Raw genomic sequence first — 60,948 nt, 5'->3', positions numbered from 1 at the left:
TAAGGATAGATAAAGATAAAATAATGTTTACACGAAGCAGCAGCATCCAACTACTACCGAAGCAAAGCCAAAGCCAAAGCCAAAGCCATAGCATGTCTCTCTTCTTTGTCTTGTCCTGTCCTGCTGCAGGAGGAGCCTATCCCATCGAGTGCTGTGTATATTTCTCGAGCAGAATTCCGAGGCTTGGGGCCAGTGAAATGTTTTGTCTTAAAAAATATTTTTAAAAAAAATTAATTATACGCTCATGTCAATGAAAAATATTTAAAAATTATTGTTTGGTGTTTTCTATGCATCATAAAGGAAAAGGTAAGAGTTGATTGATGACGGGTCCGTTATTTATTAACGAACACGGTTAGTCGAATATTTTCATCCCTCGACGGTAACGGTAAGTTGTTTTTTTTTATTGTTTTAAACTTATTTTTTCTTCGGCAATAAAATATTTTATAATGGTCAGTTTATTTTTAAATAAAAAAAATTAAGGGCGCTGAGAAAAACCATTGACAGCTTAATTTAGAATTTGACAGTTGTACTTGCTGATTTTATTCCTCATCGGTCTCCATTTTCTTGCTGCATTTGCTCCACCTTTCTGCAACATTGCGCATCTTTTTTGTTTCGAGCTGGCCCAGCTTGCAGCATTTTCTTATTTTTCAGCTTGTTTATTCAAGAATCCAGACGCAGGTTTACCTGGGCCGAGTTGAGGCCCAGAAAAGACAATGCTAATCAGCCCAAGACCTGAAATGGCCCACTTACCATCCATCAACCACTCTAGGACTTATCATCCAAGTGAGAAGCACAACCTGCTTGGTTGTGAAACTCTGTTTGATCTAATAGATATACTTAACGGCTCAAAACTTGATCTATATTAGGTTATATTTTGAATAATTTTGAATGACCCGGCCAGGGTTTAGGTAATTTGACCAAGTCAACTCCAATAAATTACAAAAATAATCGAATTAATAATGTTTTGGATAAAACATTGACAAAATAATTCATGGATTTACCCAATAATCTCACTCTAAACCAAGCCATACCATGAGCCAAGAGATTTTATAGTGCCATTTAGTTGAAATGGTTGTAAATGGGAGTGGCTGGAATGAGCAAATTAGACTCGTTGGATATGTAAATCTAAGTAGGTTTCCCACCCAAATAGTAATACAGAGGTATTTGAAATTATAATAATGGTTGTTTTTTTAAAGTGTTTTTTACTTGAAAATATATTAAAATATTTTTTATTTAAAAATTATTTTTAACACCGACATAATCTGAAAAACATTAAAAAGACTTCGTAATTGCTGGTCTTTGTCAGAGGTTTGATACAAAAAAGACTTCGGGTTATTATATTATCGAGTCAATTCGAATCAGTATTTTTTTATTAAAACGACGTCGTTTTATTTTCATTTTTTTATATTGACTTGACTAAATTTGATTGGATAAACATCTTTTATACTTTAAGAACATGTTTGGGAACGCGGTGCAAACTAAAAAATTCAAATTTTTTTTTGCTAAAATTTAATATGGTTTGTACGTTTTGGATCGTTTTGATGTGCTGATGTCAAAAATGATTTTTAAAAAATAAAAAAACATCATTGACATGCATTTCGGCACAAAATGTTATTTGAAAAGCAACCGCTACCACACTGTCAAGCACCCTCTAAGTTAAAATCCATCATATATCGAGTTTTGAATTGCAGGTTTCTCGCATCGAACAACTAGGCCGGACCGGGTTTAACCAACAACCGTGACGATCCAAATCTGCAAGGGAGGTTTAGTGTATGGCAAGCTGGTCAAGGATGGGGTCGAGTGGGCAAAGGACTCAATGGATCGAGGCTGGTGGACAAGAAAAGGTAAAAGGTCCTCCATTTGTCAAGCATGGTGGTTTGTGCGTTGTTTTGTTGCCACGTGTCCGATTCCAACAACCAGGGCTCCAGCTTTTGGTCTGTGCTTTTTAACCATGCATGCTTTCCAATCAGCCGCAGCTCTCCGGTGATGTGTTTTCTTGTTTGTGTCTAGCAACCATGTCATCTTGCCATCCCAGTTGCTTTCCTAAAATAGTTATAAAACTTGCATCTACCACCGAAGTCAAACTTATAACTTGTTGATTTAGAACATAGTTTAAATCATATTTTATTTTAAATCATATCTATAAAATTTGAACAGGGGATGTCGTCCTGACAAAAAAAAAACTAAAACAAAAAATTCAATGGGATGAGAGTTGGGTTTTGATTACGTCAACCGCCAGGTTGTTTTATTTTTCTAATTTTTTTCATCCCAGGTTGGTTCAGGTCTTAGATCAATCTCTTGGTACGGACCGGTCCGGCCTTTTTATTTTTTAGTAGCAGCCCAACAAGTATTTGTTCATTTCCCCATCTTTCCCGGTTTAACCTGGTTTGCTCGGCATTTTTCTTTTAAAAAAAGAATCAAAATGATGTTGTTTTGATGAAAAAAAATTCAATGAATTGAGAGTTGAGTTTTGATCGGATCAGCCAGGTTTTTTCATTTTAGATCATAGTTATAAAATTTGATGCGGGGTTGATCCGAAGTAAGGTTTAGATCATGGGTTGAAAGGATCAACCTATGTTAACCTGATTTGCCTAATAATTTTTTTAAATTGATTAAAATAATGTCATTTTAATTTTTTAAAATGGATCAAAACAATGTTATTTAAATTTTTTAAAAACAATTAATGAATCGAGAGTCGGGTCAACCAAGTTTTTCTTCTTCTATTATTTCTCAACTCGAGCTGGTTTAGTTCCTGGATTACCCTAATGCGCCGATCTGAATTTATTTCATTTTTTAGTAGCCCAGCAAGCAGCTATCTGTCCCTTTCCCCTTCTTCCCCTCCCCATTCCCTAATTATTTTCCTTCCTTTCTCAGTTGTCAACATGTGAAAGCAATGATAATAAATTAATAATCATCACCACGGAGCTTGACTCCGTCAGTTAAGGCGGTGACACGGTAACCATCTTCCTACGAAACCCCACAAAATTCCATTCTCAAATCCAACGGGTGGTATTGCACCGTAACATCCTCCCTCATCTCAGGCCGACGATTTCGATTCTCACTGGCAAATTTTAGTCCATCCTTTTTTTAAGAAAATAATGGGTCCGACGTGGTGTCAAATACGCTCTACAACGTGCTTTTAGGCAAATCAAATTCCCTGTCTACGCCCACGCGCAAAATATCTCACGCTCCATTGTGATTTCTTGTTGAAACTTGAAAGGAAGCTCACAAGTTTTAAGGTCAATTCGATGAATCGTTTACACTCTTGAAGTACAATTAATGTATATTTAAAATCATCTGAATTAAATTTAATTCTTGAATTATAATGAAATTTTATATTTTATATTATTAAAAAATTAAATTTTAAATTAAATACAATCTTTATAAATGTTACTAAAATAAATTATAAATCAACTCATTTGATTTACAATTCTAAAAATAATAAATTTAATATTAAAATTAACTTTTTGAAAATACTCAACTAGTTTTTTAAAAATATTTTTTAAGAAATAAAATGAAGGTAACGAGAATAATATAAAAATAAAATGAATTGAATTTTATTTTTTTTAGACATTAGAGTTCAACTTATTTATCAATTGAATTAAAATCAAATACTATAATTGAATTTAATTACAGTATAAAATTGGTTTTCAATATTTTGTATGTTTTCTTTCTCCTTCCTTATTTTTATTTCCTTTTTTTTTATAAAAGATCAAATTTTAAGCTGATAAATTATAAAAAATCACTTAATTTTTTCTTATAAAAACAACATTTGTCGTGGTTTGCTATTTTAATTACAATTTTAACTGTTAATATACAATGACATAAAAAAATATAAAACAAGTCGAATGCTACCATTATGCTATAAATAAACACCATCCCTTTTCATTCTTTAATATATATATATATAAACATGTATGTAGTTAAATTATTTTAGGTATCATTTAAAAAATTTATTATTCAATTGATATAGTTATTATTTAATAAAACATAATTAAATTGGATTAAATGTAACAATGTTATAAAATTATTTATTTCATTTTTAAAAAAATGGTATGAAATATCTCGAACAAAAATAGGTGAAGTGAGCACTATTGACATTTGACATGACCTTGAAAATTTACATCACATCATACAGTTTGCACGAAACATTAGCGCGTGGGGTATCCTGATAGAAGCTGGATTACGTGGCTTCTTCCAATTGGTTCGTTCTCTACATTTTTTATGTGGCGATCACAGGACAGGCGTTTATTTTTTTCTTTTCATTAATAAAAGATTTTGTTTCCCTAAATATTTGCTGCCTCGATTTAATCCTTGCCGTCCATTTCTAACATGGAAAGAAATTCCATGAAACTATTTATGTTTACATTTATGCCCCTGTAGGTAAGAGATAATTACGGCAAAGTCTCTGGACTGATTTTCTCAGCCATTGCCGCTACAAATCTCCAAGCTCAGCTACTAAAAGCTCTTTAAGATTTATTTTATAAAAAACAATGCTAAACATCAATGAAATATAATTATAAAATTATAAAAATAAAGATAATTTGTTGGATTATGATCTCATTATAAAACTAATTTATATCAAATACAATATATAATATTTAAATAATATATATTTGTGATTCAAAATAAAGAAGAAGAAACTAAAATAAGCTAAAATTCAAAAAAGAAAAAGAAAAGGGGGCATAAAAACCAAGGATTTTCACCCTTAAAAATTCCTTTATCCCTCCCTTGCCAAGATTAACACTATAAAATATAATTATTAGGTGCAAACAGTGTTTTCTAAAAATTTAATTTTTTTTTGTTAAAAATTAATTTTTTTATGTGTTTTGGATCGTTTTGATACGCTGATCTCAAAAATAATTTTTTAAAAATAAAAAAACATCATTTTGATGCATTTCGGCACAAATAACACTTTAAAAAACAACCGCAGTCACACTCCAAACCAGCCACACACTTAACCTATTTTTGGGGTTAAATGTTAACCTATTTTAAAATTTATTTTTCTAAATTTATAAAAGTTAATAACTTTTCACCCAACTTTTATATAAAAATTCTACTAGGCTGGATTCGCTCACAGTCTTATAATATTTTTTAAGTAATTGATATAACAACTTTTTTGCCCTTTTTATGAACAAGCAACGAATCTTATTTTTTTGTGTTTTTTATAGTCTAACTATAAAATATAATTACTTTTATATTCTTAAAATGAAGAAGCATCGCAAAAAACTTATAGCTACTAACTCCAAAAGAATAAAAAATATTTTCTGTTGGATTCATGATAAGAAATAAATTTATAACATTAACAAAATGAAAAAATATAAAAGAAAATAACTTTAATATTATATATTAATAAAAGTAAAAATATATCTTTAAAACTTAATACAAATTTAAAAAACTGATTTTTTTTTTCGATTCTTCGTATAGAAAAATATAGCATTTTAATAATAAATTTCAATCTTTTCTTTTCTAACTTGGATTTTTTTAAAATTAAAATATTATTTTGTTTCTCAAAACTAGGTAGTTTTTAATAAGAATCGAGGTAGTGAATATATATGCATATAAAGGGGCAAATTAAGCAATCTCAGTAGGGGAAGGATTCTTTGGCATCTGCTGTCATCATGTTGTATACCGTGGTGGAATAGACGACGGAGAGACCGAGATGATGACACCCGATAGCCATGCAGATTTCTTCCTCAGACGCAATTTGCTCCAGAGACATGCGGCCGTTCCCGTCCGGCGACCCCTTAACTACCAAGGAATATAACATTTACAGAGGCAGTTAATGCTGAGACATTAATTCCTGTACTACTTTCTTAATTACTTGTCACCCAGTTTCATGACCAGAATTCTGTGGGGGAAATCGATCAGCTTCCATACAGTAACTTCAACCCTCAGAGACTGTTTTCTTTTCTTTTCTTTCAGTATGAGAATGAAATAGCAACGGAGAAGAAAAATAAAAAAACTGTGGTGGATCTGTTGCATGTGCAGTCCCTCTTTGAAAACTCAAACCCTTGATCCATGGCTAAAGTGCCACAAATTAATAACCACTTTATGTCATGGCAACGTCCCTTTGGTTTCCTTTCAAGGTTCTCGTGGATTCTTTTACTTGTTCTTCAAAAACTTTTCATCATTGATTCATGGCTATGCCCGTCAAAACACTCAACTTTTGGGGCATAATCTATAAACTTTTCTTGCAAAAGCAAAGTGATGCATCAAAGTATTTTGAAAAATTAATTTTTAATCTAATTCTTTATTTAAAAGATACAAAGGCACAGTAACATCCCAATACTAGATTGAGGGGCTTGCATTCACACCCGGTATACCTAAGCTTAATAGAATACCAAACCTAATTGACATGCATCTAGTTTAATTTTAGGCCCAACACTCATAGACGTGATTAAGATAAAAGCTCATATGAGCATTAGTTTGGTGAATTGTCCGTCCTAATTTTTTTAAGATCAACTATGCACTAAATCCAAATGAAAATGAATCTGGCAAGCTGTCAGACTCAACGTCCTTGAGTTCAGCTACGCATTGTGCCCAAACAGACCAGATCTAATATTCTTGGATTCAGTTATGCACTGAACCTAATCAGACATGGATTTGACGAACTGTCAGACTCAACACCTTTGAATTTTGTAACGTGCTAAGTCCAAATAGATTTGAGTCTAGAACATCGCTAGACCCACCACCCATGGGCTTGACACTGTTTCAAGCTCAAGTGGGTATGAGTCTGACGATTATTATAAGCCTCACTTTAAGTCATAAGATTTCGTTTATTTATTATTATGACTTTTAATATAAAATGTTAATGCGAATGATATTACCTTTTCTACACTCCTATGTGTATAAAAGTCTTCCAATGGAATACTGTATTTCCATCGCCATTAATATTGTGTAAAGGATATTTATCCCTTATAGGAGATATTTGTTCCTTATTAATGTTGTGTAGGATATATTTGTTCCTTATTAATATTGTGTAAGAGATATTTAGCCCTCGTTAATGCTATCAAAAGACAATGACTCTCCAGCTCCTCACTTCAGCAAAAACGACAAGAATCAGGGGCTATAAATATCTCATGAACCACTTATGTAGAGAGTTCACAAGTTCTATTATTTAAGTACTCATGCTTTTAAATCTAAGTGCATTTATTATATCAAAACAATAACAAACACTCTTGTTCTTAGAATTTAAAGATAATTCTCTCATTTATTGCAATCCTTTACTAAAAGTCATTGACTTTATCATTTGATGATATCTAAACCCTACAAAAAAGAATTGTTCTGCCAGTGTTATGTATTTTACCACCAACCATCTACTTTATGAGTTCTAGAGAATGAAATGCTAACATGAATGTGTGATTACACACTGTCTAAATATTAAAAAATCTCATTCTTGAGCATATTGAATTTTGGAGCACCATCACAGAGCAAATTAACACAGCTATTACATTTGACACAACCCATGACTTGGTTTAAGGATTGGGTCACAAGTTGACGGATTAACTTAGGCCCCATTTGTTTGCTGGAAAGTAGTTTTCTTTTGGAAAATGAATTCCGGGGAAAGTGAATTCCGGAAAAGTATTTTCCGATGTTTGGTAGTGTAATGGAAAATAAGTTGGAAAACACTTTCCAGTGTTTGGTTATGTCATGGAAAATGAGCTGGAAAATAACTTATTAATGTTTTATTTTTCTCAAGTTTATTAAAATAATGAGGAACAAATCTTACAAATTAAAAAGTTGAATGAGAATGAAATTGAAAAAAAATATAATTTCATAAATTATCTCAAATAAAATAAATAATAATCAAAATAATAGAGATCAAATCTAAAAAATTAAAAAAAAAATAAAAGGTGAAGAAATTAAAATAATAATAATTAACATTTCATAAATTATTTCAAATAAAATAAGTAACAATCAAAAGAATGAGGACCAAATTTGATAGATAAAAAATTTCAATAAAAAAAATGATAAGGAAAAAGCAAATAGCAATTATAAAAATAAGGACCAAAATTAATATAAAAATTAAATTTTAAGAGATGGAATTGAAAAATAAATATTCAAAACAAATTATATATAGCAATCAAAAGTTTGAGGATCAAATTTGATATAATCAGCAAATAATGACATTTCTAAATTTTTCACAACTTCCGGAAAGTGTTTTCCGCCCAAATTTTTCAGGAAAACACTTTCCTGAAAACCAAGCCAAATTTTCCTTTGACTGGAAAGTGTTTTCCGTTGACCAACTTTTCTAATGGCAAACAAACACAGGAAAGTTTGGAAAGTGGTTTCCCGGAAACCACTTTTCGAAAAACAAACACAACCAAAAGGGAAAACACTTTCCTGGAAACCAAACCAAATTTTTCTTTGACTGGAAAGTGTTTTCCGTTGACCGGAAAGTGTTTCCATTGACTAGAAAGTGTTTTCTGTTGACCGGAAAGTGTTTTCCGTTGACCAACTTTCCTAATGGTAAACAAACACAAGAAAGTTTGGAAAGTGGTTTCCCGGAAAGTGAATTCCGGGAAACAAACATGGCCTTAGATTAATCCAAAACAATAACATTTTAATTTTATTTTTTAAAAAGTCAGACCAAGTTTTAATTGGGTTGATTTATCAGATCGACCATGTCATATTGGATCAACTCTCAACTAATTTCATTTGAAACTAAGTATGTGCTAGATGTTAAGTTTAATAATATTGATAGAATAATAGTGTTTAATGTACATAAAAAAAACTATACTAATATAGTGATGGCAATTTATGAATGGCAAGTTATTGAGTTGCAATTTTTTTTTATCACCTATTAACATAGGTGATGAAATCAAATGCAATGTAGCATATACTATGTTACACATAAATTTATTTATCTCATTTTCTTCTCAATTTAAAAGATATTGAGAGGGAGTATGCATGTTAATTATACAATAGATGCTTAAGAATATGGTTGTTGTTGCTTTTCAAATAACTTTTCATGCCGAAATGTATCAAAATGATGTTTTTTTATTTTTTTAAAATTATTTTTGAGATTAGCATGTCAAAACGATTCAAAACATACAAAAGTTTTTTGGAAACGTGGTTTGCACCGCGTTCCCAAACGCTGGGTAAGTGTGTAGTTGGTAATATATTATAGAGTATTTTTTAAAAATATTTTTAAATTGAAAATGTATTAAAAAAATATATTTTTATTTTTTTTAATCTTTGATATCAACACATCAAAATTATCTAAACACACATAAAAAATTAATTTAATGGATTTTCAAATAAAAGATAATTTAAAAATCATTTTAAAAAACAAAAACTACCCTAATGACATAATTTACTCTTACATATTAATTATATTACCATCCAAGATTTTAATAGTAGGAAGGCTACAAAAAGAAAAAAATAGGGGTGGAGCTACCCCAGGACAGAGCTATCCATTTTAGTTAATGTTTAAATATAAAAAAAGTATATATATAAAAAATAAAAATATATTTGATTAATTTCAAGACATATTTTCTCATTATTTTTATTAACTTTATCTTTTTCGTTCCAAGACAACAATGAACGCTACCTAAACAATATTTTTATTAATTTAAATTAACTCTATTTATTTAGTTTCAAATATGTTTTTGAAAGAATTTGAAATTTTTTAATTTTTTTCTTTACTTCAAATTAATATTTTTTTTGATGTTTTCAAATCATTTTGATGTGCTAATATCAAAAATAATTTTTAAAAAATAATAAAAAATATTATTTTGATGTATTTATCAGTAAAAAACACTTAAAAATACAACCGCAATTCCAATTCAAAACAGAGATAACCACGGGTCTCCAATTTTTTCCAAACGATGGTAACTTTTCTTGTTTTTTTTTTTTTAAAAAAGTTTATGAGAGCAACTATATGATTGCATGCAAAATCTTTGCACTTAAAATTTTCCCCGTTCGAACAGCAGCCTCTTTACAAGCACAGAGCACTCCCTCATTTAGCGCCTTGACACTTCAATTTTGTAAGATTCAGACAGCAAGACAAACCTTAGTTTGTCTGACCATGTCGTTAGTTGTCAATCAAAAAGATAGTAATTTCAGCCCATATTCAAGGGCAGCATCGGAATATCGAGTTGTGATTACTCCATTAAACGTTGCCCTTTTCTTAATCAACAAACATTAATTACCTTGCTAATGAAGCTTATAATAATAATAGTTATTATTATTAAGGAAGAGAAAATCAAGAAAAAACAAGAAGAGAGGAAAAAAAAACATACAGAGACAGACGTTAAAGAAGGGGAAGAAAACATTAAACAAGAAAAGTTCCTTGCTTTGACAGCAGAGACAGGGAAAGAGAAAGGAGAGAGGAGCTTATTCTCTTCTTCATAAAATTTTGGCCTTGTTGAAGGGTTTAAGCTTCTCTTTTTTATATTTTTTAAAATCAAATTCTTTGTATTGTTATTAGTTTTTTTTGGTGTAAATCCATTGTGGGAGCAATCAGAAGTGGAAACAGAAGTGAAAGATTTTTTTGTTTTGGTTTGGTTTTATCTATAGTAGTAGATCGAGGAGCGAACCCAAGTCTCTGATCTGATCAGTCCCGGTTAAAATGGTACTTGCTGCTTATCTTTTTTTTTTTTTCAAGTTTTGTTTTTTTGTTGTTGTTGCAATTTCAAGCTGTGGATGCTTTAATGGATGGCTTTTCTTTTGCTTGCTGGTGGACTGATCTGTGCTTAAATTAAAGTTGAAGATGTTACCTGTTTGGTGATATTAGCATATCCTGCACCCCCATTTTGCTCGAATGTTTTTTTTCTTTTTTTTTGGTGATGATTTGATCTCATTGAGATATGTGCAACGATGATGTTTTTATTTTTTATTTTTTTTAAGTGCCCATTTTTGTTCAAGAAGTAATACTAAGGGGTTTTGGACTTTTTTATAAATTGATTAATGTAGTTTAGGTTTTAATTGAATCGATTAGCATAGATGAGATGCACAGTTTGATGCGATAATTGAGTATACTTGGGTTGCTGTTGTGGATTAGTGATGATAACTGACTCAAGGTTTGGTATCAAAATAATGAACGAACGAGTCCTTTTTTTATATAATTTTAGCAACACCATTAGATGTTGTGTTCTCGTTAGATGTTACATGAATTGGAAATGGAGGCTGCATTCCATTTTTGCAATTTGTATTTGTTCATCTTTAGTAGCTCACCTCGAGTCAACCCATTTTGAACTCGTGGGCTAGGGATTACAGGGGACTCTGCTCTGGCGTCCTTTTCAATACTTTATGTATGGTTTAGTCGTCCCTGCATGATTAAAGCTTTGTGAAACACCATATTTTAATTAGTTTTTTGTTGCTGGAACCTTGAAATGGAACTGGAGGCCCTTATTTGATGCATTTTTCATCAATGGCCGTACTTAATTCAACTCTATTAAGGCCTCCTTCCTGCAAAATGTGGCAGGCCACATGAATCATTTCAGTTTCGTTCTTTTTGTGGATGTAATGTATCTGTATGAAGAAGACTTGGGGGCATGTAATTGGATTTAATGGCCTCAGTTTCAGTTTTATTATTTGTTAATAACTTCATGCAACCCACACATGGCCCCTAAGAAAAGAGGCTTTGCAACAATCTCTTGCCCGGTACCCTCCAAGCCCCCTAAGAAAAAAGGTTAAGCAATAAGCACTTGCCCAGTACTCTCCAACATTTGCTTTAATTTTCTATGAGGGCTGTTGTTTCCACTATGGGATTGACATTTTGAGTATCAAGTGGAGCCAATCAAACAAATATATCAATCAACACTGCAATCTCACCATATAGAATATGGGTGTAAATGATGGAGGGAGATTGTATTTTCTGCATGAGCAACTCGAATGATGAAACAATGACAGCTGAAATGTTCCTGTAGTCTGTATCTATTGTTCGGTGTATCCAGTATACTTATGGAATTAGATGTAGAAATTATTTCTCAGTCGATTCATGGAGATTGAAAATTCTTGGTCACCATTTCGACAATCATCGATGGGTATATACAGTCAAAAGTGCTCATTTACTATAACAATACCATATCTGATGCTTGTATCTTATTTGGGTGGCATAGTATGACTTGATAAATTTAAGAGGCAAAACATTGACACTTTTGGCTTTGTAGGCCTCTGCTGCCAGTCTGGTGGTTGGATCTCTTGTTTGGCTGGAAGACCCTGATGAAGCTTGGATAGATGGTGAAGTTGTGGAGATAAACAAAGAAGACATTAAGGTCCTCTGCACGTCTGGAAAGACGGTGAGTGCTTTTATTAAGACTCCACAATGCCCATGTTTGATGTGCCCAAACTTTAATTCAGACTTATTATTTACTTTCGTTCTTTTGCCATGCCTAGTTGGTTTGTTTTTGTCATCAAGCATATATCCCACTGAAGTTCTGTGTTTCATTGCATGAAATTTGATCATATATATAATTTTTAATTATATTACTGAGAATGCATGGCAATGAGAAAGGAGATGTGCTGAATTTGGGTTTCTTTTTTCTGTAATCTTGGAAAACTACAGGTCACTGTCAAGGCTTCCAAAACATACCCTAAGGATGCTGAAGCCCCTCCATGTGGAGTGGATGACATGACAAAACTGGCTTATCTGCATGAACCAGGTGTCCTACAGAATTTGAGATCGAGATATGACATGAACGAAATTTATGTGAGTATTCAAAAGCAAAAGGTTGCATTTTCTTTTTATGAGGGTTGGTGTCGGGTAGCTAAGTCGAACTGGTGCATGCTCTTACCCACTTTCTAATCTATTGACACTGATACTGTAATGGTGTCCCCAGACTTACGTTGGGAATATATTGATTGCTGTGAACCCTTTTACGAGGCTACCACATCTGTATAATAGTCACATGATGGCCCAATATAAAGGGGCAAGCTTTGGTGAGCTGAGCCCACACCCTTTTGCTGTTGCAGATGCTTCATACAGGTACTAAATTGTTAGTAATTGACAGTTTGTGTACTTATAACTTTTCTTGTTAGACGATGAAAAGGCTATTGCTGCTGATGCAGACTAATGATGAATGAAGGAATAAGCCAGTCAATTTTAGTTAGTGGTGAGAGTGGTGCTGGTAAAACGGAAAGCACAAAATTGCTTATGCGCTACCTTGCTTACATGGGAGGGAGAGCTGCAACTGAGGGGAGGACTGTTGAGCAGCAAGTCCTGGAGGTGATATGGTCTCACAATTTCAGTTTTATTTGGAAGTTTTGAGAAATTTGCTATTTCTGCCATTAGATAATCCATGACATGCTTGCTTTTGTTGTATTTCATCCATTTCGCAGTCTAATCCTGTTCTGGAAGCATTTGGTAATGCAAAGACTGTTAGAAACAATAATTCAAGGTGGGATGACCTATCATAAAACTTAATGTATATGTTGTTAATACTTTGCTATTTTGTCAGCTTGATTAGGCTCTGTTCTTATTTGCATGCTTTGAATGCTGTAGTCGTTTTGGTAAGTTCGTGGAGATTCAGTTTGATCAGGGGGGACGGATTTCAGGAGCTGCTATCAGAACTTATTTGCTAGAAAGGTCACGTGTTTGTCAGCTTTCTGATCCTGAGAGAAATTACCACTGTTTTTACATGCTTTGCGCTGCACCCCCTGAGGTAATTTGTCTAGATTGCTTTACAGATTGTTGCTTCTCGCAAAATTTAAGACAATAGATATAGATCCTGCCCCTTCTGTAAGAGTTTTGTTTTCTCTTTCCAACTTGTATTCATTTTTTTGGTACTTTGGTGATAAATTTCATGGAGTGCAAATATCGCTTTCTTTTATCAGCTTAATTTATACTCGTGTAAGATTCACTTTTTTGAAATTTTTACTGTATTTTGTCTCATGAAATCAAACTGTGATATATATAAACCAAAATTCATTTGAAAACTAATGCCTCCAAAGTTATTGTTTAATCAATATACTAGTATTTGTCTCCTTTCTGCTTGGTGGACTTTAATTATAGCCACAGTTCTAAAAATTACTCATAAACATTCAAATGTTGAATTTCTTACTTTCTAATGTTTAGTGTAAATTCTTTTCCTTATGCTGAAGGATGTTCAAAAGTACAAATTAGGGAATCCAAGAACATTCCATTATCTTAATCAATCAAATTGCTATGAATTGGATGTTGTGGATGATTCCAAGGAATACATTGCCACAAGAAGAGCAATGGAGATTGTTGGAATAAGTGCTGAAGAGCAGGTATATGGAACTATTTCTCAAAGACAGTGTCTTTAAAGGATAGAAATCTCATTAAATGTTAATTGTCATCTTTCTGTTATGCTTTTCAGGATGCCATATTTCGAGTTGTGGCTGCAGTCCTCCATCTTGGAAACATTGAGTTTGCAAAAGGGAAGGAAATGGACTCATCAGTGCCTAAAGATGAAAAGTCTTGGTTTCATTTAAGAACTGTGGCTGAGCTTTTAATGTAAAGAATCAATTTCATTAACCACATGCGTACACTCTAAAAGCCATGCTATTCTAACAACACATACACTTTTTATGCCATCATAAGAAGTGCAGCTTCTGAAATCATGATTTTCTTTAGGTGTGATTCAAAAGCATTGGAAGACTCTCTCTGCAAACGTGTAATTGTTACCCGTGATGAAACCATTACAAAGTGGCTGGATCCCGAATCTGCCGCAGTTAGTAGAGACGCGTTGGCAAAAGTTGTGTATTCAAGGCTGTTTGATTGGTAAGTTTCATTCTCATACTCTTAGAAAGTTATTTCAGGATGTTCCTTGCACATTAATTAATGGTTACAGTGTTAAATTATGCTGACTTCTTCAGAGCATTGACTCCGCTGTTCGGGATCCTCATCTTATCTAATAGTTTCCCTTGTTTTTTCTGCAGGCTTGTTGATAAGATTAATAGTTCAATTGGTCAAGACCCTCACTCAAAGTACTTAATTGGTGTGCTGGATATTTATGGATTTGAGAGTTTCAAGACAAACAGGTGCTTAACTGGTATGCCTTTCTGTTTTATAATTGATTAGTTCTTTAAGAGAACCGGTACAAGTTTTACTTGTGCCTCTCAAGACAAGTCCGGCATCATGTCTTGAGGCAATAGAATCTGTGCTATGTAGGAGTGGATGCTAGGGTGTAGAGTATGGTTAGGCTGTGTAGATTAGTTGAGAAAGAAACTAAGATTGTTAGGCCAATCACTGTCTTCCAGCTTTAATGTTTCTGCATTTGTAATCGCACTGGTTCAAGAAACTCCACCAAGCTTCCTTCACCCATCATTGTTGGAGCACTGTACTTGCCTCGTGCGGGCATTGAGAGAGGAGCTCATGCCCAGTCAATGTTCTTATCACTTTGGGATGTGCTGGAGTATATGATAGCGTGTGCTGTTCTGGGGATGTTTTCAATATAGAATAGCCACTAGCTCTGCTTTCATAGAGGGCAGAGCAAAGACGTCAATGATAGTTGAACCAATCACCTTGTGATGACCTTTTGTAGATGCCTATTTGATTCTTTCATCTGATGCTTGGTATCATTTGGTTCCTGCAGTTTTGAGCAATTTTGCATCAATTTGACAAATGAGAAGCTTCAGCAGCATTTCAATCAGGTACATTTACGGAAGTTTTCTATTCCATACAAGGAGGCCCTTGTTATTTCTCATTATATTGTATAATTTATGATGCAAATCCTTCTTTTGTGCAGCATGTTTTCAAAATGGAGCAAGAAGAATATACAAAAGAAGAAATCGATTGGAGCTACATTGAGTTCGTTGATAATCAAGATATTCTGGATCTCATTGAAAAGGTTTTTTAACCTCTACATAAGTTTTTGCTGGCATGGCTTAATCGGCTGTAACACACTTAATTTTTTTTTTCTAATCGTGGTAAATGATATTCGAGTCTGCTGCATGCTATGCAATTAATTTCTTTCATTATTAAGTGGATTTCAAATGGATGGTGTAGCATCTGTGACAGATATTGATGCAGTGATTTTTGTTAACTTTCATCTCACTATCTCGATAAAGAGGGTTTTTTTTTTTAAAAAAAAAGTTTAAAAGAAGATTATATTTAATTGACTGAAAAGAATTATGAAATTGCGATGGAGAATAAGTCATCTTCCTAATGTGAAAGAAAAACAAAGAACTATCATAGAAGAGCAGTCCAGTCCTCCTGAATATCAGCTAAGTACAGCCCTAGAGCATTTATAACCTTACATCAAAAGAAGAGATGAAAACTATTGAATCCTACAACCTTGTCTATGTACTGGTTCTCAAAGATTCTAGCATCTCTCTCCAACCAGATATGCCACAAATGTGACACTACTTTTGGTGCCACACTGATTCTTTTCTTACTGTCTTGGAACTTATGTTAGTCTTACTCTTCTGTGTTAACAGTCAAATGCTCACCATTTCTTTTTGAAACTGAAAAGGCATCAATGAAATCTTTAATTTCATTCATGGGTTACCTTTTTGTCAATATTCACTGTTTCCAATGAATTTTCAGAAACCTGGTGGTATAATTGCTCTTCTGGATGAAGCTTGGTAAGTATGCCAGCAAAGTTGCTGTATGCATTCTCTTCTAGCACACAATAAAACCAGTGACTTAAAAGTTCTGGCAAACATTACCTTTTCTCCCTGAATCAGTCTTTGACTTTTTCTTATTGTAGGATAGCTGATTCATGTCTTTTGTACTTTGTAGCATGTTTCCAAGATCAACACATGAAACATTCGCCCAAAAGTTATACCAGACATTTAAAAACCACAAGCGGTTTGCCAAGCCAAAATTAGCCCGAAGTGATTTCACAATTTGCCATTATGCTGGTGATGTAAGTCTCTGGCTGACTGCTTATGGCATACACTGAATGTTGTAAAAAAATAAGGAACTTTAAATTTTGAAACACTGGCAAGTAACTTGAGATAATTATCAGGTCACATATCAAACAGAATTATTCCTGGACAAGAACAAAGATTATGTTGTTGCTGAACATCAGGCACTCATGGGCGCTTCCAAATGTTCCTTTGTGTCGGGTTTATTTCCACCTTTAGCAGAAGAATCTTCCAAACAATCAAAGTTCTCTTCAATAGGTTCTCGGTTTAAGGTGTGATGGTCTGTTATTTTTCATTATGATGTGCTTTGTCTGCTTTTTGGGCATGAAGTTCTGATTTGTACTTTCCACAGCAACAACTGCAAGCATTACTTGAAACTCTCAGTGCAACTGAGCCACATTACATTCGATGTGTAAAGCCCAATAATCTTCTTAAGCCAGCGATCTTTGAGAATAAGAATGCTCTTCAACAACTGCGATGTGGGGTGAGATTGTTACTGTCTATTACTCTCTGTCCGTGAATTTTTTATTGTTGTAATTAGAATTGCCTGAATGTTTACAATCCAATACGGATTGCGTGTCTCATCTCAGGGAGTCATGGAGGCAATTAGAATTAGTTGTGCTGGATTTCCTACTAGAAAGACATTTGATGAATTTGTAGATCGATTTGGCCTTCTCGCACCTGAAGTTTTGGATGGGAGGTATATGATTGTTTCTTTCATAAGATGTTCTTCCCAAGCATTGAAGATCCTGACTTTTTCATCATATACTTTATGTTAGTTCGGATGAAGTCACTGCTTGCAAGAGGCTCCTTGAGAAGGTTGGGCTCACGGGCTATCAGGTAATTATTTGACAAGTGAGAAACCCTCTTCTCGCAGCATTCTTCTTTTTTAGAGTTGTGTGCCCTTCCTCAGCTGCTGTGAATTTTAACACCTTTTAATGGTTGCTCTAATAATAAAGCTTCTTTTGAAATTGTGCATGCATTCTCATGTGGGCTTGCAGTGATCTTCTGAGAAGGTTTTTGAGCTACCATGACATTCCATTTTCTTTTGCAGATTGGTAAAACCAAGGTATTTCTTAGGGCTGGTCAAATGGCAGAATTGGATGCTCGTAGGAGTGAGGTCTTAGGAAGATCAGCTAGCATTATTCAGAGGAAAGTCCGGTCATATTTGTCTCGCAGAAGCTTTATTACACTTCGTCGGTCTGCAATACAGATTCAATCTGCATGCAGAGGTAACATATGGTGTTAAAAGCTGTATTGGTGCATGTATTCTCATTTCTAATTGTCTTGAGTTTATCTGTACTTGATGCAGGACAAATTGCTCGCCATGTCTATGAGAACATGCGCAGGGAGGCTGCTTCTCTGAGAATCCAAAGAGATTTACGCATGTATATTGCTAGGAAAGCTTATAAAGATTTGTGTTATTCTGCTATATCGATTCAAACAGGCATGCGTGGGATGGCTGCTCGGGATGATTTACGCTTCAGAAGGCAGACTAGAGCAGCGATTATGATCCAGGTAAGATATTCTTGAGAAATCAATCATCAAGTTCAAATATTTTCTCCAGCAGTTTTCGGTAATAATATTCTGTTCATGTAGCAATGATTTGATTTCCCTTTTCTGCTTTGTGTTGCTGATTTGAATTTGTTCAATTTGTTTCTGTAACCCAGAGTCAATGTCGCAAATACCTGGCCCGATTACATTATAAGAAGTTAAAGAAAGCAGCAATCACAACGCAATGTGCATGGAGAGGAAGAGTTGCTCGTAAAGAACTGCGAAATCTTAAGATGGTCAGTTTCCCTTATTTTTCTTGTTTTTCCATTGGATCTTATGGTGCATGGTTTGGGCAACAGCTGAGGATGGAAGCTGTATTTTCTTCTCTTTTGTTCCATCAGATCTTGTGCTATGAAAAGACTATTACATGGTTTTCTTCCTGTCAGTGTACTGTGTCCTGCACTGCTAGGAAGGTTGCATGCGACTGTTAGTTTTTTTTAATGCTTAATCTGTATTTTGTGAAAGAACTAACCACACTCCACTGCATTTGGAAATAAAATATAGAGAATTAGTTTTTCTTGTTCCTGGATTTCTTCAAGCTGTCTGGAGTTTGGACTTTGTGCCTGTGTTATTATGTTTTCTAGTTTTGTATTTAAAAATTATTTGGTTCTCTCAAAGCAGGTGCACATGCTGTTCTGTTCTTTTATTTTATGTATATTTAGAGGTTCTTCTACATGAATTCTTCTTGTTCTCTTTTTTTTTCAGGCTGCAAGAGAAACAGGAGCTCTTCAGGCTGCCAAGAATAAGTTGGAAAAGCAAGTTGAAGAATTAACATGGAGACTTCAGCTGGAGAAACGCATGAGGGTATGTATGATAACACACCAATAAACTTATTAAATGAGCTTTATTTGTATCCGTCTAAAAATGGGACCAAATTCCATCAATTTTTAATTGTTGTCTCTAGTCATTTTTCTTTTAGTTATGTCCATGCTTTTCAATTGTTTTTTATAGCACTCTAGAATTTGGGTAAAGTGATTGCTGAAACAAGTGTAAGAATAAGTGTGCAGTTATTGTTTTAAAAACTTCCATTTTGTTCCTGTTTTCTGCTCCTTGTTTGCTCTATTAAGACCAAGTACAGGAGACACTTAACTGTTGGACATGTAGCTTCAACAAAAAATAGAACTCCAAAAACGTGCATGGACAACGCTCCTGTATGCTAATGCTTTTTAACGCTGATGCCTATAACTTCTGCTTAAGCTATCTGCTTCTCTTGTGACTATCCAACGTGAATGCTTTTTGTATATCTGATACACTTAACTGCTGAATATACTTTGGCAAAATATAAAACTAAATAAACCTTGAATATCTCATCCTATAACTTTATGTTTCACATGTAATATGTAGGCTGACGTGGAAGAGGCCAAAACACAAGAAAATGCAAAGCTACAATCTGCTCTGCAAGAAATGCAACTTCAGTTCAAAGAAACTAAAGAAATGCTAGTGAAGGAACGTGAGGCTGCCATAAAGGTGACAGAGAAAGTACCTGTTATACAGGAGGTTCCAGTAGTAGACCATGTGGCCCTGGAGAAGCTTACTATAGAAAATGAGAAACTCAAGGTAAGGAGGGTTGATAGTTAAGGATCTCTATTTTGCTTGATGATGCCAACATTTATATCACTGCATGAAGTAAAGGCTTCTCAGAAGTTCTCTCCAATATTGGGGTGAATTACTTGTGAATTCGTTTTCGCTAATTTGATTATTTTTATGTGATTAATTTCAGGCTCTGGTAACATCACTGGAAAAGAAAATTGATGAAACAGAGAAAAAATTCGAAGAGACAAGCAGAATAAGTGAGGAAAGATTGAAGCAAGCTTTGGAGGCAGAATCAAAAATAGTTGAATTGAAGACTGCTATGCATAGGTATTTTTCATGGTTAAGCTGTGTTTGTGAGAGGGGGCAGGGATTTTTATGATCATTGATTAGCACAATGTGGGAATTGGACTATTCTGTGTTCATAGCAATCCCTTGATACTCATGCTCTCTGTTTTCCCTTTTGACTTGTTAGGCTTGAAGAAAAGTTTTCTGACATTGAAACGGAGAACCAAGTTCTTCGGCAGCAAGGGCTGTTACAAACACCTGCAAAGAAGCTGTCAGAGCGTCCTCCAATTCCACCAACTCAGGTGAATGTTTTCTGCAAGCTTGTTTTGGTTTACTCTCCCTCTCCTTTCTTTTCTCTCATTTGTTTTTATTTTAATTGCAGAGTTTGGAAAATGGCCACCATCTGAACGATGAGAATAAAGCCAATGTAATGATTTTCTTTTCTTTGACCATCTACTTACTGTAACTGCGCTTGTGTTATTTAATAATTGTTTGAGTTATTTTTGCAGGAGCCACAGAGTGCAACACCGGTTAAGACGTATGGCACAGAGTCAGACAGCAAGTTTAGGAGATCCCACATTGAGCGTCAACATGTATGTGCTTTCAAAGATTGGGATGTGCTTCATCTGTTGCGTTTGTTCTTATGCAGAGCATCGGCTAATGTAATTTCAACATTTTGAGTCTTGTTCTTGCTGCAGGAGAATATTGATGCGCTTATTAGCTGTGTAACAAATAACATCGGGTTCAGTCATGGAAAGCCTGTTGCTGCGCTTACCATTTACAGATGTCTTCTCCACTGGAAATCTTTTGAAGCAGAAAGGACTAGTGTGTTTGATCGTCTCATTCAAATGATTGGTTCAGCAATTGAGGTAACCGGGTATATTATGATTGTTGTTCCTTAAAAGGCATTCTTGAATTGGAGGGAAATGATTAATTAAACAAGGAATATCATGGATGGAGATACATAAGTTGAACTGTTGGAGCTCTTACAACTTCCACTCAACAATGATCAAACAGCATAAGTACCATAACTGTATTCTTGATTGCAGAATGAAGAAAACAATGAACATATGGCTTACTGGTTATCAAATACATCTACTTTATTGTTTTTACTGCAACGAAGTATAAAGGCAGCTGGTGCTAGTGCAACTCCGCAACGGAAACCTCCCTCGGCAACATCCTTGTTTGGGCGGATGACAATGGTATCAGAATTTTTGTTAAGTTTCCTCTTTCGAAAGGTGGATTTCTTTCTCTAAATTGGCTTCTGTGTCAATCCCAGGGTTTTCGCTCATCACCATCTTCTTCCAACCTTGCTGCTGCTGCTGCACTGGCTGTCGTGCGCCAAGTAGAGGCAAAATATCCAGCCTTGCTTTTCAAGCAACAACTTGCAGCATATGTAGAGAAAATTTATGGAATTATTCGAGACAACTTGAAGAAGGAGTTGGCATCTTTGCTTTCCTTATGCATTCAGGTATTCTGTTTGATTCACCACTCTCATTTGCAATTGCTTTGGAGCCAATTTCAGTCTCATTTCCCTTCATATTTTGAAGCAATATTTTTTTAAGTCAAGTTGTTTTTATGCTGAATTTAGGCACCCAGGACTTCCAAGGGAAGTGTACTAAGATCTGGACGGTCCTTTGGGAAAGATTCTCCTTTAAGTCACTGGCAGAGCATTGTTGATAGTCTAAACACTCTCCTGAGTACATTGAAGCAAAATTTTGTACGATCTTTATCGGTTTCTCTGTTAATATTCTTTTAAAATGCAGATGTTCTTACAGTTATTGGTGTTTCAGGTGCCTCCAGTTCTTATCCAGAAGATCTATACTCAAACTTTCTCATATATCAATGTGCAATTGTTTAACAGGTATTTAGTCATTTCGGTCCTTTGATTTTATCATTTTTTTGCTGAAAGGTTTTCTTATATGGGAATCCCTTGTGATATCCAGTCTTCTCCTACGTCGTGAGTGTTGCACATTTAGCAATGGTGAATATGTAAAATCTGGGTTAGCTGAGCTAGAGCTATGGAGTGCCCAAGCAAAAGAAGAGGTAATCTGATATGCCTTTACTTGTCAGATTACTGTCACTATGCTTATCTTGTGATGATTATTTACTTTTCTGCGATGTAGATTCCTTGTCTGTCATGTGTGTAAATTTCCCTGATTCTCATGCTTTCACCTCCTTTGATTGCAGTATGCAGGTTCATCTTGGGATGAACTCAAGCACATAAGACAGGCTGTTGGATTTTTGGTATGCTAGAAGAATGCTTCTCTTCTGAGTCTTAAACCACTAAATCTCTTGCCGTGTTTTTCACTGAATCTTTTATTAATAATTTTGGTTCACAGGTCATACATCAGAAGTACAGAATATCCTACGATGAAATCACAAATGATCTGTGCCCTGTAAGTCTCTCTGTGCATGTACACATGTATATCTGCTTGCATGGTTCGGTAGAGCAGTTTTGAGAAACTTGATTTGTGCAACCAGCCCTATTTTTATTTTTATTCAGGCTGTGTTTTTATTTCTCTGCATACCCCACCTTTCAGTTTTATATTTATGTTTGGGCAATTTGTTTTGTTCTTTGTTTCATGCAATTCTCTCACATCAATGCTTTGATTGCTCAGATCTTGAGTGTTCAGCAACTATATAGAATATGTACGCTATATTGGGACGACAATTATAATACTCGGAGCGTGTCACCTGGTGTAAGTACTTATATCTAAATTTTTTAATAATGGTGTTTTTGGATTTATATACCTTATCAACTGGATTTGAATGATCATTGACTTCACCCATGATTTCTCTTCAGGTCATTTCTAGCATGAGGGTACTGATGACAGAAGACTCCAACAGTGCTGTTAGCAATTCCTTTTTGTTGGATGACAATTCTGGGTAAGAGTTTCTTCAATTTCACATACTTGCGATTTAGTACTATACAAAGTAGATTCAGATTTCAGAAGAAGCTTTATTAAAAAAAAAAATCCTCTCTTACATATTTGGATATGCAGAACATTAATGTGAAAAGCTTCTTCCTATCCTGTAGAAGTAGGAAAGCGCATGTTCTTTGAAGATGTATATGATTTTTTTTACATCTATAAGATTAAGTACAAAAAAATGATTGCACAGTGCAGGACCAATTAGCGAAGTTTTAGATGTCTGTATTAGGCTCAGGGTTGTAGAATTTGGTGATTTGGGGTTTATAAATTGGAAACAAATTTGAATTGTAAGAAATGAAATGGAACAAGGTAGAAACTACTAGCCTCCACTAGTAGATTTTAAGGAATCACTCCATGGGTAGAAAATCTAAGCATTACACTCGGGGTTCAAGGAGTTGCTCCATAGAGAAAGCACTTGTATGGTTATTAATAAGACGTGTAATTTCACAGCAGCATGTAATTTGACAGCAACAGTGCTATGATTGCTTTTCTATGAAGTGGTCTTTTCACAACAACTAAAACAAATGTCTTTACGTTCACTCTTTCAATATGATCAAACTGATTATTCTTAATACAGCATTCCCTTCTCTGTGGATGACCTTTCTAATTCACTGCAAGAGAAAGATTTCATGGATGTTCAGCCGGCAGAGGAACTACTCGAGAACCCAGCCTTCCAATTCTTACACGAGTAAAGATAAAGAGGCTCAAGCATGCTCTTCTTTTTTTTTTTGGTGCGAAGTAGGCAAGGAATCTTGCTCTTTGGTCAGTAGTGTTACTTGGTTGTAAATTTACCCCCTTTTTTGGTGGTTTACACGCTTTTTCTGCATCCCTGCTCCTTTGTAGAATATTCCTATTTATTTATTTGTTTCTTTGAGATTCGAAGTTGTAAAATCCTTTTTGGCTATCGAAGGGGCAAGGATATATCTTCTTGTTCAGTGAGTGTGCATTCATTGGTCATTTTTTAGGCAGCAAAAATTCATAGAGAATTCATTAGGGCAAGCAGTGTCTTTGGTTGGTGGTTGAGGCATTGCTCTCTCTCTCCACCCTATTTTTTTCTGTAAAAAAGAGAGAGACTCAGACATACAAACATTATACCTAGTAATGAGAAGTATATGGAATTGGTTTATGCACTTCTCTGCTTGTTTTCTTTATGTTATATGCCTTCTTATTGAATGGATTTTGTACCTAGCTTCATAACATTTCAACCTCCACAGCCATGCATTGCTGCTAAAGATTGAGCAATAAATCATTGCCTGTATGAATGGCTGTTGAGGTATGATCCGCCAGGGTATAATTTACTGACTTGTATTCTCAGAGGTCAAAGAAGGTAGTGAGTACTTTTAAGGATTCTTGTGTTGGCTGAAGAAGATTCACGTATCATCGAGCAGCCGGTGGATTTTGCAGATTCTGGGAAGTTGCTTAGAAGCATGGCTTAACTTTGGTGAGGTTTCAAGAATTTTTATTAAGCATAGTGTTGATGAGCAACAGAAACAAGATTTTCCTTGCGGCGGGGGATTCCTTCCTTCAATTTGTATCCTTTGGTGCTAGATGTACGAAGTTCCACTTGGACGAGGGTTGTGCATGAGTCCTAGCTTAGAGTTCCCCAGTTTGAGAATGATACCTGTTTATCGTATTAGATACTTTGGAGAAGTGTTTTTTCACGTATTTATCAAACCGGTTTAGCAGGTCCGTCCAGTAACTTGTCATCTTGGATCCTATTTCGCATCAGGTTTGCTTTTGAGCTAAATTGAGAGTTGACTCCGATCAAACACGATTGGGAGAGTACTGATTTAGGAGTTCCTAACAATTTCTTTTAGCCATGTGTAACGTTTTTCTTTACATATACACGTAAAAGCTTGTGATTCAACAGTATTCTTGCAACGCAAGAGAGACAGGGGCTCAAAGTTTAAATGCTATATTTGTCAGTCCAAATCCATTGTTGTTCCCAATTTCTTTTTGAGAGAGAAAGCTCAACTAAGCCTTAAATATTCTTGAGCTAGATAAGAAAAGGTTCCTAACTCTCTTGAGTAGTGAATGGGATTTGCCTTTTGTATTTGCATATGCCATTGTTTCTGTTGTTGTAGGGTCCGATCACTACAGTATCTTCAAAATTAGTCTTTGATTCCAATATTATCATCAGTAAGGATTATGGGAACCCAAAGAGTGTAGGTCTCATCACTAAGATAGATTGTGCATATTTTTTCGTAAAAATATGGAAGAGATAAAAATATATTTAGTCGAACGACAAAGACGAGACGGGATAGAACTAGTAAAAATTAAGAAAATAAAGAAAGAATTAACAACCTGCAAACATAAATATCTAAGATTTGATACAATAGAGCTATCATAGTAGATGAAGATTGACGAGCTATATTAATAAATGAACAATGACTATAATGTGAAATCAATGGAGCTTTGATCATAAAATGGGGACAAAAGTTCTCTAATGGCACCCATGAGGAATGCACATGGAAAACCCACAAAAACTTCACCTAGTACGCCATGGTGTGTGTCTAGTACGACTCCACCATAGCCATCTCCACCACAAGGTTCACTAGAATTTAGGGTGAGGACCATGCATGATTCTTGTTTATAAATGTGGATTTGGACTCAAGGACCCCTACTACGTCCTTAGGACCATTTTTGATCTTCAAAACTATACAACTGTAATACTACAAATGTGATTAATTCATTTGGTCCAACATGAATAAGATCTCAAGTTATCGGTTCATGTGTCAACCTATCAAATCAATGAATCTATCTAGTAGATCAACTATGCTAATATATACCATCAAAACTATATATTTATATATATATAACTAGAAAATTTGCTAATCATAAGGATAAAATTTCTTGATTAAATCATATCCATGGTTTAACGAGGCCAAAACAACAAACAAACAAAACCTTAGTCGTCCAGGGTTGAGACTGACTTTGGGCCCTTTACTTGATCAGTTTTAACAATCTGTAATCGGTCCATGGTATAGTAATCATTTAGGTCCCCTCTCCTCCATGTCTCTCTCTTCTTGGTTAGTTCTTGTTGACACTTGGGAGATTAAGAGAGGAAGACGACTCATCCCCATCCACATGCATAATCATGCACCCACCTCGCAATCAACTCACCTCTTCCACTTGCAATTCCACACCTACTGACGATGTTGGGTCCATTTTTCAGGTTGTGAACATGACGAGCCACGCCTTTGAGCCCAAACTTAACCATCCAACCCTTTTCCTATCTCAATCTCTTCTATTTTCTATGAAGCAATTTCTTGTTTCCTAATTTGTAGTCTACTGCCGATGCTGCCATGTACAATACTACCATGCATGCTACTTCAGGCTATTTTCATGCACCGAATGAAACCCATGATGGCTCGGTATTCGGTTAATTCAGGACTTGTTTTGAGTTAGATTTCATACAAAATAAAGGAGGGTCGACTCTCGTAGAACCCGATCAAAAACCTAGACCGGATGATTGCTGACTCTATCCAACTCATCAATTGGCATGGAAATATAATTTGGAATATTGTGTTAAAATTGAGATCTTTTGTGCAGTATTTATTATCTTCCATACACATGATTTTCTTCATCTCTTCGTATTTGACCTTTCTATAGCCGAAAACAACGAAGTTTCTGAAGGGATAACACCGTGGGAGCTATCAGGGACCGGTGCAGAAATTCTTGCAAATTAAATTCAGAGAAATTATGACAGATGGTGACTTCTACCAACAATATAGTTAATTAGCTAATTATTAATTAATTAATTATAATCTCCAAACCTTAGAGTAGAGATAATTATCTAATTAATTAAATTAGCCAAGGCATAAAATAGAAACGATTCTCCTCATCTAAACAGATAGCAAAAGACCCCAGCATTAATTTAGAAGATCCAACCTAGCTAGATATTAAGCATTTTCCAAAAAAAAACAATAATCAAATCTATAATGTGCTCTTCCAATTCATTTTTTAATATGATTAGATTAAGTTCATCACAATGTCATACATCACCACCTTATTACAAATCTAATGCTTTTTTTTTATATATATATATATATATATAACACTACTTTGATAGATAGCCGACGAAGAGGGTTTTTTTTTTTTTTTTTTTTTTATATATTATTTTTTTAGAAAAGAAGTTGCATTTTTCCATATATCACAATCAATCAAAATTATTTATGAAGTTAGTGGCTAGCTAGTACATTCATTCTCTGGTTGTCTTATGTGGCTGTGACTGTGACTTGGACCCAATGGAAGAAATCCAAGTTAGTCACTTTCATATCAACTTGACAATCCCAATTTTTTAATAAATAATATAAAATTATTTTTAATTAACAACTTAATTTCTTAGAATGACACTAACAATTATTTAACGAATACAAGAATTGTTAACTTTTTAAAATTATTCTAGAAAGAAAAGTAGCTAATATTTTGTTCTCTTTCGTTTATTTATGCTTTTCGTTGGTGCATGATCATCTCTACTAACCTTTTTGATGGGGTGGGATACTTGTAAATATTCATAAAAATCATTATTGGAGTTTTGATATGAAATTATTATTGGAAGTTCATCCAGTAGATTAAATTTTTTATTGAAATAATTCTTTGACATTAATGATAAATAAACCTATTTGCATCTAATTGTGCAGTAAAGTGTGGGATATTATCATGGCAACATTGCATTTGATTGAAAGAAGATTTTTGGTACTTTTTTTGTATGGGAAATTAATACGAAATTTGTACATGTGGGGCGATTGATTTTTGTGTGAATTGTCAGCCCCATGGAAAGTGTACCCTGGGTTGGTTCCAATGGAGCATATGTTACTTTTATGCTGTATTTGTTTTTATGGTGATATTTTATTTAAAAAAAAATTAAAATGTTTTTTTTTAAATTATTTTTTTGGGTGTTTTTGGATTGTTTTGGTATGTTGAAGTCAAAAATAAATTTTAAAAATAAAAATATATATTATTTTGATATATTTCCAAGTAAAATGAACTTTGAAAAACAATAATTACCATAATAACAATCACTATCTTAGTCCTAATAGAGACACATATCGACTTTGAATAAATCGAGCACCATCCTTGTCAATTTTGTAAAAGTGCCAAGTGGTCATAGTTATGAAAGGTGTGTTGAGGTGTGGTTGGAACTGTATTTTATCTCAACCATAATTTTGAAAGCATTCGGTGGGGCCGTTTGTTTTCACAGCCCAGCCATGCTTCTCAAATATTTTGAAATTTCTTTCTTGCTTTCAAATTAATTTTTTTTGATTTTTTTAGATCGTTTGATTTGCTGATGTTAAAAAGAAATTTTAAAAATAAAAAAATATATATTTTCATATATTTTCAAATAAAAAACACTTTGAAAAGCAATCGTTATTACAACGTCAAACACTTCCTAATCAACACACACTATATTTTTATATGAGTCTCGCTAAAAACTTTATCTTGAATCTATCTTTTCAAACTGTAACCATAAAAATTACTATCATAATATTAAACACACACGAACACACAAGTGATCGGTGTTAACCAAATTATTATCATAATTATATCACCCCATTCAGACTTGACTCATGTAAATATGAGTAACAGATTAGGTGAATTACTTAGATTAATTCAACCTTTCTCTCTTAAACAAAAAAAAAAAAACTAAAACGACATTGTTCTTTTATTTTAGTAAGTATCACCGTTTTGTTGATTGCGAAATGATGCCAGACTACCCACTCACCTTGACAATTGTAAAGCAATCCTGGATCATAAAGGAAATAGATTTAGTGGTCGATAACTCGATATTCATGGCAAAAGAGTATTTATGACACCACAGCGACAAACAGACTGGTTTTGCCGATGAAAATAGTCGTCGAGAAAACCAAATTTTGTCTCGAGAAGTTCGTTCATAGAGACTCTCTTCATATTTATTTGGTATATTCCGAGGGATTCAAGTAAATTTGCACCAAAAAAATAAAAAAAAAGGAGTCATATTGTGATCTCTATAGATTCTGTGATAAAAAAACACACACACATCAATAATCTCTATAGATTTTGTGATCTGTGTTGTGTGTAAATATACACATACAAACACACACAACACAGATCACAAAATCTATAGAGATGATTGATGATCATCATCATCATTATTTTTTGTATTTCTGCTGGAGCTAGCAGGTGCTGGTTTAATTATTTAATCACGAAGAGAATTATTGATGACGAGCGGGCTAGAATAGTTTCACATGTTAATTAACTTGGAAAATCAGATTTATATTAAGAAAATCTAGCTCGACTGATTTCTCACCGAGTCTTAATATTCCAAAATATCACATTAAACGGGCTGTTCCATGTGGTCTCATGTGTTTCCACATCCTTAATTATCTCTACCTCGACTCCGGCCAGAATATATTAACTCCTGGTCCAGTGACCAAAACCCATCTTACATTACACTTCAAATCTAAAATCAACTCCTACTTAGTCATGTTCTTGTCTAACTTGGTAAACCCTTGGTCATGTTCTTGAAGATATTGAGATTCCCTGTTCCAATAAAAATATTATGTTTATGCATGTAGTTATTATAGTTACAAAGTTAGTTAGACTAATTAATTAACTTCTGATTTAATTTATTTATTTTCTTGTTGAAGACGTTTGACTAACATATATAATTAATTTAGGAAGGCTTGAAACCATATGACCTCCTTGAAGGAAAAATATATTTATATATAACATAACATGCTCACTTAAATTTACTGGGGTTTCCATCTTCATTTTTATTTAAGTACCTTTAACTTTAATTAATTGAGACAATCTTTTTCGCATTGTTTAAATCCTTGGTCTGTGTGTGTGTGAGTTCGGTGGTGGACTTGGTTTTGGGAATTATATACTGCCTTCTAGTTTTTTTTAATAGAATAATGAAGTTTTATTGCAAGATATATTACTGGCAATAATAATATTTTTCATGATCATTATTTTCGTTGTTACCTATTTTGGAGCCCAACATAAACAAAAAAAATCATAAAAAATAGAAAGGAAAGAGAAAATACAAAAAATTAAAAATATACTAGAAGAAAATAAAAAATATATATCAGTAAGAATAATATACCAGAACGCCTAGAAAATTGTTGGAGACTGGTTAAGAAAGATTAAAATATACAAGATTGAAAAATTTAATAGTATATTTTCGACTGATGAAGGCTCTATTAATAGAGAAAAATTCAATATGAGGAAGGAAATTCAAAATTGGATGTTCAAGGACTCAATTGAAATTTTTCAAGGTTTAATTGAATTTATTGAGGGTTTAATTGCAAAAAAAATTAATTTTTGAAGTCAATTTAGGCTTTAATTGAAAGAAATTAAGGACTAGGGGTTGAATTGCATTTTTTTAAGAGTTAATTTGGTCAAATTAGAAACTTAATTGCATAAATATTAAAGTTTGATGAACAATTAGGAACTTGATTGAAGAAATTCAAAACCAATGACCAAACTTAAAAAGATACGTGAAAGTAAGTGTTGAAATTGACCAAATCAAGGGTCAAATTAAAGGAATTGAAAGTTTGTTGGCCAATTAAGGATCGAAATGCACAAAAAGAACCAAAAAACTGAAATGAAAATAGTGATCAACTTTAGGGCTGACAATTGAGTTTGATAATGATGAAATTAAAAGTTTGGAAACAATTACGGGTACAATTAAAAGCAATTGAAAGAATAGAGACTTAATTAAATTTGCTAATATCCAAATTAAGAACCCTAAATGACGTGTTGTTCATACTTAATGAAAAGAAAGTGAATGACATGTCGTTCGTCAGCTTGCATATATGTTTTGACAATTTCAGCTAATCGAGTTGACAACTTCAAACACATAAATGTAGAGTTACAGACTTTCAAATTGAGCAAGGTTGGATCCAAATAAAAGATGTGCACTTCCTCTACCAACTTTAGGTTGTATCAGGCGATGATAATGTTATAATTGTTCCGATGAGGCCTCGAAAGTGGACAACTCAGTCAGCCCTGACAGTGCAACTATCATGGAAAAACTAATTTGGTTTTTGTGTGTTCACACACAAAGGCTTCTCAATGGGTTCTTATTAAGGGTTTACAACACTTCCCTTAAGATCAAGAGGTCAGAAATGAACTTAAGACCTCCCAAAACCCTAGCAAAACCATCTCAAGATCAAGAAAAGAGAGGCTAAAAAAAAAAGAAAAAAAAAGGAAGAAATTTTTTTTTGACAAGGAAGCTAAGTGTGAAGGTTTAAGAGGCCAATACAAAGTTTTATTAAGTTTCTTAATCTTAGCAAGTTTGTGAAAGACAACGTTTCAAATTAAAAAAAAAGAGAGTGATTATTTGAGGTATATCATCTAATACAAAAGGTTTGCTTAAGGTGTTTTTTTATTCATTTTTGTTTTATATTAATGTTTACAAGCATAAAAAAAAAGGTTCGAAATGTTTAACAAATGATATTGCATTCATCTCTTTGTTACTATGATTTTTATTTAATGAAGTTATTTTGATGTTTTTGATACATTAAAGTTGTTGTTTAAGTTTGTTTTTGATATACAATATTGTTTTAGTTTTTGTTTAATTTAAGCTATGCATGTTAAACCAATGATGTTTACCATGAGTTAATTTGTTAGGTCTGTTCATGTATAAAATAAGTTCAAAAAACTTATTTTAAATTCATGTTGTATGAACATATAGGTTGTTTTAAGTTGATAGTTTTTTGATTTGGTGCCTCATACTTGATTTTGATGATATGATTTTTTTTTGTTAGTTTCAAACATATTTTGAATCCATATTGCATGAACATATAGGTTTTTTTCAAGCTGTTATTTTCTTCTTCTTCTTCTTCTTTTTTGCATATTACTAAAAATCCTAAAGTTATTTAAGTTTCTTTTTTTTATATATATAAAAAATCTAAAATACTTTGACATGTTTTTAAAAAAATATTGTATGGATTTTACAATAAGTTTGTAAAATTTCAAAGGATTTGGCCTACATTTCAAAAATATTAAAAATATTATTTTATTTCTTTTAATATGCAAGATTATGAACTTATATGTAAAACATATTCCTGATATTAAATAAAAAGACAATTTATTTTATTTTTTATGTTGACATTAGAACGTTTAGGTTTTTAACCTGATAAGATAAAAAATTCCTTACTAATAAAGACTTTCATTAAAATCTAGATGAAACAACGGTTAGAAAACACAATATTTTCTTAGTTTATAGCAAACAAATAAACAATGTAATTTACCTCAGGTAAGACGTATTAGGAGTGTCAATACCTTCCCTTTACGCAATTAGCTTTGAGACTAGTTAGATTTTCTAGTGACCAAAATATGAGATGGCGACTCACATTTTTTTTTAATACTTATAAAGGACAAGAATTCCTTGTCATTTCCATCCATATCATCCCCAATAATCTTAATTCAGAAGGATGATTGCCACGATACCATATATGTGCAATAACTTTTATTAATTTCATTACTATTATCATCATGAGAAATGAAATTATTTTATTATTTTATTTTCTTATTTAAAAAAATATAAAAAAACTTAAATTTTATCTAATTTCAAAGTAATTATTTCAAACATAGTATATATCAATACAATATCATTTGAACTCCTTATTACTCATTTTCCCCCTCCAAATATATTTCAAATCTTTTATTTTTAGTGTACATTTAATATTGTGCTAGTTTTTATAGCTACAATTTAAAAAATAGGTTAAAGAAAAACTATAAATTATAGTTTTTCTTGAACTAAAGTTTTTATTACATTTTGAGACAGAAAGGAGATTTAAGAAATGGAAATAAAAAAGCTTTTCAAATTATGATTGGTCTAAAAATAGCTTTAATCACACAACTTTAGTACAATATCAAACATAAAATTAATACCTAAATTAACAACAAGAATCCAAACAATCAAAAGCTTTATGATTGTTATTAATTTGTGGGAAATAGTTTGCACTAAACACAGTTACACACACACACACACTTATTTTCGTTGACTTTAGCCTATGTTGGTTGCTAAATACAACCACTTGAATATTTAATTAATCGATGAAAATGTCAACACCAATTCTTAATTTGGAATTCAAGAAAGGAGTGTAGATGGGTAGTCGAGAATTAAGACATGCAAACCCATTTAATTAAAAAACTCACATGGTTTCCAGTATTTCAAAACACAAGCCACTAAACATTTAATCATGGACGGTTAAGTTAATTATCAAGTCAAGATTATACTTCATTAATCTCTCTCCCTCCATTGCCTAAACCGGCCTTAGATGATGCCTCCTCTGTGTGTGTGTGTGTGTTTTTCTGGTATGTGCCATGTGCACCAAAAACATATCGTAAACGCGTAGCACAGATTGAAACGACTGCTAAGGAAAGCAAATATTAATTATTTTTCATTGGAGAAAGTAATTCTTGAAACATTTCTTCTGGCTAGCTAGGGTTTCGAGGAAGAAAATAAAAAATAACGTGGAATACATTGTGTCTACGCTACTGCCTGCTGATCTTACCAGGTTTGGAGGGATCAAAGCATGGAAAATGTAGCTCTAGCTTGATGGGTGCCGTGGAATATTTGAGGATGCATGAATCTTCTTATATTTTGTTGCTAAAAACAGCACTACCAAAACCATGCGCTTGATCTGCCTCTAGCTTGGAACCTCGAGATTCTAATTAATTTGGGATATCCTTAGTGTCCTGAGAATAATTAACGGGAACATAAACTTCTATGTAATTAAGGCTTCGTTTGTTTCGTTTCTATGTGCTTCCCGGCTATAAATTTAAAATTATTTGATTAATTAATACATACCACATTACTTTTGTATGCATATCACTTGAAAACTCTTTTAAAATCTTGGGTATGAAATTTTTTTTTTATATAGTTTTTCTTGAACTTATTTGATTAATCTTTGATTTATCAATGTTTCACTTCTACCCTTACTGTTTTAAATTTCCCAATGTTTCCCTTTAGTTTCCTAAGAGTTTCAATTTATCATGAACCATTAAATATAAACCCTACTTTGTTTTTTTAACTTGGTTTTTGCTTTGTTTTAAGTTTCTAATTGTTTTTTGTTTGATATTATAACATATGTGTGGACTAGCAAGGAATAATTAATTGAGTGAAAAATAAGAAACAATTAAATAAAAATCTGAAAAAATAGCTTTTATTACTTATTTAGTAATAAAAAGAAAAAAATGAAACTTTTTAAGAATATTCATATATAAGGGTAATATTGAAAAACTTTAAACTATAGAGGTAAAAAAAAATACCGATAAGTTAAATCTATTTTGGTAAAAATATACGCTATATAAAACTATATACAAAGCTGCTATCAGTACCATGTGCATATGCTATATTTATGTTATTATGGAGTCAAACAAGTATATATGGTGTCTAATTATTTCATTTCCTAAAACTAAGTAAGATTTTCCACTACTTTTTAGTCAAATGATCATTATGGGTGTAGTTAAGAAAACAAAAGGTGATTACCGGTGACTTGCCAGAATGTGGGAGGAATATATTAGCACTAATAATTAATTAAAACATAATTAAATTTGTGATTAACTGTGAGGATTCATGTGCCATGTCTAATATAAAAATGTAGTAGAGCACTGTTGGTTTAGATAAACAAGAAAAACTTGTTCAACCACATCTCATAATTAAGAAGCACCATGCACATGTTCATCCCCCTAATCATAATTCCATTTTTTTAGTCGAAGCCCACCTGACCCTTTGTCTCCTCTCTCCACCACCAACTTGGAAGACTAAATCTATGTGTGGAGTCAGTGTGATGGTGGTGCTGGCTTAGTTATTGGCCATATATATGGAGGAGAAGGGGGGCGGCACCTAGGATTAAGAGAAGGCATTAGAAAATTCACCCTCGAATTCTTCCAACATTTTTCTTGGTATAACTTAATAATAATATAGAAAACAATGCTGCCACATGCAACCCTTTGGTTGCTCCAGGTGCAATGATCCTAACACTGCAACTTGCAAGAGCAGCAACTAAACTTCAATCAAACTGTTTTACCGACCTCATCAACCGAATATTGCCATCGGGAAATGTTCATTTGTTATTTTTTTTCTATTTTTTTATTAGGAGAGAGAGAGAGGTATAAATTTTTATACCTATACTTGACCAAGTTTTGGATACTCATCAAATATTTATAACCTGAATTTGAATTCGAATGTTATAATTTATAATTATTTATTATATAATTAGCTTGGTATATATATGTAATTGTTTTATTTTAAAAAAATTAAGATTATTTAATTATTTTGGGTCAGGTATATTGGTATTCATATATGTTAGAGAATAATATAAATTATATTTTGAAACTTTATCTAATTAATAACTTAATTTTTTAAGTTGAGATGATTCTTTAACATTATATCAGAGCCTTGATAACCAAGCGATCACAAGTTCGAATCTCATCATCTTTATTTATTTGATAAAAATTAAGTATAAGGTATTGTGAGTTTGTGCAAGTTTTAAGCCTAAAGAACTTTCACTTGAGAGGGTGCGTTAGAGAATAATATAAATCATATCTTGAAATTTCACCTAACAGCTTTAAGGTTGAATTGGCTCTTTGACAACATATATACAACCAAAAACTTGAATTTTTTCCTTTGAGTTTTATCCAAACCCAATCGGATCTAAAAATTTTCTACTAATTTAAGTCGGTTTAGTTGATATTCATCGGATTTAGATAAAATTACCATTCCTAATAGAAATGTTATTTGAAACAAAGGAATTGAATGGAGAATGAGGTCAACCATATTCTCATGCTCGATGATTTTACAACATCCGATCACAACCCCTTGTTATTGCAAACTAGGGTTGCTGTTAACTAATAAAATTATACTTTTGATATCAACAATTTTATTAATATTTTATTTAAGAGTTAGTTAGGGCATGTTCTATTCCATGTGATTAACATATTTAAATATTGGTTCCATATTGATATTTCAATTATTTGAAGTTTAACGTATTCCATTTATATAACCACGTCAATTTTATTATTTCAGTGCCTAGCTAGAGTTTTGTAAATTAATTAGATCATGAATGATTTTAATTTTTCGTTATTTTGTGTGTGTGGTTGTGTTTATAGTTATTTGATTTTGGTTAAAATTGTTATTTTTACTTTGTGTTTTCATCAATCCGTTAAAAAAATCATTTTATTATCAACTTGATTAATTAAGTATATGTATTTTTTATTTCAATCATTTGAATATAATTATTCAAAATATAATTATTTATTTAAACTAATTAATTACGTTTCTTCACTACCTGGTTCATTATTATTATATCGATAATATAATTTTATCTGTTCAATGTCATATGATATAATTACTCGTCGTTTTTGTCCCTTTATTTATTTTTATTTTATTTTTGTCAAAGTGCTGAAAATCATCACGAATTTCTCACTGTCTGAAGTTGTGTACGTTGATGATGACAAAATGTGTGGAAATTTTGTTCTTCAAGCATATCTTTTTTCAAAATCACAGGAGGCCGATGTTTTATTTAATAAAACAAGCATGACATTGAGAATGCCCATCACAACCAAGAGGATGAATGCAATTCCCTCTTCACATACAATAATATTGAAGCAATTTTAAAAGAGTATTTAAGAATGTGATAACGGGTTGTGGTTAAAAGTAATTTTTTACTTAAAAATATATCAAAATAATATTTTGTTTATATTTTTTAAAAATTATTTTGATATCAACACATCAAAACGATCTAAAAATATAAAAAAATTAATTTTTAATGAAAATATTTTTAATTTGTTTTTTGAAAACACAGTAGCTAGCAGTCAGTATCATCATTAATTTTGATATCAAGCTTTTTTATTATGAAGGAATAAAAATCGAGGATGGAAAGTGTTCAGCTGTAATTTTTTTAAGATTGTTTGTGTTTTATGATAGAAGAAATACATAAAAAAACAAAAATATATTTAGTTGAAGAAATAAAAACATTGACAAATACATAAAATAAATTGAAATAATTTTAAAATAAATTTATATATTGTCTTCATCTTTTCTATATTAATCAAACACTACCTCAAAGAAAATGATGGACAAAGTAGTTCTCTTTACTCATAAATATGGTTTATGACAAGAATATTCCCATATCTATTTTTAAGAACCAATCAATATATATATTTGGTTCCAATCATAATTACTAAGATTTTATGTTCTCAATCAGAACAAAAATCCAAACATATGCAAGGAAATATTCCAACTAGAATTAATAATTAATTCCTATTGTTAATTATATTATAATTAATTGCTCGAATATAAATGGTGAGATTTAGTGCTTAGTCACATAATGAGATAAAACAAAAGGAGGTCTCGAATACAAAGATCTTTCGAAATCTTTCTAAACTTCTTGTGTGCCCATTATTCCCTTAAAAGCTCTTCTTTTTTCCCCTCATAGATTTGTTGAGATTTTCTTTGTTGGTATATCTTTAATTTTGCTGAAGCTCTCCCTTCTACGGCACATGCTGTTAATTGACTCCACACATAGATTACAAAGACTAATTACTCCTTGAGATATAATCTATAGTTGAGAAGTTGTGGGTTTTTTTTATATATATATATAATCTTCATGTATTCCATACAATGTTAGGTGTGGATCGAAATCCTCTTAATCCTTTTTTTTTTAATGTTTTATTAATTTCATTACGTCTTATAAATCATTGAATTTGAATGGAATGAACATGATTTTATATATTACAAAAATGATATCAATTTAATTTCTTTTATCTAATCCAAAACTTTTAAATTTAAAATTAACGTTGCGATTTGAAATGTAACGATCATATTTCTGAAAAAAATAACATGAAATGATATAAATAATTCCTCATTTTTATTTTATAAGTGCAAGATCTAGGATTGGAACTATTATGAATGTAATTAAGGGGATATTATAATTCATTAATTAACACTTAAATCTCATTTAATAGATTAATTATTAGGTTCAATGCATTAAGTATAAATCATCAGAAAGGGGGAGGAGAGATTCGTTCTCTTCTATGCGCTGGTCAAATGATTGGATGGATTACAATTGTGAATTGTATTTTTTTTATATAGCTAATAATGAGAGTACAAACATTTAGTGTTATGCCTGCAATGAGTAGTTATGCTTTTGTTGATAATAATAATAATAATAATAATAATAATAATAATATATTTATGCTATTAACATATGAAGGATGAGGAGAAGAACTAAGAGTTTAATCAAGACTATATACGTATAGAACCTCTTGCAATCTCATGGGAATCATGAAGAGAACCTAACCCCTAGATTTTAATACTATATTTTTCACCTAATTAAATAATGTGCTTTCCATATATGACCAAAGATGGTGGACGTAGGCAAAAGAAGACTAGCTACCAAATTTTGCTGAGGAGGAAAATACAAGTGAGAACATACAAGAAGGACACCAACACCAAAATATAAAGGCTAATTATAATATGTATCCCATAATTTATTTATAGCCAACTAGTTATCTTTATACTTGCATTCCATGTGATTCGTGCTAACCTTTTATGCAAAGTGGTCAATATATAACCATGAAAACTTCTATACAATATAAAACCAATAAGTAGTCCTACACTATGGTCAAACTTGGTGGTAACTAAGTTTATTCTATTTATTTTTTAATCCCCGAGTTAGAGAAGCGAGAAAAGATAGTTGGAAAATGATGGGAAAAAAATATTATTGTTTGTCGTGATACCGACAACAAAAATAATTAAACTTGGTGTCAACAAGTTACATTTGATGATGATAATGAGTTTTTTCTATAAACATGTCTGAAAAAGAAAATTGAGTTCCATTTTGATTTTCCAGGTTCGATTGATTCTAGTTTTCTTTGGTGATTTTGAGGTATTTTGAGGCTAATATATGGTTTAGAGGAACTTTTATGATGTTTATTAGGTGTTTGTTTTTTGTGAAAATTGATTGAAAACAGATGTTCAACCTAAAAGAACTCTACCTCGTGATTTTCGAACAACCACTATGGTGTTCAAATCTTGAACTATAATAGATGACGCGTTATCTATCCCAACAACTAACACATATTTTTTTATTTAAATATGTTTAATTTTTTTTATATGTTAGAAAATAATATAAATCATATTTTGGGACCTTACCGAACAGCTTGAGTTATTGGGTTGTGATGGTTCTTTGACATGGTATCAGAGCTTTAATGACCAAGCGGTCACGAGTTCGAATCTCACTACCCTAATTTATTTGATAAAAATTAAGTACAAGATAATGTGAGCTTATACAAGTTTTAAGCCCAAAGGGTTTTCACTTGAGGGGGGTGTTAGAGAATAATATAAATCATATCTTGAGACCTCACCTAACAGCTTAAACTATTGGGTTAGTTTTTTAACATGTATTGGGTTGAAATGATTCTTTTACACCATATATATATATATATATATATATATATATATATATATATATATATTCCACAGCCAGTTTGCATATCTTGATCTGCGTAAACTTTCTGCTTTGTGAAGTTGGCAACCGATGGAGGTTCCAGCATGTCTAAACCCTATAAACTTCTCTAAGAAAGGCATTGAGATAGATATATGATAATGATTTAGCCTTTCTCGAACTTTTTTTCTCTCATACGCGTGACTGATTGATACTCATTATAGATTTCCTCAAGCTTTTCTGCATAATTTAGTTTGCTAATACCACTAAAGATATTCTTCCAAAACACACTCTTCCTAGCAAGCACCGCCGACCACAGAAAGCTAGACGAAAGCCCTAGGATCTTTCCATAAAAGAAGAGGAATTAATTATATATTTATGAAAGATCATATAATAAAATGAAAAGACGTTATTAATTAAGGTGCAAAAATTAAAATACTAGAAAACTTATTCCATCTCATCCTAAAAGTTAAAGAGTTGATCATCAAATGCTACCAAGCTGGCTGTGGAGCATGGCAAGGCTGGTGGGTAGGCTAACGCTCTGTTTATTTTTGCTGTGAGGTGTAATATAATTTGTGTTTTTTTTTAATCACAGATTTAAAAATAAATTTAAAACTTTTTGGTTAAATAATAAATGCTATAATTTTACATAGATTTCACTGAAATGTTTTTTTTAAAAAAAATTAGTTATAAAAAAGCTATAACTTATAATTTTTTTTATTTTTTTTTAAATCACAATTATAAAAACTCATAAATCTATTTGATGGATATTGTGCATGGGATATGATTGCATCTGTGTCTCTCATCATATCTCTTTGTTCTCTTGCATTTGGAGGCTTGTTTTTTTTTCTTGGAGCTTGGGGACTTGCTGTGGAATGATGATGATACTACTCATTCCGAAGAAAAAAATTAATATTATTATGCAAAAAAAAAAAAAACCTTAGCTAGAAACGCCAAAGTAAACTCATCCCTCTAAATCTTTTCATGAAAAGAAGAGACTCTTATGGAATTCAAGGCATCATGCACATGCTTCCCTCTGCTTTCCCATGAAATTTTAACTTAGTAGCAAGTGGGATAGTGGAGCATACACTGAGTTTCCAACTCAAAACTATCATCCACCTAGCTAGCCACGAAGCTTAATTGTACTCGATAGGCCTATAAAACAAAATATAATGCACAAACCCTAACCCTAACCTTGAAAGCTAGCTTGCAAGCCTTTGTTAATTAATCTCCACCAAAAATTCAAAGTACTCTATATATATTAGTAAAAGCTCAAAACCCACTTTAATTACTTGTTAATCATGATCAGGACGCGTGTCAAAAAGGGTCTTAATATTATATGAACTACCGAAAGGAACATGGTTTGTTAGCCTTCCACGTAGAGCAGAAATCGAAGCCTGCTAAATTAACAAAGGCATATAATTACATATCCATGATTGATAGTCGATGTCCACAGATCTTCTCCATTGATTTAAGAATATATATTTTCTTAAACTCATCGTATGCTGTAACATTAAACAAGTTGTATATATATGTATCCCCTTTCGTTGAATTATCTGCTGATTTCTTTTTAAAATTGTTTGGAAAAAATAGTTTCTATTAAGACATATTTTATAAATCAAAGATAAAAGAAATAAAAAAAAAAGTTAATTAAATGTGTTTTTGGTAATGTTGTTGAAAATAGACTTTTTTTTTTGTGTTTTCATAAATAAAAAAAATCATATTTAGATTTTCTTAAAATATTTTTCAATTATTCAATCTTCAATCTTCAATCAAAACTATCTAAAATCACTTTATTTATTGATATTTTTGGTTGTGAACATTAATATGGTTTGGAAAAAATACTTTCTATCGGTTAGAAAATAATATAAATCATATCTTGAGATTTTATCTAAAACTTTAAGCTATTGGGTTAAAATGATTTTTTGACATGGTATCAGAGCCTTGATGACCAAACGGTCACGAGTTTGAATCTCACCATCCCTATTTATTTGATAAAAAATCAAGCACATGGTAGTGTGGGTCTGTGCAAATTTCAAGCCCAAAGAACTTTCACTTGAGGGGGTGTGTTAGAGAATAATATAAATTATATCTTGAAACCTCACCTAAAAGTTTAAGTTATTAGGTTGAGATGATTTTTTGACACTATGAACATGATTTAAAGATATTCCTTATTTATTAATAAACTTTGACATAATTTGATTGAATATATATATATATATATATATATATATTAGAACTATATAATTAAATTGAAAAAATAAAAAATGAGGTTAATGAAGTGTATCTGATAATGCAGTTAGAAGTATTTTCATTCGAAGAAACACTACTAAATTTATTTATTTTAAATGCTTGAACATCTTCATATTAAAACCATCTAAAATTATTTAAAAAAAAAACTATAATTTGATATTTTTTTCTAATAAAAAACATTACAACCACAATTCAAAAAGTTACCTTAATTAACAACTCTACTATGCATTTCAATTTATCATTAGTTAGCCAAAATGAAAAACCCTAGCACATGGAAGTTGGCACGTGTGAAAATATTAGGGTTTTAGTTACAAGGGCAAAGAGTAGAAGTAGCAAATTAGAGAGTGGAAGGAACAGATTTTTGGAATGTAGAAATCTGTTCAAAGCAGTGTGTGGAAGTTAGCAAGAAAATAATAAATTCAATTCAAAAGAAGTGGGGTCAACACGTGGCAGTTGGTCCTAGTGGAGTGTGAAATTCTGGTTGGCAGAATGGGCCTTGTGGGCCGAAACAGCTTTACAGGTTGCTATCCTAATGGCTGGAGCCTTCTAGGACCCTATTTTTGCAAGCTGGCCGATCCTCTCATATCCTAGTCAGCTACTCCTGGCTGATGTTCATTTCTAGAGATTTTTGTTTATTTTATTTTTTAATTACTATGAGCACTCCCATCCTCCTTTAGTGGGTCCAATAGAATCAAGATGAGAACGAGGAGTCACTTTCATCGCTTCCTAATTCTCCTTCTTTCATGGCCATGTATATACTACACAAGGGAAAAAAAAAAAAAAAAAAACTTGTAAGATTGGATGAATATATTAACTTAAATAAATTAAATAATATTAAAATTGTTAAACACTATTCAACTCGTGATTTGATTTAAAATTTAAATTATATAGATGAACTTGAATTAATTAAAGTGATATCATTTTAATTTTTATAATAAAAAAATTAAATTAGATTTAATTAAATTAATCGTGTTACAAGTTGGGTCAACTCCCATCTAATTTTTTATAAATCAAACTTAAATTAGATATTAAATTCATCTATTAGGCTAAAATAAGCTTTAATAACACAGGTTTAAACACAAAGCAATGATTCAAATAATAGTATCGTGTCAAAGATTCTCGATTCATTTTGCTATAATATGAACTCACACCTTCCATCAAGTTCACTCCAATTATATGATAGAAAGAGAGACCCACCAATTTGGTGGGGCATCACATATATGGAATCTCAAACATGCAACAAAATCTTCGAGCATATGTCAAGTTTTTGGCATCAAAATTCCATACTTCGGGTCGGTAATGGAAGAGTATGCCGAGCATTACTCGGTATTGTATAAATAAAACAACTACTAATTATAAAAACCCTTCCCATCTTGTGATTGTAAAAAGCTTTCCCCGAGGCATATCAAAATATTTCTATTTCTTGTACATTAATTTAGCAAGAAAATATTATTATATACATAACACACACATAGACCTCTCATAATAATATAATTATGTTAGGTTTTAAGATCAATAAAATAATTAATGAAAAGGCAGCCATTAGGCTTATGATTCGAGAATGACCGTCAAGAGGCATAACTCTCCCACTCCTCACATGATCATATGACCCCCTCCAAAGCTAGCTCGCTCCCCTATTTAAAGCACCCCCACCCCTTCTCTCCCTCCATACCAAAACACAATTCACTTCAAACCAACAACAAAGACAACTCTCTCTCTTCTATCTTCAACTCTCTTTGATCCTACAAAATCTACTTTGGCTACTAAGACCTTAAGCTAGCTATAAGCTTGAAAGCAAATCTCACACAAACGCTCAAACTTTATATATATATATATATATATAGAGACATATACTATTACATCATGGAGAATATGTTTCGCTTAGCTGATCATGAAGATTTCTTCTCTAGAAGATGCATTTGGGTTAATGGTCCGGTCATAGTTGGTGCCGGACCATCAGGGCTAGCCACGGCTGCTTGCCTTAGAGATCAAGGCGTGCCCTTCGCTGTTCTTGAAAAAGAAGACTGCATAGCATCTTTGTGGCAAAAACGCACCTACGACAGGCTTAAACTTCACCTCCCTAAGCAATTCTGCCAGCTCCCTAAACTCCCATTTCCCGAGGATTTCCCCGAGTACCCTACAAAGAAACAGTTCGTTGAGTACCTTGAATCATACGCAAAGCACTTTGAGATCAACCCAAAATTCAATGAGTATGTTCAGTCAGCAAGGTACGATGAGACCAGTGGTTTGTGGAGGGTCAAGACAGTTTCCACAAGCGGCTCAAACCGTACTGAAGTTGAGTACATTTGCCGCTGGCTTGTTGTGGCCACCGGAGAGAATGCAGAGTGTGTAATGCCTGAGATTGAAGGATTGGCTGAGTTCGGTGGTGAGGTTATGCATGCTTGCCAATATAAATCCGGCGAGAAATTCAGCGGGAAGAACGTACTTGTTGTCGGCTGTGGCAATTCTGGCATGGAAGTTTCTCTCGATCTTTGCAACTACAACGCTTCTCCATCAATGGTGGTTCGCAGCTCGGTGAGTTTCAATCAAACATTGCACTTGGTTTCAACAAAATTCTGATGACTTTTTAGCTGTCGATCCTAATGGGATTTTTATTCTTCTTTTGGTTTGCTACAGGTTCATGTTTTGCCAAGAGAAATCATGGGCAAATCAACCTTTGAATTGGCTGTTTTGTTGATGAGTTGGCTACCCCTTTGGCTAGTTGACAAGCTCATGCTGATTATGGCATGGTTGGTGCTAGGAAACACTGACAAGTATGGTCTAAAGAGGCCATCTATGGGTCCATTGACACTCAAGAACACCATGGGCAAGACCCCTGTACTGGACATTGGTGCATTGGAGAAAATCAGATCTGGAGACATTAACGTGGTTCCTGGAATCAAGAGGTTTTCACGTGGTCAAGTTGAGCTTGTCAATGGTGAAATTCTTGATATAGACTCAGTTATTTTGGCTACTGGATACCGCAGCAATGTCCCCTATTGGCTTCAGGTGAGAATATGTTCCAATTCCTCTGTTTATATATCTTTCTTTTAGAAAAAATATTCTGAAAAGTCAATTTCTTTCCTTTGAAAAAACTTCTTATCCACTATCAGAAAATTGTCAGACAAAGTGTTTTGTCCTATCTCTTTACAAGAAGGAAGACTGTTTCAGAAGCTTCTGCTGTGTTTTTTTTAGATTATTATTTGGTATTGGACAAATGGACTAATCTTGGTTTGTTACATGATGGATTCAGGAAGGTGAATTCTTCTCCAAAAATGGGTTCCCAAAGGCACCATTCCCAAATGGCTGGAAAGGAAATGCCGGTCTCTATGCTGTTGGGTTCACAAGGAAAGGGCTCTCTGGTGCATCCTCTGATGCCATTAGAATTGCACAAGATATTGGCAAGGTTTGGAAAGAGGAAACTAAGCAAACCAAGAGGGCAACAGCTTGCCATAGACGTTGCATCTCACAGTTTTAAAGTCATTTTTAACTGTAAAAAACTACCCTTTGTATGATATAAAAGAAAAAAAAAAAGAAAAAAAAAATTTAGGAAAAGACAGATAGCACACAGATAGAGCCCTCTCCGAAGGCCCAAAGTTTTGAGGTGTTTTGGGCATTTTGTATAACTGAGGACGTAGTGGCTTGTTTTTTCTCCTTTATTTTTTCAGTTTCATACAGCTTTCTTGTATTATAGTCCCAGTGATTTATCTTTAATGAGGAGATTTTCATCTCTTTCGAATCATTGCCTTGTCCCTCCATTGATTTTCAGCTATTCCTTGATGCTATCTGCGCGGTTGACCGCATTAACAAACAAAACTATATAATTTCGAGCAATCAAAAGAATAATAAGAGAGAGTTCCCTTGTTACCTCGTTGTCACCATGATCTTCATACATTGAACATTAATAATGGATGATGAATTTAGTACTGAAATGATTTAATTTTGTTTCAAGAATCTTGAAATAAAATGTTTCTCACACTTAATTAAAGAGGGAATTATTGGCCGTGTTCATCCAATCATTTGACAAGAAAAAAAAAAGAAGGAAAAATCAACATTAATTAGGTAAGTATCAATTCCATTAATATTATTTACATCGCAAGATGAGATGCAAAAAAAAAAAAAAAACTCATTAGTTTACTGTTTGTTTTTGCTTTTATGATTACAATTATATCTAAATATATTTTTAAAATAACTATTTTAATATATTTTTAAATAAAGAATATTTTAAAAAATATCATGCAGACAACTTTGTGGAGGAATTGAGTTCCTCATATGACAACTGCTTGCTTGCTTTGACATTTAGCTTTTGGCAAGGAACATGATTGAATAACATTCTTCCACCCATAGCCATCAGAGTATTTTCAAGAAAAGGTCCCCTGATTCAGCAGAGTTCAGACTGTCAACTTGCCCATAAACACCTATCAGCAGATGGGGTAGGGTCCATGAAAGCCAATGGGACTTCAGCAGTTAGCTCACCACACCCACCACCGCAGCTTGTTTTTCCTGGGTTCATATATGATAGCTAATTATTCCAAGATTGGCCACACATCACTATTCCTTTGAATACTGTCATCTTTTGTTTGACCAATTACTGCACAATAATATTAATAATATTTGGCTTCAAAGTTTCTCCGATGCCTTCCTTGCACATGGATACAGGAAAAGAGCCACAAAACTCCACCAGGAAAATTACAGTTAATTCTTTTCTGTAAAGCACAATCCAAAGCTCCAGCATGGCAGCATGGTTAAGAAAAGCTCACAAAACCTCAAAAAGATGTTACTCTGTGAACAAAATGAGCTGTTTAAACGCGTTTAATTAGGTTAAATTTTTCTTTTCTTCGTGACCAAAGGCTGCAGGAGTGCCTTTGCTGCGCAGGCCAAACTGAAACAAATAGGATGTGCCGATATGGAAACAAAATTAAAAGTGGTGTTGCTCGGAGAGATTCTTAGCATTTGGTTCTTGATTAGGAGAGAAAAAATGAAAATAGTAGAGATATTGATATGGGAAAAAGCTAATATAACAATAATAACACATAAAATATAAATTTTAATACGCTAAAAAAATCGTATTTATAAACAATAAATTTATAATTTTATACCCTGAAGAAATAAAAATGGTCTGACTGACTAAATTTTTTTCGGGTCTAAATTTATTTTATTAATTCATAAAAATATTTAATTGCGTCAAATCTTCACTCGAATGTTTAAAATCTATAGTTTCTATGTATCATATATATTTTTTTGTGCTTTTATTAAAAAATATATATATAAAATCTTTTCCGAACTCTGTTAAAAATATATTCATTTAATATTGTTGTATCCGTTTTTGAATTAAACACGTTCTAGTATCTATAGAATTTGTCCTTTTTTATAAATTAACTCTAACTAAACTAATCATTAATATGTTAAATTGGCGTGATAATCAACTACAGCACACCACGACACCTTTGTGTTCTGACGTCTCCACTTCAACTAATTTTCTGCAGAATAAACTCGACTCTTTTTTCTTCATGGTTCATGACAGGTCTGGGGCTAAACTTCAGCGTACGAAAGCAGTTCCAAGACTTTCAAGATAAATTGATGAATTAAGTTTTGCATAGAGAGATTCAATTAATCATGGTCGACATGCTCAGTTGTTCATTGCAGAATAGCAGTTCTAGAGAGGGATAAAGAGAAAAGAACACCCACAAAGGCCACAAAAAGGTCGAGGCACAAAGAGTTCGAAAACAGCTCACATGAGTCGATCAACAATTAATGGCCCATATCTATCGATGATCTCCGCCCACAGCCTCAAGTCAGTCTCCTCAAAACCTGACTGCATGCCGACTCCTCCAACAGCTATAGTTTGTGTCCATTTCTCCTTGGAATCATATATATATATATATATATATATATATACATGATTTGTGTGTGTACTTCAATTTGAATATCTGACTTCGAGCACTGCTGAAAGCTTAAGTTTAACACATGGGATGGCCATTTGGCCACCATCTCTAGTCGGAACTGCCCATGGACATTATCCTTGAGGGCTGTCCACTTGTACTAGCTAGCCCGCATTATTGTTAGATTAGACATGAACATGTGACAAAACATGAACTACCTAAGCTGGGATTGAAAGGGAAATTCAAGAACGGGTAGAGATGATAAGGGTTTGAGAGAACTCTAAACACCATTGTAAGTCTCATAAAAAGTGAGAAATTCTAAGATACACACACACACACACACACTCATGATTATTCAAAATAGCCCACAAGTAGGGTTTAAATTTGCTAGGGTTGAGAATTTTACCAAGAAAGGAAAATCTTGATTATTCAAGAAATTAAAAATAATGTTTAAAACAAGTGAACTCGCAAACTTTAAATAGAAACAAAATCAAATCCCAAAAGCTATAAAAATAGCTAAACGCTGGAATTTAGGATCATATGCCGATATGGAAACATGTCATGTACACTGACTTTCTGAACTGGGGTGGTCTGTCTAATTTTGATATCCAGATTAATAAAAGAAAAAATATAGCCAAAATATTGAAGGGTGCGCAGAAACATCCAAAACTATATATTGTTTTATGCCATCTTTGCATTGAATTGTCCTATCAAGATAGTTCAACACTGTATCTAACAGCTCGACTCTTCCAAAATCTCCTGCGTAATCATGTAACAAAACAATCTTTGGTTTGTAGATTTTCCGACTAACTCATCATACATATTGTTTTTATAGTTCTCTGTAATAGATACGCTAAATGTTTTTATTGTTTGTTGTAGCTTCATTGTACTAACTTTAGAATTATTTAGATTGATTTGTTTTTATGTTTTAAAAGTTTTTTTTAAATAAAATTGAATTTTTTTCTTTACTTTAAAATAATATTTTTTTTAGTGTTTTCAAATTTTTTTAATGTGCTAATGTTAAAAATAATTTTTAAAAAATTCAAAAACTTTATTTTGATGAATTTCTGAGCAAAAAATACTTTGAAAAACAACCGTTACCACACTCTCAAATATCCTTGTAGTACTTAACATTGCTTCATGGTTTCAAAGGTTACTGGCTATTTAACCCGCGCTGCCGCGGGCTGTAAATTTTATATATATATATAAACCATGGGTATGCAGGCTATTTTCTAAAAAGATTCGAAGTATAAAAAAAAATACTTATGTAAACACCTAATCAAATTAACCAATAATTATTTATGTAAATAAATAAAAAAAATCATTAACAATAACAAAAAAAAATAGAAAAATTAAGAGATAAATGTAGGTCAAGATATTTGATTCTGTAAAATGAGATATTTACTCGTTTATGTCTACCGAATTTGCTTATTAAAATCAATAAAAGATAATAGAAACATAAACAAATATGAAACTAAAAACATTATGCAATGGCAAACATATAATAAATATTATTTAAGAATAAATATTTTTTTATAAAATAAAGCTCACTTGTATAAAATAAAATGAATTATTCAAAAATTAAATACAAAAAAATTTATTTTTTCAAACACTTTTATTAAAAAAAAAGGTCTGCAAAACTCACGGTCTATAGACCATGAGACCAAAATAAACCGATAGAAAAGAAATTAAAAATAACCAAAAAAGCTTTTATAAAAAAAAAGTAACGTTGAATGTTAAAATAGTAAAAACAATTAATAAAAAAGTATCTCATACCTCATGAAGAACTTGTCAAATTCGTTACCCGTATCAATAGACCAAAAGCATCACAGATGAAAAAGCTTGGAAGCCAGTTCCTCATCAAATCAAAAGTTAAAGAATGAAACACTAAAGAAAAATCATATAAAAATTGTGATTAAAAATATAAAAAATAAATTAGAAGATATAAAAAAGATTTTAAAAAATGAATTTGTCAAATTTATTACCTATATCAATAGATCAAAAGCATTACAAATAAAAAAGCTAAGAAGTCTATAGGTTTATTACCTATAAATAAAAAATTGATGAATGAAATATGTATATATATAACAACGTAACAATTGTGATTAAAAATTAAAAAAGAAGATATAAAAAAATAAGAAGCATTAAAAAAGATTTTAATTGAAGGGTTAATCAAAGCCCATTGCTTGTACATGGATTGGCCACCATGCTGACAGCTTACAAATGTAGAGGTATGCGAGTTTTTTATAGGGCCTTCCCTTATGAGATTGAGCACGCTTTTAGAGCACGAGGGTCGAGGACAGAGTAGGCCATGAGAGTCAGGTTAGCAGTGCACACTTTTACAGCACGAGGACAGAGCATCCTTGACCCAAATCAAGCTAGCAACGGCAGCCAGTTTGGCACAAGCTAGCAACGGCTAGTTTTGGAGAAACCACACAATCATTTTCCATGTCTCTGATAATGCTGTAAGTCGAGGGAAAGAGGAGAGTTGGGAAAAATCCAAAACGAATCCTGAAATTTATAGAACAGTTTCGTGGGATGGAAGATATTTAGACACCATGATTAGGATGTTACAAGGAATACATTGTCTATGGTCAAGGGAGGAGAGGAATAGCCTTTTTAGTTCCGTTGGAGTGAATGCTTTGTAAAATGTTTTTTATTTAAAAATAAATTGAAATGATATTTTTTTTATTTTTAAAAATTTATTTTTAACATCAATCTATTAAAACATTTTAAAAACACACAAAACAAAAATTCAAAGAAATACACTTTTAAAATACAAAAATAAACAGATACGAAAAAAAAAAAAAAAACCAATGTAACCAACTTAACATCCAAATATCAGTAACCAACCGAGCCAACACCTAGTCATCACCACTCAACATCTGGTCATGCTGAACCCAACATGCCGCAACTAACCCAACCTTTGATCTGAGTTGAGAGAGAAGGAGAAAAGAAGAAAAGGTGGGCTGGACAACCCATTGGACCAACCTTAACCTAACAAAAGCTCTAAACCTAGTCCAGCAAAACAAAACAAAACCTCCAATTTTAGGACCCAAACCAGGTTGTGAAAAATATATATATATATATATATATATATATATATATATATATATATATATATATATATATAGCACCAATGCAGTTTCACGCGACCCAATTTTGGTTGGATTGGGTCTAAGAAAATGGAGCTGAACCCAGCTCTTCCAAGCCTGCACGATATGGGTTGAGAAGTCACAAAATAAGCCCACAAACCGCTGAGTAGTCGTTGACTCGTTGCTTTACTTTGTCTCCGCTCAACTCTTAACCACAGTGAACTTTCATGGTAACATAGTTATTACTAGGTGGATGCCTGCGGTGACAAGCTAACTTTTTATTTTTATAAAAAATACTATAAAAAATTATAATACAAAAAATAATTTTTTTAATATTAATAATAATTTTTTTTCAAATTTATTAATTATTTTATTAATAATATTAATTATAATAAAAATAATAATATTTATAACACAAATAATAGTTTTTTTATATGAATATTTAGAATTATAATAAAAATAATAATATTTATAAAATAAATAATTATATTAAGAATTCTAAGGATGATTATAACACAAATAATAATAATTTTTATATCAACACTTTGAGTTATAATAAAAATAATATTATTTATAACACATATTATTATATTAAAAAAACCGAAGAATATTTATAACATAAATTATTTGGGTCCTGACGACAATTCAAGCGAATTGGGTCATGAGGTAAGACCCATTACCATTAGATCTAACCCAGCGTAAGGGCAGGCAGCCCAGGCGCCAGGTGTCCCCACGTGGGGGTGCTGGCTTGGCTCCCGCCCAGGGTAAGGGCAAGCCTGCCCAACACCACGTGGCGCTAGGGTCTACCCAACACAAGGGCGGCAGCCCATGCGCCATAAATATTATTATTTTTATTATAATTGAAGGTATTAATATTAAAAATACTATTATTTGTGTTAGAAATATTAATATGTCTATTATAGTTTAACGCATTAATATCAAAAATATTATTATTTGTGGTAGAAACATTATTATTTTTATTATCATTAAAAGTATGAATACTAAAAATAGTATTATTTTTTGTATAAATATTATTATTTGTGGTATAAATATTTTTTTATTGTTATAATTGAAAGTATTAATATGAAAAATATTATTATTTGTGTTCTAAATATTATGATTTTTATTATAATTCAAAGTACTAATATCAACAATATTATTATTTGGGGTATAAATATTACCATTTAAATTACAATTGAATTAATAATATTTAGAACATAAATTATAATATGTTTGATATTACTATTTTCAACTATAATAAAAATAATAATATTTTTAAGGAAAATAATTATATTTAGAAACCCAAGACCCAATAGCCCTGGGTCCTGATAAAGGACCCAAGAAAATTGAATCCTGACGCAGGACCCATTAGCCTTGGGCACAGGATAAGCCAGCCCCAGTGCCGCGTGGTGCACGGGTTGACCTAGCGCATAGGCAAGCCAGCCTTAGCGCCACGTGACGCGCTGGTCTGACCTAGCGCAAGGGCAGGCAGCCCAAGTGCCAGGTGTCCCCATGTGGGGGCGCATGCCTAACTTACACCCAGGGCAAAGGCAAGCTAGCCCCAGCACCACGTGGCGCTCGGGTCTGACCCAGCGCAAGGGCAGGTCAGCCCAAGCGTTAGGTGTCCTCACGTGGGTTCGCGGGCCTGGCTGACACCCAGGGCAGCCCTATCAAAACTTGAAGTGACCATTTTCTCTCCTACCATCTATTCAATGCTAAATGCATCATAGTGAAAAGACAACCCCACCCCTCTCCCGCTGTCCTTGCAACTCTTTGTGGCAAGGGCTGAGCTGTCATTACATTGCTCCAATCCACAGTGTTTTGAGTCTAGATAAACATTAAGAGGAGCACTGAGCATTTTTAGTATATTATATAATTTTTTATTTTTGGTACAAAAGAGTGATTCAAGCCATAGATCTCATACCCGACTAGGAGTCTCTCAAGAAAAGGACTTGGGTTAATAAACTATTGGGCTAAATCATGACTTATTAAGTGAATACAAGTCAATCATTTTTATCAAAACAATGATATTTTGTTCTTTAAAAAACAAATTCTTACTATTGACTCCACCAGATTAACCAGGTCATGAATCATTTATTGATTAACCGGGTTTGGCTGAGTCTATTTTTTTTTGTTCAAATTGAAACACAATCCAGATTTGGGTTCGAATCACGAATTTTCTAGATTAACTTATTAGGTCATACTAAATTTAATAACTATAAATCAAACATGAAATCATTTATCAATAAGCTAGTTATCACATTTATGATACTTTGTTTCAAGTGTTAGACTAAAGCAAATGGCCAAGGTTATGATATCAAATACAAAACAATTCTTAAACTAATTATTATAGATTATAAATACTAATCTTTCCAAACTATGAGTATTAGATTATTGTATTATAGTTCTTTTTTATATTTCTAAGTATAATTCTAATTATTTAACTAATTTTATCCTTATTAATAAGACATGGCCATTTTCAAAGTGTTTTCTGCAGGCTACCTTTTTTTTTTCTTTTTTGTGTTTTACTTATTTCTTCTTAATATCCATTATGCAAGAACTTGTACCACCTTTTCTTTGGTTTGCCCAGTTTGTTTATGTTCAATAGAATCCCTTGAACGATATTTCAAACCCTAGCATGATATAATTCTACTATTATGGTTTGATTTTAGGTTTCAAGTCTACTTGAATTTTCTCTATACCGTGTAGTAATTCTTTGATGAGAACCAGGCTGGAAGAGGCGAAGGCAGCAGCAGAAATTTCTAGCAAAATCACGGAAGCAGAAACAGGAACAAGCAAAATCGGTGCAGGAATCCTGGCGAGATTGGGTTTTCCGGCACCTATTAAATATTGTTTATTTTTATGTTTTAAAAATATTTTTAAAAAAAATTAATTTTTTTTTATATTTTAAATTAATATTTTTGTAATATTTTGAGATTATTTTGATATGTTAATATCAAAAATAATTTTTTAAAATTAAAAAATATTATTTTAATATATTTTTAAATAAAAAATATTTAAAAAAACAACTATAATTATATTACCGACAACCAGGAAGAGTTTTCTTGCGGAAATTGGGCTGGATGATAGAGGAACAATCCTACAGGGGAGAGGAGAAGAGAAGTCCAGGAATATAGGCATTCTATATGGCAGAATCACTCCTCAGCCAACCAGACTTGAGTTCCTGAGTTCTAATTTGATGACAAGTAGCTTAGAATTAGATTAGGATTATATATCTTTATTCATTTTTCAGTAATTAGAATCCTTGATATACTAATATATAAGTCGATATAAATAAGCTAAAGTATATTGAACTTTTAAAAAATTAAATTATAAAATATAAAAAATCTCTCATAATTTTTTGAACTTATCTTCATTTTTATAGTTTTTATCTTGGATTTAATATAATAATTTAAGTTTTTAGATGGTATCAAATTTTTAATAACCAAGTAGCAACGGCTTTGAATCCCACCACTCTTAATCTATCTAATTAAATTAATAAAATTAAAATAATATAAAATATCAAAATATATATATGTGCAAGTTTAAATAAAAAATATTTTTGTTTGATTTTATTAAACTAAACTATAAAAAATCCCCTGTTTGTTTTTGTTCTTTGGATTGACTATTCCTATATTTTATTTATTTTAATTTTAATATATGAACCATGGTTTGCAAGCCTTTTTATTCGGTTTTAATCAATATTAGCAACAATACCATTATCATGAAAGATTTTATCGACGTGACTTCATTTATAGCAATTTTAAACAAAATCATCAATAAATTTAACCTTTTTAAGACTTGGAAATTCAAATTATAAAACTAAAAACTCAAATTTTTAGTTTGATTTGAGTTTAAAAATGATTTTCACTACTAGAAAATTAAAAAAAAACCCTGACGAAATATTTCGTCGACCATTTACATCGTCGATGAATTTATCAATGAAAACACATCGTCAAAAAATGTTTTGTTGAGAATTTGCTATTCGTCGGCATTTCCTTCGGCATTACAAAAATGAAGAGAGGGATAATGTGAAGCCATATATTTTATCATTTTCTCCTAATTCCACCTATTTTCTTCTTATAATATGGCTTTCATTTCTTCTTCTAATTTAGCTACTCTCTCATTGACCTATTATAGGACCCTCGCTTCAAATTCCAGTGTTGACTAGCTTGGATTGGATTGTTGTGTGTCTAGAGTCAAAGCAGTATGGTCAGACCACATTTCTCTGGTTAATGTCATAGGCATTCCATAAACCTGATTCCTAGCGGGTTTATTAATTACTCCAGCCTCTAACTGTAACTGAGGATTGTGAAGAGGATGCGTGAAAGAGTCTTCTCCATGTTTTTCATATATTATGACGTTATATGTTTCTACAAAAAAAAAAGAGTCAATTATAATTAAAAGAATTATAAAAATCACAAGAATTTAGAAAGAAAAAAAAAACCTTACCCTGTTATCTACAAACTTCCTTATATCAGTTTCCTCATATAACTCCATCAGAGTATGCTCGCATCCAAGTTGTTGTTCCTACAAAAATAAATAAGTTGTGAAAAATTATAACAAATAAACAGTCAATTAAAAATTGAAGAAAAAATAATTTAAAAATTTTACCAGGCATCTTGCATGGTTGATAAATAGGAGTGGTTAGCTGGTGTACTTTCTCACCAAACCATGTATTTTTTTGTTTCGGTTTTGCAACTCAGACTGCAATTGACTTTTAAACTCATCTGATGCCACAAGTTCTTGAAACTTCTCTGAATTATCCTTTGTGATATGACTCAGTTTATACTTCTTTCATACCTTGATGTAATTAGAGTCGACTCAATGTTTTACATATTTATTGGGATCGTACCAGAAATCACGCAACCTAGTACAAAAATACCACAAATCGCATATAAAGTATAAATAAGTTAATTTTCCATGTGTGCTCCAACCTGAAACTATCTCATGAATAGGAAAATTATATATAGTCTACATTAATGTTGTCTACATCTGAAAATTATGTTTTCTTAATATATTATATGTCAACGACCCGATTGATCATAACTGATTTAACTCATCAATCAACAATTGAAGACAAACATCTACATTCCTACTTGGATTATAAAGACCAAATATGACCATAGACAAGAACATGAATTCCAGCTTCAAACACATCCCTAAGAGCAAGTTGTAAATTGTTAGTATGACAGGTTAACAAGAATAGGGTACAACAAAGAATCCAAATGGATTAAATCCATCTGTACACAAGCCAATACATACATTCCATGGTTCCATTAAAAACTAAAGATGCACACTATTAAACTATTTTCAAGCTTCACCTTTAGAAGGGTGTACCATAACTCCATCTATTGTATCATGTGAATAACACATATTATGTGTTCAGTAGGTTTTGGAGACATAAATAACTTTTGCAATCTATGAGTGATTGAAAAGTTTCTTAGTTTTTTATATGCGACAAATGTCCTTTCTCAATCACTATTGGGTTTATATCAAGCATGGTGATAGGTTTTACACTTGGTAAAATTTATATATTCATTGTAGTACAACATGCAAAAGTTTGGACATATATTGATATTGGTATTCTAGGCCAAGAGTTTTCATCATGGATTTTGCAACATAGAAGTTCTCTTTCAGCTCATGTCATTATAGTAATATGTTTTTAGCTCATTCAATTTTGCTATCATAATCAACCTCACTTGACCTATAATCTGACTTGAAGGTAAACGATCGTGCAATGACCAATAATTTATTGTAAGTTGTGCACTCATCCCATAATGGTTCATCGGAGTCTTTCAAAAATTTAAAAAACCTAGCTATATCTACATTTAGTTGTCCATCTAAAAAGATGTTACGTGAATCTTCACTTGAATAACCTTAATTTATTCTCATTGCATCCATCACCATACTTCTATAAGGATTACTATTATCATCCGCAAACTCATGTATGTTGCTAGAACTATAATTTTGAGCCAATCATCCTTTATAACATGGTTTCGTGAGGAACATAGGGTTTTCCGTGCGCATATCAAAATAAGTACTTCTCAATGAACCCTTTTTTAAGTAGATGCATCATCACAACATCTTTATAGTGAGATTTTTTATTATTACACTTCATACATGGACATCTAATTTCACCTATACTAATATTCTTTGGTTTAGAAAGTTTAAAATTAATAAAAACTCTCTACCCTTTGAAGATAGTCTTGCGTATACAATCTTTTAGGTGAATCTTGATATATTCAAGAACGATCACTCATTGCTTATGAAACCTATATAGAATAATATTAATTTTATCAATTCCATAAAAATTATTTTTCCCAAATTAACAAAATATAATTGGTACCCATTAAAATAACATATCATTTCTTCAATTATAACACATTTAAATTACAAAATCAAATTTCATTTCATCAAATGATAACAAAATTCAATTTTTTTTTTCAAATCCTAGCTTACAAATCATACATTAATATGATAATTTTTTCTAGAAAAAAGTTGTAAAACACTTAAATATACAAACAAACTACAAATACTTCAAGAAATTTCAATAAATTAACATGAAACATAAATGAGTTACAAAAAAAAAATAGACGGTTTGGTTACTTTATGTATCGAAACTTCACAAAAAAATCAACGATGGATGCTGACACTACTTATATAGATGTAGATCGACGATGGCGAGTTGGAGTGGCTAGATTTGTGAGAAATAAGGGGGGCTGCTAGTATTTTTGTTGGCAGGAGAAAGAAGAAGGGAAAGGGAACTAGCGGTAATAACTTATTTACATTTGTCAACATAATATTTTGTTGTCAATTTCATCAATAAATCATGACATGTTAGATTTCAGACGGAATTGTCGATGAAGTTTTTAACGAATTTTTTACTCTGTCGGTAATTCCACCAGTAATTGCTAAGATGTTTTCGTTGCTATTTATCAATTTCTAGTATTTTTATATCAAAATGTTGTATGAGAGATTAAAAGAATTATTTTAGTAGTCTTTTGGGTTAATTTATTAGTTAAAAAGTTGGATTTTCAATAATGATAGTTGTAAAAGAGTTCTAATCTAGGTATATCATAGTTAATAAATTAAAATCAAAATAAACAAAATATAATGGGTGCCAGTCTAAACCTATTATTAGTTTAACATAATAAGAAAAATGTTAATTCAAAAAGAAATTTCACCCAAATGATCAATCAAACTCTCCCCGAATCCTTTCAAGCCTTTACTCTCAGTCAATAGAGTATAATTTATGTGTTTCTCTTAGATAATAATTTTAAACCTGTACTAGTATACGAGTTAATCTAGAATCTGAATTGATTTGATTTAAAAAAAAATGAATTGACTTGTTTAAATTTGATCAAAACTTGAGTAACTCGTAACTTGATCAATTATGGTAAAAATTAATAAAAAAAATTGATTGATTGATTTTTAATTTTTTAATTAAAATAATATCATTTTAAAATTTTAATTAAAAATAAAATTAACTCACCCAGCCATTGTGTCGAATTGACTCCAAGTTAAGGTTTTAAAACTGTACTTTAAGACTGTTTATGGAGTTAGATGATGGGAGTTCATTTTCCGTCTTAGGTTTAGATCCTAGAAAGCAAACAATAAATACAAACACATGAAGAGAAAGGACCCAGAGGAGAAATGCAATCCAAGCAAAGCAAACATCAGCTAACGTATTGATCCATAACAAAAAGCTCACGCTAAGCCATCCATCTTGCAAGAAAAAAAAAATGGCAGACACACTCACAAATCTCACACCTCCTCTTCCTCTCAAATCTTCTCGCACTCTCTCTTCCCTTCGTGGCCTCCCCATTTGCTCAACCCCATTAAGCAACAATAGCAGCAGCAGCCTTAAGACAACTAGTACCTGCAGCAGGATCCTTAGCATCAATGGGCCAAAAAGATACAGACCCATGTCGGCTCGAGCTACGGACTCCTCCTCACCTTCTTCTTCCTTTGGGTCCAGGCTCGAAGACGCCGTCAAGAAGACTGTAGCTGAGAACCCAGTTGTAGTTTACTCCAAAACTTGGTGTTCGTGAGTTCTATATCTCTTACTAAATTTTTATTTTTTTCCAATTGTTTTTTTTTTTTGAAAGCCTGAGTTTTTAATGGTTTCTTCATTTGGGTATAATTCAAGGTATTCTTTTGAGGTGAAGTCTTTGTTCAAGAGGCTAAATGTGGATCCATTAGTCGTTGAATTGGACGAATTAGGTATGTTTGGTTCATTTCTCTTTTACTTTATATTTTTTTCTTTGATTTCTTGTTTATTAGGTGCTGCTGGTTCTTGGATAGGATCACTCATGATTTAGGCTATTCACTCATGATTTAGGCTATTTTTAGATTCTTCCAAATAATTTGAGTTGTTACAAATTTTAACAGTACAAAGTTAACATTTTTTTTTCCATTTATGCATTGGATCTTTTTCTGGGAAATTTGATATAAGGTTATTAGGTTTTGAACTGGTGAAAATTGTTTTTTTTTTTATGGAATTTTTTAATTTTGTACAGGCGCTCAAGGACCCCAGATACAGAAAGTATTAGAGAGGCTCACAGGCCAACACACTGTTCCAAATGTGTTTATTGGTTAGTGGTGCTTTGCTCTTTATTCTTTAACTGAGTAGTAGGAGGAAGACTATTTCGTTTGTTTGTAGCTTTCAGTGATTATGCAGATTTCAGGAAACTAGCATGGTGTTTGTCTTTGTACTTCTTTGTTAGGATTAATGGAGTGAAAGTTTATGTTGACGTGTGAAAAAGGTGTAGCAATTCTTTCTGATGTGGTTAATGAAATTGATGAGAGCAAGATGATTTTGTTTGGTGTGTGCGGAAGTGTGTTGTAATTTATTTCCACTGCAATAAGTTCTTTGTTCATGCTGATGCGTAACTTATTATAACATATTATAATTGGCCGACATAGAAATGTTTCTTGTGAGATTTGGATCTGTGTTGTTTCAATCAGATTGGTAATAGCAAGGCTTCATTCATGCCTTGCTGCTCTTTTCAATGACAATTCCTTATGTTCTAGCATGTGTAGCTTGTTATTATACTTCAATGGAGGTTACTGCCTTCAACGTCGAACAAATATCTGAGTGTTTGTGGTGATATCTACTTAATTATGGACTAATTTGAATATTTAAACCTGAAAATTTGGATTTATGTGCAAACAGTTCACTGTTCCTTTAGGGTAGTTGAGGTGCTGTGGGAAATAAAATGGTAGGAGATTTTGGTTAGCTGGTATAAACCTTAGCAGTGGTGCAAAGTGAACAAATTTATAAGTCAATGTGAATTCTGAATCACCTGTCCCAAAAACATGACTGGAAAATGAATCCCTTTTTTTCGGTAGAAAGTGAAAATGAACCAGAATGTTATGTGTTTCCTTTCGTTTATAGTTTTAAGAAATAGTATATTGTAGTTGCATTATTATGTCAAATTATACATTCTAAGCTAAGGTTCTATTTGCATATAGAGTTAGATGATCTACACCTTTCTCCTGAGAAATTTTCCTCTATGTTGTCAAAAGAAACATGGGAATTACTCCTTCCTCTTTCTGTTTTTTTCCCTGTCTAACTATGAAAAGTTTATCCATTCCTTTTTTTTTAGGCCCTATTGTTTCTATCCTTTTATTCGATTTTCACTGCTATCAGATGCTCACATTTCTGTTTTTCTACATGATCAGGGGGCAAACATATCGGTGGCTGCACAGGTATATTATTTGCGGTTGTTTTATGAATTTTCTTGTTCGATTAATTTACTATGATTGCATGTTAAGGATACCAATGATTCATAAGATAGTTCCTGAGTGTCAACAAACCGTCTTTTCTCCACAGATTCTTAAAAATCTCTAAATCAGCTGTGTTTCTCTGAATATCATCTGTCCACAAGCTTCCCAAGATTTTGATTAAATATATTTGATGTTCCTGTTAATGAATCAGCTGCTTATTTTCTACACCATTCACCTTAATTGTAGATGTGTTATAGATTTGGGTATTTGAATGAACTTTCAGTTCCTTTAAGTAGGCATTGATATTTTCTTTGAGGTCCGCTTGGTGGTCATGATTCTATGTGAAAGGCAGGCCAAGTTTCGACTCTGATGTCTGGTTTATGTCCTCACGCAGATACTGTGAAACTATACCGTAAAGGTGAACTTGAACCGCTGTTGTCAGAAGCTAATGCTA

At 32.3% G+C, this 60,948-nt stretch overlaps 3 protein-coding genes across 3 annotated transcripts in view; all 3 read left to right on the top strand.

Moving 5' to 3' along the window:
- Positions 1-10,203: 10,203 nt before the first annotated feature.
- On the top strand, positions 10,204-24,217 carry LOC7461476 (myosin-6). Its single transcript, XM_002303064.4, has 39 exons — positions 10,204-10,579; positions 12,120-12,248; positions 12,515-12,658; positions 12,789-12,934; positions 13,018-13,174; positions 13,288-13,346; positions 13,451-13,610; positions 14,050-14,199; positions 14,289-14,425; positions 14,546-14,692; positions 14,851-14,952; positions 15,507-15,564; positions 15,660-15,761; positions 16,460-16,497; positions 16,655-16,781; positions 16,884-17,054; positions 17,135-17,266; positions 17,373-17,482; positions 17,562-17,622; positions 17,837-18,014; positions 18,095-18,300; positions 18,453-18,572; positions 19,042-19,140; positions 19,681-19,893; positions 20,057-20,196; positions 20,342-20,456; positions 20,537-20,581; positions 20,664-20,747; positions 20,853-21,023; positions 21,204-21,356; positions 21,434-21,625; positions 21,746-21,874; positions 21,948-22,018; positions 22,101-22,200; positions 22,345-22,401; positions 22,497-22,553; positions 22,776-22,856; positions 22,961-23,043; positions 23,665-24,217. The coding sequence occupies exons 1-39, from the start codon at positions 10,577-10,579 to the stop codon at positions 23,777-23,779; spliced, it is 4,542 nt and encodes a 1,513-aa protein (XP_002303100.1). The 5' UTR covers positions 10,204-10,576; the 3' UTR covers positions 23,780-24,217.
- Positions 24,218-43,459: 19,242 nt separating this feature from the next.
- On the top strand, positions 43,460-45,527 carry LOC7461094 (probable indole-3-pyruvate monooxygenase YUCCA8). Its single transcript, XM_002303063.3, has 3 exons — positions 43,460-44,320; positions 44,423-44,794; positions 45,039-45,527. The coding sequence occupies exons 1-3, from the start codon at positions 43,649-43,651 to the stop codon at positions 45,261-45,263; spliced, it is 1,269 nt and encodes a 422-aa protein (XP_002303099.1). The 5' UTR covers positions 43,460-43,648; the 3' UTR covers positions 45,264-45,527.
- Positions 45,528-58,314: 12,787 nt separating this feature from the next.
- Positions 58,315-60,948, top strand: part of LOC7459528 (monothiol glutaredoxin-S10) — a 2,938-nt gene continuing 304 nt past the window's right edge. Inside the window, exons 1-5 of the mRNA XM_006386840.3 lie at positions 58,315-58,812; positions 58,915-58,988; positions 59,285-59,359; positions 60,450-60,476; positions 60,889-60,948. The exon at positions 60,889-60,948 is cut by the window's right edge and continues 304 nt beyond it. Of these exons, the coding sequence (XP_006386902.1) occupies positions 58,508-58,812; positions 58,915-58,988; positions 59,285-59,359; positions 60,450-60,476; positions 60,889-60,948 (541 nt within the window). The 5' untranslated portion in view covers positions 58,315-58,507. The remainder of the gene's footprint in view (positions 58,813-58,914; positions 58,989-59,284; positions 59,360-60,449; positions 60,477-60,888) is intronic.

Source organism: Populus trichocarpa, chromosome 2 (assembly GCF_000002775.5).
Source record: "Populus trichocarpa isolate Nisqually-1 chromosome 2, P.trichocarpa_v4.1, whole genome shotgun sequence".
Taxonomy (NCBI): Eukaryota; Viridiplantae; Streptophyta; class Magnoliopsida; order Malpighiales; family Salicaceae; genus Populus; species Populus trichocarpa.
The sequence above is the reverse complement of the archived record's forward strand: the minus strand, read 5'-3'. Positions and strand labels throughout refer to the sequence as shown.

Coding starts and splice junctions, on each gene's coding strand:
- LOC7461094 (XM_002303063.3), top strand. CDS start 43,649: ATGGAGAATATGTTTCGCTTAGCTGATCATGAAGATTTCTTCTCTAGA. Junction 44,321..44,422: donor CAATGGTGGTTCGCAGCTCG/GTGAGTTTCAAT, acceptor GGTTTGCTACAG/GTTCATGTTTTGCCAAGAGA. Junction 44,795..45,038: donor ATGTCCCCTATTGGCTTCAG/GTGAGAATATGT, acceptor TGATGGATTCAG/GAAGGTGAATTCTTCTCCAA.
- LOC7461476 (XM_002303064.4), top strand. Junction 12,249..12,514: donor TCTGCACGTCTGGAAAGACG/GTGAGTGCTTTT, acceptor GGAAAACTACAG/GTCACTGTCAAGGCTTCCAA. Junction 22,019..22,100: donor AATGTGCAATTGTTTAACAG/GTATTTAGTCAT, acceptor TGTGATATCCAG/TCTTCTCCTACGTCGTGAGT.